Genomic DNA, 72,089 nt, shown 5'->3' with positions numbered 1-72,089 from the left:
TGGTAAGATGATTTTTAAATGATTTAAAAAATATGAAAAGGTCAAAAGGAATTGATAAGGGTAAGAATGACTTTCTAACACCATACACAAAAATAAACTCAAAATGGATTAAAGATCTAAATGTAAGACCAGAAACTATAAAACTCCTAGAGGAAAATATAGGCAAAACACTCTCCAACATAAATCACAGCAGGGTCCTCTCTGACCCACCTCCCAGAGTAGTGGAAATAAAAGCAAAAATAAACAAATGGGACTCCGTTAAACTTAAAAGCTTTTGCACAACAAAGGAAACTATAAGCAAGGAGAAAAGACAGCCTTCAGAATGGGAAAAAATAGTAGCAAATGAAGCAACTGACAAAGAATTAATCTCAAAAACTACAAGCAGCTCCTGCAGCTCAATTCCAGAAAAATACATGACCCAATCAAAAGTGGGCCAAAGAACTAAACAGACATTTCTCCAAAGAAGACATACAGATGGCTAACAAACACATGAAAAGATGCTCAACATCACTCATTATCAGAGAAATGCAAATAAAAACCACAATGAGGAACCATTTCACACCAGTCAGAATGGCTGCTATCCAAAAGTCTACAAGCAATAAATGCTGGAGAGGGTGTGGAGAAAAGGGAACCCTCTTACACTGTTGGTGGGAATGCAAACTAGTACAGCCACTATGGAAAACAGTGTGGAGATTTCTTAAAAAACTGGAAATAGAACTGCCATATGACCCAGCAATCCCACGTCTGGGCATACACACTGAGGAAACCAGATCTGAAAGAGACACGTGCACCCCAATGTTCATCGCAGCACTGTTTATAGTAGCCAGGACATGGAAGCAACCTAGATGCCCATCCGCAGATGAATGGATAAGGAAGCTGTGGTACATATACACCATGGAATTTTACTCAGCCGTCAAAAAGAATTCATTTGAACCAGTCCTAATGAGATGGATGAAACTGGAGCCCATTATACAGAGTGAAGTAAGCCAGAAAGATAAAGACCAATACAGCATACTAACACATATATATGGAATTTAGAAAGATGGTAACGATAACCCTATATGCAAAACAGAAAAAGAGACACAGATGTACAGAGCAGACTTTTGGACTCTGTGGGAGAATGTGAGGGTGGGATATTTCAAAAGAACAGCATGTATACTATCTATGGTGAAACAGATCACCAGCCCAGGTGGGATGCATGAGACAAGTGCTCCGGCCTGGTGCACTGGGAAGACCCAGAGGAATCGGGTGGAGAGGGAGGTGGGAGGGGGGATCGGGATGGGGAATACGTGTAACTCTATGGCTGATTCATATTAATGTATGACAAAACCCACTGAAATGTTGTGAAGTAATTAGCCTCCAATTAAATAAATAGATTTTAAAAAAGAACGATTTAAAAATATTAGTGTGATTCAAAATTATAAAAATGACAAAAAAGATGGTAAGACTGTGAAGTGGAATGATAAAAATATCAACACAAAAAAGATGAAACAATTAGCTACTGCTAAACATGATTTAAAAATTAGAATCATTCAAAAATTAGTAAAATGACAAAAGACGCTAAAATGATGTTAAAATCACAATGATTTAAAATGAAAAAATAAAAAAAAAGTTTAAAAATAATATATAAGACATAAAAATGATTTAAAAATAGGAATGGGGTCTTCCCTGGTGTTCAAGTCGTTAGGACTCTGAGCTTTCACTCTAGTTGCCGTGGTAGGGAAAGTAAGATCCCGCAAGCCACGTGGTTGGCAAAAAAAAATTAGAAAGAAATGAATAGGCACTAAAAAAATAAAGATTCAATACAATAAAAATGACAAATGTGCTAAAACAATTGTTAAAAAATGATTTGAAATGATAATACAAACATTAAAAGGAATCTTTAAGTGATAAAATGACTGAAAAATGACTATAATGAGAAAAAGGCTGAAAACGATTTTTAAATAGAAATAAATAGGCATTAAAAATAAAGATTTAATAGGATAAATATGACAAACATGATAAAAATGATTTTTAAAAAATGATTCGAAGTGATAATACAAAGATTAAAAGGAATTTTTAAGTGATAAGTGACTTTGAAAAGTGGTTATAATGAGAAAAAGACTGTAAAATGCTTTTTTAAATAATTAGAAAGAATAAAAACGCCAAAATGGGGGGATATATGTACACATGTGGCCAATTCACGTTGCCGTAGAGCAGGAACTGACACCATGTGGTAAAGCAACTATGCTCCAGTAAAAACTAATTTAAAACAGATTAGGAGAAGCGAGGAGCATGGGAGGAACATGCAACATCATTTCATTCATGTGAGGTTGGAAACTTGGAGACCTGGGTGATCTGTTTAGGGCCCAATATGTAAAGTCATCACAGTAGCTAAGGCAAGGTTTTTAACATGTAACAGCATGAAGTAAAATCTTTATACATTATTACGTGAAAGAAACCAAATGAGAAATTCATGCTTACAAAGAAAAACTAGGGTCATATCTCTTATTTGTAACATGTATATGCTGTCTTCATTGTAATAGCATGTAAACAAAACCAAATACTAATTTTTTTACTTAAAAAAATATTTTGAAAGGGTTGAGAAACAGCCAATCTGCTCAATCTATTTAGGCTTCAATGAACATCTGATCACAGCAGCTAAGGCAACATTTTTTAAATATAACAGCACAGACAGAAAAACCTAATGGTTTATTAAGTTAAAGGAACAGAATCAGAATTGCACGCTTACAAAGAAAGACTACGGTCATATTTTGTATTTGTAAAATGTATATGCTTTCTTCACTGTAGTAGAATAGAAATAAAACCAGATACAAGTTTTTTTTAATTAAAAGATAAATCAATACAAATGAGTCAATGATGCTAAAATTTATAAACAATCATCCCCCAATAAATAAAGCAAACAGAAATAGATACTAAAATGATTTTTAAGGGACTGATTTAGACGTTTTGCATCCTGCATTCCTGTGGACAGTGATATTCAAATAATAATAATTATTAATTATATTAAACTAATTTGATCAGATTAAATATTAATTAATATCACATATTAATAAACAATAAGCAGTTACAGAGTAAACCCCCAAAAGAAGAGAAAGTCACCCCCATCTCAAGACTTAACTGCATTTCCTTTGCACAAGAAAAATAAATAAATAAATAAAACGAGGAGGGGCCATTGCCGGGGAAATTCACTCAAAGGGGAATCTTAGAGCTGGTTTTGTTGACACATGGAAATGTATCTGTTTCAATGCTACGCTCTCATACCATCACAGCCTCCCCTTCCCCGAGTCCACCAGAATTGAAAAACACACGTCTGTGCTTGAGCTCCGCCGCGTCCGAGTGTGTGAGACCCCCCTGGACTGTAGCCTCCACTGGACGCCTCTGTCCATGGAGATTCCCCAGGGCAAGAAATGCTGGAGTGGGTTGCCATGCCCTCCGCCAGGGGATCTTCCCCACCCAGGGATCGAACCCAGGCCTTCTATCATAGCAGGGAGATTCTTTACCAGCAGAGGCACCAGGGAAGCTGCAAAAGCACACGGGCCAGAACGTTCAAGGCACCTCTGTCAGAACAGCTGCGACGTGGAAGCAACTTTTTCTTTCTGTGCACTTTTCTTAAGCCAGCTGACTTTGCTCTGAGGTGCTGAGCGGATGGAGTTGGACGCCCCACTGTGCTTGCCTTTTTTTCTTCTTCCCTCTTGGGTATCTATCCAGGGCGCGTGTGATTTTTCCAGGATCTCCGTGGATGGTCTTGGGCTGGGAGGTTTCCCAGGAGGCAGAACGTGGGCTGGGATTCCGGGGGTATTTGGGGAGGGCGGCTGCAGACAGCCCAGGCAGCTCCAGGGGCGGGTCAGACTTGGCCGCTCAGGAAACCCGGCGTCCTGTAAAGCCAGAGGGAGCAGCTGACCGCGGGGGCCGGGGGCACTCCTCTTCCACCTCCCCCGGGGGGCTGGTGCACCTGGATTCCAGTCTGCACTCACCTCCTGCTTCCAGGGTGGCCGGCAGTCTTAAGGAACCAGAAGAAGCTTCGGTCACCAAGTTCAATGTCACTCAGCCGTGTCTGCCTCTTTTCTGACCCCACGGACTGCAGCCCGCCAAGCCCCTCTGTCCATGGGGATGCTCCAGGCAAGACTATTGGTGTGGGTTACCATTTCTTCCTCCAAGGCATCTTCCCGGACCAGGGACTGAACCCGCGTCTCCCACACTGCAGGCAGATTCTTTACCGTCTGAGCCACCGGGGAAGCCCAGTCACCAAAACCAGAGTCAAGTACCAACTGCCCCTTGCCACCCACGCTGGACGTCTAACACCACAAGGATTAGATCAAGTGCTGCTACAGCTGCTGACCTTCTGCATCCCCTGAAGGGACCTCAGGGTGGACAGCAGAAGGCCAGGTTCTCAGACAGATATTTTCAGAAGCCCATTCTTTGGCTACCCAGTTCTTATATCTCCTCCTACCTAGAGAAGCCCTAAAAGCATTCATGGTGATGACTCTTCCTCGGGACTAGAAGAACTTTGATGAGATCAGCAGAAACCTTTTGCAAAATATTACCCATTTGATTGCACAAACTCCCCCATTTGGCTCAGATGGTAAAGAATCTGCCTGCAATGCAGGAGACCCCAGTTCAGTTCCTGGGTTGCGAAGATCCCCTGGAGGAGGGCATGGCAACCCATTCCAGTGTTCTTGCCTGGAGAAATCCCACAGACAGAGGAGCCTGGCGGGCTATAGTCCAGGGGATCGCTAAGAGTCGGACACGACTGAGTGACTAAACCATCACCACCCCGTTTATCAAAATCACATCTGTATTGACTTTCCCCCGCCCCGCCTCTTTGGAGCAGTTTCTCAGAGCTGACTGAGGTGCTGTTTCCAGGGCTGCAGCCCTCATTTAACACCCAGATAGAAATTTAACTCTCAGCTCTCACATCGTGCTTGTCTTTTCAAAGTCGACGCCAGGTACTGGCAGCCGGGATCTGGGCAGTGAGGCTGGGGAGCAGGGCTGCGGGCCGCAGCGGGGCCCTGGACCGGAGAGGCGTGAAGGTGCAGACACGGGGAGGGGGTGGGCTGGCTCCTGCAGACAGCGGGTTCCCAGCCGGGGTGGGCGAGCTTCCCACTGCGACGCGGCATGAGGTCGCAGCTGAGCCGCGCGTGCTGGCCTCTGACAGCCCTGCAGGGTTCTCTCAAGCCTGCTGCTGCAGACAGCTTCAGTTCAGTTCAGTCGCTCAGCCGTGTCCCATGGACCACACAGCTTGCCAGGCCTCCCTGTCCATCACCAACTCCCGGAGCTTGCTCACACTCACGTCCATCGGTCCACCTCCCTTCAAAGCTCACATATTGAAGCCCGAACCCCCAGAGCAGCTGTATCTGGGGCAGACAATACATTCAGGTGAAAAGAGGGAATGCCTCCTACACTCTTGGAGGGGTTGTAAATTGGTTGCAGCCACTACGGAGAACACGATGCAAGGTTCCTCAAAAAAACTAAAGACCGAACGACCGTGCGAGCCAGCCATCCCACTCCTGGGCAGGTATCCAGAGAAAAGTCATAATTTGAAAGACACACACACCCCAGTGTTCATAGCAGCACTATTCACAACAGCCAGGATGTGGAGGCGACCTAAGTGTCCATCAACAGAGGGAGAAAGATGGAGAAAGAAGATGTGGTACATTTACACAATGGAATATTACTCAGCCATGAAAAGGGATGAATGCCACTTGCAGCAATGTGGATGGACCTAGGGATGATCATACAAACTGAGGTCTAACGAGTCAGAGAGAGAAGCGGAAGCATTGTGTGACATCACTTACATGGGGAATCTAAGAAGAAATGGAGAAGGAAATGGCAACCCACTCCAGTACACTTGCCTGGAGAACCCCATGGGCAGAGGAGCCTGGCGGGCTACAATTCATGGGGTCCCAAAGAATTGGTGATGACTTAGCGACTAAGCCACCACCAAGAAGAAATGATTCAGAAGAACTTATGAAAAAGCAACAGACTCAAAAACATAGAGAATGAACTTGGGAGGGGGAAGGATGGGGGGGAATGGATAGTTGGGGAGTCTGGGATGGACATGGACACACTGCTGTGTTTAACATGGAGAACCAACACGGACCTGTTGTCCAGCCCAGGGAACTCTGCTCAATGTCATGTGGCACCCGGATGGGAGGGGAGTTTGGGGGAGAATGGATACATGTGTATGTATGGCTGAGTGCCTTTGCTGTCAAATGTCACAACATTGTTAATTGGCTATACCCTAATATATGCTTAAATAAAAAATAAATACAAGGATTGTGCTCCATCTTCTGAAATTTTTCAAGTAGCATTTTCTGCAATGCTAGTCCCTTAATCCCATTTTCCTTGGGCAGGATTAAATCCTTGTTGTTGCAAGACTAATTTGAATTTTTGGCATACAGACCCAGATGTCTCTTTCTGGTTAATACTGAGCCAGCTTTGCACACAGCCCATGTTAGGAGTCAGCCCACACACAACTCTCCAGGCATTTCTGATGAGCCCTTCTGGCCACTGGAAGGTCAATGACAGAACTGTTTCCATGTACGTCCCAGCTAGCATTTTGCATAAACATCCTACAACTGAGGGATTTGTTTCTCCAACAGCATCAGCTCTGTGCTTTTTCAGAATTTCAGGGCCGTGTTCTGGGTAGCAAATAGACTGCAGCTCACCTTGATGATATCAAGATGGTCCCTGCCAGGGTGTGGAGAGAAGGGAGTCCTCCTGCAGTGTTGGTGGGAATCTAAACTGGTGCAGCCATGATGGAGAAAACCATGAAGGTTCCTCCAAAAACTAAAAACGGAGCTATAATGTGACCCAGCAATCCCACTTCTGGGCATAGTTCTGGAGAAAACTATGGTTCAAAAAGACATGTGCACCCCTATTTCCATAACAGCACTAATTGCAATAGCCAGGACGTGGAAGTAACCTAAGTGTACAACATCAGTAGAGGAATGGATAAAGAAAATGCAGTACATCTATACACAATGGAATATTATGCAGTCATCAAAAAGGATGAAATGATGCCATCTGCAGCATCTATAGTATATAGAGATGAGCCTAGAGAGACTCACAGTAAGCGAAGTAAGTCAGACAGAGAAAGACAAATGTATGTTATCACTCATGTAGAATCTAAAAATAAGACAAATCTATATACAAAACAGAAGCCAGCTTGTAGATGTGGAAAACAAATATGATTACCAAAGGGGAAAGGGCTGAGGAAGACAGAAATTAGGATCCGGGGATGAACAGATACTGTATATAGTGGGATGAACACTAGTGTATATAAAATATGCAATCAACAAGGACCTACAGGGGGTTCCTAGGGGTCCAGTGGTTAAGACTCTGCACGTGTATTTCAGGGTGCAGGGGTTCCATCCATGGTCAGGGAACTAAGATCCCACCCACTGCCCATGACCAAAGATGTTTCCTAACATTGCTTCAGTCCTGTCTGACTCTGTGTGACCCCATGGACTGTAGCCCGCCAGGCTCCTCTGTCCATGGGATGCTCCAGGCAAGAGTACTAGAGTGGGTTGCCATTTCCTCCTCCAGGGGATCTTCCCAACCCAGGGATCGAACCTGGGTCTCCTGTATTGCAGGGAGATTCTTTGCTGCATAGTTCAAAAAAAAAAAAAAAAGCCTGTCTCTGGGACAGAAACCACTGTCCATCCTGAGTCTATCTCTGACAATTGGCATCTTGTTGTGTCAGAAAAATGCCCCAAGATGCTAGACTGACTCCTAAGATCATTGTTCCCCCTAGATCTGCATCTGCTAAGCCACATGCAAGGACTGTGAAGTCCTGGAAGGGCAAGGCTGATGCCTCTGTAACACTGAGCTGTCCATGCCGACGTCCAGCTGGACCCTGACGATGGCTCAACACTCACTTTCCCAGAAGGCTTGAAGGGATGAGGGTCTGGAAGCTTTGATCCCATTTATTGGTGATGATCAATTCGGGATGAGGGATAGAAGCCCAACGACCTCCCTTCTTTGCTGGCTGGACTCGAGCCAGAGACGGAAAGATGTGTACTTGAGAATATATTGGATTTTTGCAAAATCCTGCATTAAGAGCTGTCCCAGACATCTCTCACGATGAGCCAACACTTTCCCAAACAAATATGTATCCCCAGTGATTTCAGCCAGTGCATCTTGATGGTTCCGGTCCAGGTCTGCCCTTGAAACCCACTGCTTTTATCCTTCCCGACATCGATCAAAAGCAAATCAGATTATGGAAATGGCTGAGCTGCCTGCAGAGTAATTAGGATGGAGGGTTTGGCGCGTGTGCATGAATGGGGAGGGGGACGGGGTGGTGGATTACAGGGTCTGTGGAGCTTGAAGGCTGCAGCAGGTCAGGCTGGCAGGAGGAGAAGGCTGAAAACAACAGTGTTGGAAAATGAGAGGAATGTGATGCTGTCTCATGTAAAGGTCACCTCAAGGAACTTGGTCCACAGCTGATGTCAGTCCTCGCATTTCCCTGCTCCTACACCCTGAGTTATGGTCCCTAACCTTGGGGTCCAAAGGGATGGCTCCCCATTCCAGGGGGCAAGTAGGGAGGAGATGAGGAGAGGAAAGGGCATGCTGAGTCTGTCTTTGAAGGAAGGCTTCTGGCACGTGGTACGGGGACGGGCAGAGAGAGCCTTACGTTGGGAAGGTATGTGTGTGAGTGATGATGTCATTGTTAGCTCCGTGACATTGAGCGAGGCTCAACCGCCGTAACATGACAATGGTGTCAGTTCTGGTGGTGATGGTGATGAGGCTGGAGGAGGTGATGGTGGTCCTGATGACGGTGAAGGGGATGATGGTGGTGAAGATGCCACCGGTGATGATGCCACCGGTGATGATGGCGGTGATGACGGTGAATGTGAGGGGGAGGACGATGACGACAGTGGTGAGGGTGGTCAGGGTGATGGGGATGAGATGGTGATGATGATGGTGAACGTGATGATGGCGGTGAATGTAGTGGTGATCATGGTGACGGCGATGACACTGATGGTGGTGAAGATGATGGTGGTGATGATGGTGAACATGGAGGTGATAATACTGATGATGGTGAAGGCGCTGATGGTGAGGGAGATGATATTGATGGTGGTGCTGGTGGTGAGGAGGATGGTGGTGATCACCATGATGATGGTGAACGTGGAGGTGATAATACTGATGATGGAGAAGGTGCTGAGGGTGACGGAGATGATATTGATACGATGGTGCTGGTGGTGAGGAGGATGGTGGTGATCACGGTGATGGTGGTGAACATGGAGGTGATGATACTGATGATGGAGGGGGCGCTGAGGGTGACGGAGATGATATTGATATGATGGTGCTGGTGGTGAGGAGGATGGTGGTGATCACCATGATGATGGTGAACGTGGAGGTGATAATACTGATGATGGAGGAGGCGCTGAGGGTGACAGAGATGATATTGATGATGGTGGTGCTGGTGGTGAGGAGGATGGTGGTGATCACCATGATGGTGGTGAACATGGAGGTGATAATACTGATGATGGAGGAGGCGCTGATGGTGATGGAGATGATATTGATATGATGGTGCTGGTGGTGAGCAGGATGGTGGTGATCACGATGATGATGGTGAACATGGAGGTGATGATACTGATGATGGAGGAGGCGCTGAGGGTGATGGAGATGATATTGATATGATGGTGCTGGTGGTGAGCAGGATGGTGGTGATCACCATGATGATGGTGAACATGGAGGTGATAATACTGATGATGGAGAAGGCGCTGATGGTGATGGATATGATATTGATATGATGGTGCTGGTGGTGAGCAGGATGGTGGTGATCACCATGATGATGGTGAACATGGAGGTGATAATACTGATGATGGAGGAGGCGCTGATGGTGACGGAGATGATATTGATGATGGTGGTGCTGGTGGTGAGGAGGATGGTGGTGATCACGATGATGATGGTGAACATGGAGGTGATAATACTGATGATGGAGAAGGCGCTGAGGGTGATGGAGATGATATTGATATGATGGTGCTGGTGGTGAGGAGGATGGTGGTGATCACAATGATGATGGTGAACATGGAGGTGATAATACTGATGATGGAGAAGGCGCTGATGGTGACGGAGATGATATTGATGATGATGGTGCTGGTGGTGAGGAGGATGGTGGTGATCACGATGATGATGGTGAACATGGAGGTGATAATACTGATGATGGAGAAGGCGCTGATGGTGACGGAGATGATATTGATATGATGGTGCTGGTGGTGAGGAGGATGGTGGTGATCACGATGATGATGGTGAACATGGAGGTGATAATACTGATGATGGAGAAGGCGCTGATGGTGATGGATATGATATTGATATGATGGTGCTGGTGGTGAGCAGGATGGTGGTGATCACCATGATGATGGTGAACATGGAGGTGATAATACTGATGATGGAGAAGGCGCTGATGGTGATGGATATGATATTGATATGATGGTGCTGGTGGTGAGCAGGATGGTGGTGATCACCATGATGATGGTGAACATGGAGGTGATAATACTGATGATGGAGGAGGCGCTGATGGTGACGGAGATGATATTGATGATGGTGGTGCTGGTGGTGAGGAGGATGGTGGTGATCACGATGATGATGGTGAACATGGAGGTGATAATACTGATGATGGAGAAGGCGCTGAGGGTGATGGAGATGATATTGATATGATGGTGCTGGTGGTGAGGAGGATGGTGGTGATCACAATGATGATGGTGAACATGGAGGTGATAATACTGATGATGGAGAAGGCGCTGATGGTGACGGAGATGATATTGATGATGATGGTGCTGGTGGTGAGGAGGATGGTGGTGATCACGATGATGATGGTGAACATGGAGGTGATAATACTGATGATGGAGAAGGCGCTGATGGTGACGGAGATGATATTGATATGATGGTACTGGTGGTGAGCAGGATGGTGGTGATCACCATGATGGTGGTCAACATGGAGGTGATGATACTGATGATGGAGGAGGCGCTGAGGGTGATGGAGATGATATTGATATGATGGTGCTGGTGGTGAGCAGGATGGTGGTGATCACCATGATGATGGTGAACATGGAGGTGATAATACTGATGATGGAGAAGGCGCTGATGGTGATGGAGATGATATTGATGATGGTGCTGGTGGTGAGGAGGATGGTGGTGATCACCATGATGATGGTGAACATGGAGGTGATAATACTGATGATGGAGAAGGCGCTGATGGTGATGGAGATGATATTGATGATGGTGCTGGTGGTGAGGAGGATGGTGGTGATCACCATGATGATGGTGAACATGGAGGTGATAATACTGATGATGGAGAAGGCGCTGATGGTGATGGATATGATATTGATATGATGGTGCTGGTGGTGAGCAGGATGGTGGTGATCACCATGATGATGGTGAACATGGAGGTGATGATACTGATGATGGAGGAGGCGCTGAGGGTGATGGAGATGATATTGATATGATGGTGCTGGTGGTGAGCAGGATGGTGGTGATCACCATGATGATGGTGAACATGGAGGTGATAATACTGATGATGGAGAAGGCGCTGATGGTGATGGAGATGATATTGATGATGGTGCTGGTGGTGAGGAGGATGGTGGTGATCACCATGATGATGGTGAACATGGAGGTGATGATACTGATGATGGAGGAGGCGCTGAGGGTGATGGAGATGATATTGATATGATGGTGCTGGTGGTGAGCAGGATGGTGGTGATCACCATGATGATGGTGAACATGGAGGTGATAATACTGATGATGGAGAAGGCGCTGATGGTGATGGATATGATATTGATGATGGTGCTGGTGGTGATGAGGATGGTGGTGATCACGATGATGATGGTGAACATGGAGGTGATGATACTGATGATGGAGGAGGCGCTGAGGGTGATGGCGATGATATTGATATGATGGTGCTGGTGGTGAGCAGGATGGTGGTGATCACCATGATGATGGTGAACATGGAGGTGATAATACTGATGATGGAGGAGGCGCTGAGGGTGACGGAGATGATATTGATGATGGTGGTGCTGGTGGTGAGGAGGATGGTGGTGATCATGATGATGATGGTGAACATGGAGGTGATAATACTGATGATGGAGGAGGCGCTGATGGTGATGGAGATGATATTGATATGATGGTGCTGGTGAGGAGGATGGTGGTGATCACGATGATGATGGTGAACATGGAGGTGATGATACTGATGATGGAGGAGGCGCTGAGGGTGATTGAGATGATATTGATGATGGTGCTGGTGGTGAGTAGGATGGTGGTGATCACGATGATGGTGGTGAACATGGAGGTGATGATACTGATGATGGAGGAGGCGCTGAGGGTGATGGAGATGATATTGATGATGATGGTGCTGGTGGTGAGGAGGATGGTGGTGATCACGGTGATGATGGTGAACATGGAGGTGATGATCCTGATGATGGAGAAGGCACTGAGGGTGATGGAGATGATATTGATATGATGATGGTGCTGGTGGTGAGGAGGATGATGGTGATCACCATGATGATGGTGAACATGGAGGTGATAATACTGATGATGGAGAAGGCGCTGAGGGTGATGGAGATGATATTGATATGATGGTGCTGGTGGTGAGGAGGATGGTGGTGATCACGATGATGATGGTGAACATGGAGGTGATAATACTGATGATGGAGGAGGCGCTGATGGTGACGGAGATGATATTGATGATGGTGGTGCTGGTGGTGAGGAGGATGGTGGTGATCACGATGATGATGGTGAACATGGAGGTGATAATACTGATGATGGAGAAGGCAGTGAGGGTGACGGAGATGATATTGATATGGTGCTGGTGGTGAGGAGGATGGTGGTGATCACGATGATGATGGTGAACATGGAGGTGATAATACTGATGATGGAGGAGGCGCTGATGGTGACGGAGATGATATTGATATGATGGTGCTGGTGGTGAGCAGGATGGTGGTGATCACCATGATGATGGTGAACATGGAGGTGATAATACTGATGATGGAGAAGGCGCTGAGGGTGACGGAGATGATATTGATATGATGGTGCTGGTGGTGAGGAGGATGGTGGTGATCACGGTGATGATGGTGAACATGGAGGTGATAATACTGATGATGGAGGAGGCGCTGATGGTGACGGAGATGATATTGATGATGGTGGTGCTGGTGGTGAGCAGGATGGTGGTGATCACGATGATGATGGTGAACATGGAGGTGATAATACTGATGATGGAGAAGGCGCTGAGGGTGATGGAGATGATATTGATATGATGGTGCTGGTGGTGAGGAGGATGGTGGTGATCACGATGATGATGGTGAACATGGAGGTGATAATACTGATGATGGAGAAGGCACTGATGGTGACGGAGATGATATTGATATGATGGTGCTGGTGGTGAGGAGGATGGTGGTGATCACGATGATGATGGTGAACATGGAGGTGATGATACTGATGATGGAGAAGGCGCTGATGGTGATGGAGATGATATTGATATGATGGTGCTGGTGGTGAGCAGGATGGTGGTGATCACGATGATGATGGTGAACATGGAGGTGATGATACTGATGATGGAGAAGGCGCTGATGGTGATGGAGATGATATTGATATGATGGTGCTGGTGGTGAGCAGGATGGTGGTGATCACCATGATGATGGTGAACATGGAGGTGATAATACTGATGATGGAGAAGGCGCTGATGGTGATGGAGATGATATTGATGATGGTGCTGGTGGTGAGGAGGATGGTGGTGATCACCATGATGATGGTGAACATGGAGGTGATGATACTGATGATGGAGGAGGCGCTGAGGGTGATGGAGATGATATTGATATGATGGTGCTGGTGGTGAGCAGGATGGTGGTGATCACGATGATGATGGTGAACATGGAGGTGATGATACTGATGATGGAGGAGGCGCTGAGGGTGACGTAGATGATATTGATGATGGTGGTGCTGGTGGTGAGGAGGATGGTGGTGATCACGATGATGATGGTGAACGTGGAGGTGATGATACTGATGATGGAGAAGGCGCTGATGGTGACGTAGATGATATTGATGATGGTGCTGGTGGTGAGGATGGTGACAGTGATGGCAATGATGCTGATGTTCCTCATCATGAGGTGAGGATGCTGACGGAGATGGTGGTGGTCATTCTGATGGTGAACCTCGTGATGAGGGTCCTAACGGTGAGGACGGTCATGGAGATGGGGTAGAAGATGGTGGTGGTGATGATGGTGAACGTGAGGGTGGAGGTGATCATGACGATGGTGGTGAACTCAGCGGTGATAATGGTAATGGTGATGATACTGATGATGGTGAAGGTGATGGTGATGAAGAAGATGCTGATGATGGTAAACGTGATGATGATGGTGAACAGGGAACAACCACTATGGAGAAGAGTACAGAGGTTCTTCCAAACACTAAAAATAGATCAAGCAAGTCCGCTCCGGGTCATATGTGCAGAGGAAACTCTAATTCAAAAAGATACATGCACCCCACTGTTCACTGCGGCACTATTCACAACAGCCAGGATGTGGAGACCACCCAAGTGTCCATCGGCAGATGATGGATAAAGAAGATGTGGTACGTATATACAGTGGAATATTACGCAGCCATGAAAAAGAATGAAGCCATGCCATTTGCAGCAATGTGGCTGGACCTAGGGATGATCCTACTGACTGAAGTAAGTCAGAGGAAGGCAAATATATCACTGACACATAGAATCTAAAAAGTAGTACAAGTGAACTGATTTACAAAATACAAAGAGACTCACAGACATAGAAAGCAAACTTATGGTCCCCAAAGGGGCAGAGGGTAGGGGATGAATTAGGAGTTTGGATTTAGCAGATATACACTGTATATAAAATAAACAATAAGGACCTCCTAGTACAGTGCAGGGAACTATATTAATAATCTACAAAGGAAGAGAACCAAAAAATATATGTATATATTCATGGATAGATGGAAGGCGGGAGGAGAAGGGGACGACAGAGGATGAGGTGGTTGGATGGCATCACCGACTCGATGGACATGAGTTTGAGCAAGCTCCGGGAGATGGTGATGGACAGGGAGGCCTGGGGTGCTGCAGTCCAGGGGGTCGCAAAGAGTCAGACAAGACTGAGTGACTGGACTGAACTGATTCATGCATAACTAAATCATTTTGCTGCATGCCTGAAACTAACACAATATTGTAAGTCAGCCATCCTTCAATTAGGCCAGTGGGAATTTGATATATGAAGCAGGGCACCCAAAGCTGGTGATCCCAGACAACCTGGAAGGATGGGGTGTGGAGGGAGATGGGGAAAGTTGGGGGGGAGGGGACACATGTACACCTATGTCCGATTCATGTTGACGTACGGCAAAAACCATCACAATATCATAAAGCCCTTATTGTAAAATTAAAAAGAAACTACTTAAAAAGTCAGACAGAGAGGGAGAAATATCACATAACATCCCTTATATGTGGACCCTAAAAATAAATGATACAAATGAATGTACAAAACATAAAGAGACTCACAGACTTATTAGAGAACGAACTTATGGTTCCCAGGGGGAGGATGGGGGAAGGGATAGTCAGGGAGTCTGGGATGGACATGGACACACTGCTGTTATTTAACATGGAGAACCAGCAAGGACCCGCTGGACAGCTCAGGGAACTCTGCTCAATACTCTGTAATAACCTGATGGTTCCTGGGGGGAAGGATGGGGGAAGGGATAGTCAGGGAGTCTGGGATGGACATGGACACACTGCTGTGTTTACCATGGAGAACCAGCAAGGACCTGCTGGCCAGCCCAGGGAACTCTGCTCAATACTCTGTAATAACCTTATGCTTCCCAGGGGGAAGGACGGGGGAAGGGATAGTCAGGGAGTCTGGGATGGACGTGGACACACTGCTGTGTTTACCATGGAGAACCAGCTAGGACCTGCTGGACAGCACAGGGAAGTCTGCTCAATACTCTGTAATAACCTGATGGTCACCAGGGGGAAGGATGGGGGAAGGGACAGTCAGGGAGTCTGGGATGGACATGGACACACTGCTGTGTTTACCATGGAGAACCAGCAAGGACCTGCTGGCCAGCCCAGGGAACTCTGCTCAATACTCTGTAATAACCTTATGGTCACCAGGGGGAAGGATGGGGGAAGGGATAGTCAGGGAGTCTGGGATGGACATGGACACACTGCTGTGTTTACCATGGAGAACCAGCTAGGACCTGCTGGACAGCACAGGGAAGTCTGCTCAATACTCTGTAATAACCTGATGGTCACCAGGGGGAAGGATGGGGGAAGGGACAGTCAGGGAGTCTGGGATGGACATGGACACACTGCTGTGTTTAACATGGAGAACCAGCAAGGACCTGCTGGGCAGCACAGGGAACTCTGCTCAATGCTCTGTAATAACCTGATGGTTCCCGGGGGGAAGGATGGGGAAGGGATAGTCAGGGAGTCTGGGATGGACATGGACACACTGCTGTGTTTAACATGGAGAACCAGCAAGGACCTGCTGGGCAGCACAGGGAACTCTGCTCAATGTCACGAGGCAGCCTGGATGGGAGGGGAGTTTGGGGCAGAATGGAACTGTGACGTTCAAAGTGTGTGTCTGACTCTTTGTGACCCCATGAACTGTAGCCCTTCAGGCTCCTCTGTCCACGGGATTCCCCAGGCAAGAATACTGCAGGGGCTAGCCATTTCCTTCTCTCCCAGTACAAAATAAAAAGTTTTTTAAAAAAAACCCCACTCCTCAGCAAAGACGGACACGTTCTGTTTCCCCAAAGTCACGCTTGCAGGAGACAGACCTGGAGCCGTTATACAGCACCCCCTGATGACCTCTGGCATCTGCTCATCACACCTTGGGCTCTGGCGAGGGCTCATTTCTGCCTGCGTGGTGCCTGGCTGAGTGTCTGACGCCTACCCCGTGCTCCACGGAAGCCCTCGATGGTGCAATGCTGTCAGGGAGCCAGACCGCGGTGATGGGTGTCAGAGATGGCAAAGTGAGAAGGCAGGAGTCATCAGGAACGGGAGAGGCTCTGCGAGGGAAGGAGAAGGCCACACAAGCAGACATACCCTCTCCGTGTATGCGTGTGGCTCATCAAAGCCCCGGAGAGGGTGCTTCTCACCACCCACCTCTGTCTCCGGGATGCTCCGAGCGCCACCTGCTCTCATCGGATGTCCTCCGTACCCAACACGGGCCAGCCCCGTCCCTGGCGTCATCACAGACTGGCAGGTGACATGGCAGGTGGGCGCATCCCGTCTCCACCGTCCTGCTTCCAGAAACTCAGCCTGGGCTGTGGGCTGCATGCAGGCTGGGACGGGGGCTCTGGCAGAGGAGGCAGGGAGGGCGTATGCAGTTCGGTCGCCTAGCCATGTCCGACTCTTCGCGACCCCCGAGGACCGAAGCACGCCACGCTTCCCTGTCCCTTCACTGTCTCCCAGAGTCGCCCCAAATACCACACCTGACTCACTGGGAAAGACCCTGATGCTGGGGAAGATTGCAGACGGGAGGAGAAGGGGGCGACAGAGGATGAGACGGCTGGATGGCATCGCCGACTCAATGGACGTGAAATTGGGCAAACTTGGGCAAACTCTGGGGCGGTCACACAAGGACAGAAACTAGCCTAGGAGGGGGAGGAATTTCCAAGCCAGCCCTGTCAAGGTGACGGGAGAGGGTTAATATCGTGGTGATGCTGTGAGAAACGGCATGAACAATTTCCCAGGGTGATTCTGGGGGAACAGGTGTGGGAGCTGGGGTATTTATACGCTGTGTGCATTTGCAGGGCTTCCCTGGTGGCTCAGTGGTAAAGAATCTGCCTGCCAATGCGGGAGACCCAGGTTCCATCCCTGGGTCAGGAAGATCCCCTGGAGACGGGCATGGAAACCCACTCCAGGATTCTCGCCTGGAGAATCCCACGGACAGAGGAGCCTGGCGGGCTACAGTCCATGAGATCGCAAAGAGTTGGACACCACTGAGCTACTAAAAAAGAACGAACAGGTGCATTAGTGACTGGGGCTGTGAGACTTTTGCAGACTCCCAGCTTGTCACTCCAGTGGGCAGTGTGGGTTTCAGCGATCGACAGAGCCCTCCCAGAAAGACACAGGGCTTGCATTGGAAGGCAGGTCACGGAAATGGCAAGTGAGTCCCAGAGGCTGAGAGTGGACCCCCAACCCGCCCGCCACTTTTAGCTCCGTCAGAGAAAGTCATGTGTGTCCACTGACCGTTTTCCCGAAGCAGAGCCTGCGTTGAGGATCCGATGCAGGGAGGGGAAGGGGCTCTCGTGGAGGGGCGAGGGGTGGGCAGGTCGGACAAAGGAGGAAACTAACCAAGCCAAGGAGGGCGTAACGATCAAGCCAGCCACACCGAGGTGACTGGGGTGTCACATCCTTTCGACGTGGCATATGCTGATTTCACTATCAAGCATCAAACCCGGGCTTTGATGGGATTGGCACTTCCCAGGTGGTGCTAGTGGTAAAGAACCCACCTGACAATGCAGGAGACTTAAGAGATGCGGGTTCCATCCCCAGGTCGGGAAGATCCCCTGGAGGAGGGCATGGCAACCCACTCCAGGATCCCATGGATGGAGGAGCCTGGTGGGGCTACAGTCCACGGGGTCGTAGAGAGTCGGACACGCCTGAAGTGACTTAGCAAGCACGCACACAACACATCTGGACTTGACACAAGAATTCAGTTCAAGATGCTCCTGCAGGTTCCGACTGATGAGGCGTATCGCAAGCTGCTCTCAACAGAACTCGGGTCCTACCACACCGTCTGGTGAGGGAAGCACCTCCATTGTCACGGAGAGCCCCTGAGACCCCCGCCAACTGCGGTCCCAGATGTCTGCTGCTATCACGGCTTCACAGTGAGGAACACTTTAGGTTCAAAAGGACAAGTGATAAATCCATTGGAAAAGACGATATGTAAACAGTGGTACTGGAGAAGACTCTTGAGAGTCCCGTGGACAGCAAGGAGATCCAAGCAGCCCATCCTAAAGCACATCAAGCCTACATATTCATTAGAAGGACTGATGCTGAAGCTCCAATACTCTGGCCACCTGATGCAAAGAGCTGACTCACTGGAAAAGACCCTGATGCTGGGAAAGATTGAAGGCGGGAGGAGAAGGGGACGACAGAGGATGTGATGGTTGGATGGCATCGCTGACTCGGTGGACGTGAGTTTGAGCAAACTCTGGGAGATGGTGATGGACAGGGAAGCCTGGCGCGCTGCAGTCCACGGGGTCGCAAAGAGTCGGACACGACTGAGCGACTGAACAACAAAAATGTTAAGTCACAACTCTCAGGCTGTGCTTTTTTCGCTCGTTTCAGTTGACACTTCCTAAGAGGAATTTTAGTGAACGAGCATAGAATGCAAAAGAAAAAGAGGTTTGTGCCCGCTGCAAGGTACGCGGGCTTCTCCCCCTGCTTTCTGTGCTAAGCACCCTCCAGCCGTCTTTCGGACGTGGGTCCAGTGGAATCCAGGTAAGGGCTCCCCGCTTCCTTAGGCTTAGCAGTTAACACGTGAGGGCTTGCACAGCTCTGGGGCCATCTGGAACCACAGCACAATTTCCCTGCCAGCTTCCAAGTCCGGTGAGGCTTTCACTGCAGACGCTGGGAAACCACGCCAGAAACGCTTCCAAAGCAAGCCTGCCTGGACACGCCCATCCCTCATGCCGCCTGCTGCAAGCAGCCCCCAGGAAACACAGATAAATCTGTATCCCTCCTTTCCTTGTGTTTCTCCTCACAAGCACTGAAATCACCAAGGTACTTTCTATCAGGCAGCCACGCCTGCGTTGTTGCTAAGTTGCGTCCAACTCTCTGCGACCCCATGGACTGCAGCCCGCCAGGCTCCTCTGTCCATGGGATTCTCCAGGCAAGAATACTGGAGCGAGTTGCCATGTTCTCCTCCAGGGGATCTTCCCGAGCCAGAGATCGAATACGTGTCTCCTGCATTGACAGGCAGGTTCTTCACCGCTGAGCCACTGGGAAACTCCTAGCTTTATGCATGTGTTTCTGTGAGATTTCTCTCTGCTAAGATGTCTAGGTGGGGAATTTGTTTCTGGGGGCATCTGTCATAAAACACCCCAAAGCTGGTAGTTTAAAATAGCAGGAATTGGCACTTCCCAGAGGTCCAGGGGTTAACAGTTCACCTTTCAATGCAGGGGGTGCGACTTTGGGGAACTAAGATCTGACATGTCACGGAAGATAAAACAGTAGGAATTTAATCTATCTCAACTTTGAAGCAAGGCGTGGAGTCGTATATATTTATTCCCTCTTAGTTTTTGAGATCATATATATATATACTTATATGTTTTTATATAAATATAACTAAATGTATTAAATATACGAATTTCTAAGTGTCACTTGCTCAGTCCTGTCTGATGCTTTGCGATCCCATGAAGTGTAGCCCTCCAGGCTCTTCTGTCCATGGGATTCTCCAGGCAAGAATACTGGAGTGGGTTGCCATTTCCTTCTCAAGGGGATCTTCCTGACCCAGGGATCAAACGCGTGTCTCTTGCATTGGCAGGATTCTTTAACACTGGGCCACTGGGGAAACCCTATTATATTATATAGCTAATACAATCTGTGCCAGGTACATGGGATCAGAATTCAGGTCTGGCCCTGACCGGATTCATATAAACGTAGATAGATTTCCACACAGCACACCAAATGCTGATCTGTTTTTCCTCCTTTGAATTCGGTTATGACTCTGGGCCATCAGCAGTCGACTGAAAAAAAGAATGCACAACTTAAAAGTAGAAAAATCTGTTTTATTTAATGACTTTGCTTCTGTGGTTCAGTTGCCAAATCATATCTGACTCTGTGCGACCCCATGGACCGCAGCACGCCAAGCTTCCCTGTCCATCATGACTCCTAGAACTTGCTCAAACCCATGTCCATCGAGTCGGTGATGCCACCCAACCATCTCATCCTCTGTCGTCCCCTTCTCCTCCCGCCCTCAATCTTTCCCAGCATCAGGGTCTTTTCCAGTGAGTCGGCCCTTTGCATCAGGTGGCCAAAGGACTGGAGTTTCAGCTTCAGCATCAATCCTTCCAGTGAATATTCAGGACTGATTTCCTTTAGGATGGACTGGTTGGATCTCCTTTGATGACTTTACTGAGGAGTATAGCCTAGGAAACAGCCTCTCAGTGAGTTTGGAGGGTCTCTCCCAAAGAGGTAAGGGAGGGGCCAGGATGTATATGAATTTTTGTAAAAACAAACAAACATAAGGCCTATGCAATTGAAATCAAAAGATTACTATGCAGGCCACAAAATACAAACATCTCAAGTGAATGAGTTTACTGCTTTTGTGTGTCTGGGAAGCTGCAAGACTCTGGGCCCACTGAAATCATTTCTTTGAGGGGCACCTCAGCGATCTGGGGCCAGTCTCCTGTTTCTCTCCATCCTGAGTCCCCTGAGGGGGCACCCTTGGGGGCGGCTGCAGCGGCTGAGGGCCTGACCTCTGCAGCTTCCCTTCTTTACTGAAAAGGCAGGCGGCCTTTCCCGGGCCACACAGCCGAGCCTCCCGCTTCTCTCTTCCGCGCGCCCCCTTCAAAACCAATGCAACTGAAATCGTTCTGTGGACTGGGGGCGGAGTGAATAAGAACCTGCCTGTCAATGCAGGGAGGGGACCCGGGTTCAATCCTTGATCCGGGAAGATCTCACAGACGTCAGAGCAACCAAGCCTGTGTGCCACAACTACCAAGCCTGTGCTATAGAGCCCATAAAAGCTGCCAACAGGAGAAGGCGCCGCAAGGAAAAGCCCATGCTCAACGCTGACGAGAGAAAGCCCGCACACAGCGATGAAGACCAGTGCAGCCCCGCAAAGAAAGAAATGCAATACAGAAATCATTCTGCAAAAACAGGAGCGGAGGACTCGCTAGAGCCCTCTGGTTGGTTGTCAACCACCCACAGTCAATGGGCTGGAGTGGCAGCTGGGTGCTATGAGGGGTTCCGTGTGCCTGGACCTTGAGAGTCGCTGGGAGTCTGTCTACCTAAGCTGAGTGTCCATCCTGGCTACCTTGCTCCTTGCTTTTCACGCTGCATTATGAGTGCATTTGAATAGCGTGAAAACGTGAGTCACTCAGTCACGTCTGACTCTTTGCAACCCCATGGACCGTAGCCCCGCCAGGCTCCTCTGTCCGTGGGATTCTCCAGGCAAGGATACTGGAGTGGGCTGCCATGTCTTCCTCCAGGGGATCTTCCCTACCCAGGGATCAAACCCGCATTGCAGGCAGATTCTTTACCGTCTAAGCCACCAGCATTTGAATAGGAGTGAATAATTTTGTTGAAGCCTTGGGAGTCCGTACCCACAGTTCACAATATTCTCTCATGAGGTGAGTGAGCTTCTTGGCTCATGACACAAAGTTAACATCCCAGAAAGACAGCCTGGCTGGCCACAACCTTCCCGAGTACCAGGCCTCTGGGTGTTGGGCCAACACCTTGCTTCGCTGATACCCAAGGACTTACAAAAGCTCGGGTGATGAGGTCTCATGGAGACAAGAAATCAACAGACTTGTTTGTGCCCAGTCTGTGTCCTGGTTTTCTAAATGTGTCTGGACTTCCCTGGTAGCTCAGCTGGTAAAGAATCCGCCTGCAATGTGGGAGACCTGGGTTCAATCCTTGGGTTGGGAAGATCCCCTGGAGAAGGGAACGGCTACTCACTCCAGGATTCTGGCCAGGAGAATTCCACGGACTGGGGTCCAAAATAGTCAGGCATGACTGAGCAACTTTCACGTCACTTTTTAAATGTAAAGATGTGTTTGTTGTTGCTTAGTTACTAAGTCGTGTCTGACTGTGACCCCAGGGATTGCAGCCCACCAGGCTCCTCTGTCCATAGGATTTCCCAGGCAAGAATACTGGGGTGGGCGGCTATTTCCTTCTCAGGGGCATCTTCCCGACCCAGAGATCTAACCCATGTCTCCTGCTTCCTGATGCAGAGTTTGAACGCACATCTCCTGCTTGGCAGGCAGATTCTTTACGGCTGAGCCATGGGGGAAGCCCAAAGGTCTATACATTGATGGTACAAATGTGGTCCATGGACCAACATTGCTGGTTTCACCCGAGAGCTCATTTGCAATGCGTAAACCTCAGTTCCACCCAGACCTGCTGGATTACAATCTGTATTTTCACAAAGTTCCCAGGGAATCAAGTACCCGGTCAAGTTTGAGAAGCCTTGAAGTCTCTGATATCTTTTGCCCTGTTTGTCCAAAAATAATCCCCTGATGAAAAGTATTTGTGCCCCCCAAATGCACCAGGATGTCATCATACTCTTCAGACTTTGTGAGGAAGGCGGAACCCTGGGTCCATGAGGATAAACAACAGGCAGTGAGGTGTATACCTTGAAGCAGCTCGAAAATGCCAGGTAGATGAGGCAGAAAGGTGGGGAAATTCTACCTAACATTTAGCCTGGCAAGGAAACTTTAGTCAGCGAGGCAGACCCCTGTCAAGTGAGGAAGGCACAGTGCTGAAGTTTCTGTTTGAGAGGGGCTCGCTCCCATCCCCAGGTAGGACTTCAGTCATTTTATCACCGGTCTCTCTCTGTTTCTCTCCCTGAATTGGGCGCAGATCTGTGATGGCTGGTTTTATTGGTAAATGAGGCCGAGCCGCAGTCCCCAGAGGCAATCAGACATAATTCTGGACACTTCTGTGAGTTTCTGTTCTTTTTTTTTTTTTTTTGGTACAAGATGAATATCTCACCTGGTGAACTCTGAGTGAAGCAGACTGCCCTCCCCGATGTGGGTGGGCCTCGTCTAATCAGTGGAAGGCATCATTAGCCTAAGGGTTGATCTGCCCTGAGCAAAAAAAAAGGAATTCTGCCAGAAGATGGTCTCTGGGCTTCTTCAGCTGCAACATTAGCTTTTTCCTGGGGTCTTCAGCCTACTGGTCTACACTGAAGATGGTGGACTTGTCAGGTCCCATGACTGTGTGAGCTAATTCCTTAAAATAAGGAATTGACTTCTCTTTGGAAGTCAAGCCTGAATATTTGTTGGAAGGATTGATGCTAAAGCTGAAGCTCCACTACTTGGGCAGCCTGATTCAAAGAGCTGACTGCTTGGAAAAGACCGTGGTGCTTTTGAAGATTGAAGGCAGCCAGAGAAGGGGACCACAGAGGATGAGATGGTTAGATGGCATCACCAACTCAATGGACATGTATTTAAAGCAAACTCTGGGAGATACTGAAGGACAGGGAAGTCTGGCGTGCTGCAATCTATGGGGTCGCAAAGAGCTGGACATCACTTGGAAACTGGAAAACAACAATAGGTAAAGATATAGACAGATGACTGATGGTAGGTAGATAATAGATCCAGACAGGTAAACAGATGGAGGTATTGATATAGATGGACAGATGATTGACAGACATGCAGATCGATGATAGACATAGACAGATAGGTTGACAGAGATAGATGGATGAAGAGATGGATGACAGATATAGGTATAGGTACAGATAGAGATGATTAATAAGTAGATAATATATACAGATAAAAGTATACATATTGATATAGATGGATAGACAATTGATAGATAATAGAGATAGATGTAGACAGTTAACAGGTAGATGGATGATACAAAGATGATGGACAGGTAGATAATAGACATGGATGGATAGATGGGCAGACAGATAGAGACAGAAATAGATATGATTGATGGATGGATGGATGGATGGATAGACAGATATGATAGATTGATGGATGGATGGATGGATGGATGGATAGACAGGTATGAGTGATTGATGGATGGATGGATGGATAGATAGATAAGATGAATGGATGGATAGACAAATAGATATGATTGATGGATGGATAGATGGGCAGACAGAGACAGAAATAGACAGATGATTGATGAATGGATGGATGGATGGACAAATATGATTGATTGATGGATGGATGGATAGACAGATGATTGATGGATGGATGGATAGATAGATAAGATGAATGGATGGATAGACAGATATGATAGATTGATGGATGGATGGATGGATGGATAGACAGATATGATTGATTGATGGATGGATGGATGGATAGATAGATAAGATGAATGGATGGATAGACAAATAGATATGATTGATGGATGGATAGATATACAGACAGATATCACTGATGGATAGATGGATAGACAGATAGATATGAAGGATGGATAGACAGACAGATAGATACGATGGGTGGATGATGGATATAGAGATACGATGGATGGTTGGATAGAGAGACAGTGTGGTAGAAAAACTTTTGCATATTACATGTAAGTATGAAAAACTATATATGCTTTAGAAAACTTAAAAATTTTTGCCTAACTAAAAAATCATGACATTTTGATTCCACTTGTTTGACTTAGTATGAATAGGATGCTAGATTTCTAATTGAAAAATAGCTCTGCAACAAGCAACACAGGTTTACTGCATAGCACAGGGGAACTATAGGCAACATCTTATAGTAACTTATGATGGAAAGTAATTTCAAAAATAATACAGATAGTACAGATAGTACAGCTAAATCACCTTGCTGGGCACCTGAAACATTCTGAGTCAACCACACCTCAATAAAATGTATGTATTTCAGAAAACAAACAGGAAGAAAAGCACGGCTTGGCTTGCCTGGAAATGGCGCTCCCCAAAGTCCCGTGAAGGTCACAGCACCGGCCATCCTGGTGGAACACAGAGACGGGATCTAAGTCGTAAATGCCCTGCGTTGAGAAGATGCAAGCTCTGTCAGGGAGGCGGCCCCACAAGAGACAGAGCGTCGGACACAAAGCAATGGGGCTGCGGTGTGCCAGCCTGCATGGGTGGGATTAGGAATTCCATGCCCGGGCTGGTTGTATACGCCAGGCACCAAATGGGGATGTGAGTGGGTTTCCCGTCAAGCTTCAAAGACGAGCTATGATCCCAGAGATGCTGGGACTACTGGAGTCCCCAGCCTCTGGGATCCAATGCCTGATGCTCTGAGCTGACGTCCTAACAACGGAAATATAGTGCATGGCAAAAATGTCACGCGCTTGAATCATCCCGAAACCATCCCCCAACTCCCCGATCTGTAGAAACATCCGTCTGCCACGAAGCCAGTCCCTGATGCCAAAAAAAGATTGGGGACCTCGGCTTTAAAGCATTGTCAGGCCTAAAAGCTCCCCGGGGCTCCCCAGTTGCGGTCACTGTGGTCAGGACAGCTATGCATGGGTGAAGGAAGAAATTGCCAAGCTGTGCCAAGTCCCATCTGGACAAGAGTCCAGCCCTAATGAGAAAGGGAGTTTGGTGGCAAGGTGCCCCATGTTTAAACCATCTTCTCAATGGTTTGTCACGATCCTTCCATCTGAGTATCTCCTTCGTGGCAAAGAAAAACTCAACACTTTTCTACTGGACAAACTAAATGTAGACCCACGTGCATCATCTTGAAGGTGCCATGTCTTTGGAGGTGACCTCTTGGCTTGTTGTTCCTGGAGATGATGAACCTCAGGGTTGGAGGGAGATTTTTTTTTAAATTTCTTTTTAATTGGAGGATAACTACTTTACAATGTTGTGCTTCTAGGAGAACTCTTTGAGGACAGGAAGAATACCTCCTCCTTTGTGTGGCTTTGGGTTTGCAGGTTTATTTTTTGGAAAGTCTGTTTTTGCTCCTTATCTCAGCTAAGTCTGCAAAGCACAGAAGATGCAGGGGTGAATCTCTGCTGGGTGAGAGCTGAGCGTGCGTGGGTAGGTCACAAAGCCGCTCAGAGGAGGTGATGGTCACCCACAGTCACCGTGAGGATCCGCTGAGTTTGTGTGGGGAAATGGCCTACGGCCAGACCCGACCCTCACCACGGTTTGCTTGGAGGACTGTTGTCAAGGATACTGGCATGGAAGCTACTGGACAAAAACAGTGACTACTGAAACTAGTTCCAAGGCAGTGACTACTACAGCCACTAGGTTTATGACCACAGCCGTGACATTCACCATGACGACTACTATGGTACAACAGTGACCACTGCTACAATGACCATGACAACTAGTCCAGTGCAGTGACTACCACAGCTACTAGGTTTATGACCACAGCCGTGACATTCACCATGACGACTACTATGGTACAACAGTGACCACAGCTACAATGACCATGACAACTAGTCCAGTGCAATGACTACTAGCCACTAGGTTTATGACCACAGCCGTGACATTCACCATGAACTACTATGGTACAACAGTGACCACCGCTACAACGACCATGACAACTAGTCCAGTGCAATGACTACTACAGCTACTAGGTTTATGACCACAGCCGTGACATTTACCATGACGACGACTACTATGGTACAACAGTGACCACTGCTACAACGACCATGACAACTAGTCCAGTGCAATGACTACCACAGCTACTAGGTTTATGACCACAGTCGTGACATTTACCATGACGACGAGTACTATTCTAAAACAGTGACCACAGCTACAACGACCATGACAACTAGTCCAGTGTAATGACTACCACAGCTACTAGGTTTATGACCACAGCCGTGACATTCACCATGACGACTACTATGGTACAACAGTGACCACAGCTACACTGACCATGACAACTAGTCCAGTGCAATGACTACTACAGCTACTAGGTTTATGACCACAACCGTGACATTCACTATAACGACGACTACTATGGTACAACAGTGACCACAGCTACAATGACCATGACAACTAGTCCAGTGCAGTGACTACCACAGCTACTAGGTTTATGACTACAGTCGTGACATTTACCATGACGACGAGTACTATGGTACAACAGTGACCACCGCTACAATGACCATAACAACTAGTCCAGTGCAGTGACCACTACAGCTACTAGGTTTATGACCACAACCATGACATTTACCATGACGGCTACTACTATGGTACAACAGTGACCACTGCTACAATGACCATGACAACTAGTCCAGTGCAGTGACTACCACTGCTACTAGGTTTATGACCATAGCCGTGACATTTACCATGACGACGACTACTATGGTACAACAGTGACCACAGCTACAACGACCATGACAACTAGTCCAGTGCAGTGACTACGACAGCTACTAGGTTTATGACCGCAACCGTGACATTTACCATGACGACGACTACTATGGTACAACAGTGACCACAGCTACAACGACCATGACAACTAGTCCAGTGCAATGACTACCACAGCTACTAGGTTTATGATCACAGCCGTGATATTCACCATGACGACTACTATGGTACAACAGTGACCACCGCTACAATGACCATGACAACTAGTCCAGTGCAATGACTACCACAGCTCCTAGGTTTATGACCACAACCGTGACATTCACCATGACGGCGACTACTATGGTACAACAGTGACCACCGCTACAACGACCATGACAACTAGTCCAGTGCAATGACTACCACAGCTACTAGGTTTATGACCACAGTCGTGACATTTACCATGACGACGAGTACTATGGTACAACAGTGACCACAGCTACAACGACCATGACAACTAGTCCAGTGCAATGACTACTACAGCTACTAGGTTTATGACCACAACCATGACATTTACCATGACGACGACTACTATGGTACAACAGTGACCACAGCTACAACGACCATGACAACTAGTCCAGTGCAATGACTACTACAGCTACTAGGTTTATGACCACAACCATGACATTTACCATGACGACGACTACTATGGTACAACAGTGACCACCGCTACAACGACCATGACAACTAGTCCAGTGCAATGACTACCACAGCTCCTAGGTTTATGATCACAGCCGTGATATTCACCATGACGACTACTATGGTACAACAGTGACCACTGCTACAAGGACTATGACAACTAGTCCAGTGCAATGACTACCACAGCTACTAGGTTTATGATCACAGCCGTGACATTCACCATGACGACTACTATGGTACAACAGTGACCACTGCTACAACGACCATGACAACTAGTCCAGTGCAATGACTACCACAGCTACTAGGTTTATGACCACAGCCGTGACATTTACCATGACGACTACTATGGTACAACAGAGACCACAGCTACAACGACCATGACAACTAGTCCAGTGCAGTGACTACGACAGCTACTAGGTTTATGACCACAGTCGTGACATTCACCATGACGACGACTACTATGGTACAACAGTGACCACTGCTACAGTGACCATGACAACTAGTCCAGTGCAATGACTACCACAGCTACTAGGTTTATGACCACAGCCGTGACATTCACCATGACGACTACTATGGTACAACAGTGACCACAGCTACAACGACCATGACAACTAGTCCAGTGCAATGACTACTACAGCTCCTAGGTTTATGACCACAACCGTGACATTCACCATGACGACGAGTACTATGGTACAACAGTGAGCACAGCTACAATGACCATGACAACTAGTCCAGTGCAATGACTACCACAGCTACTAGGTTTATGACCACAGCCGTGACATTTACCATGATGACGACTACTATGGTACAACAGTGACCACTGCTACAACGACCATGACAACTAGTCAGTGCAATGACTACCACAGCTACTAGGTTTATGATCACAGCCGTGATATTCACCATGACGACTACTATGGTACAACAGTGACCACTGCTACAAGGACTATGACAACTAGTCCAGTGCAATGACTACCACAGCTACTAGGTTTATGATCACAGCCGTGACATTCACCATGACGACTACTATGGTACAACAGTGACCACTGCTACAACGACCATGACAACTAGTCCAGTGCAATGACTACCACAGCTACTAGGTTTATGACCACAGCCGTGACATTTACCATGACGACTACTATGGTACAACAGAGACCACAGCTACAACGACCATGACAACTAGTCCAGTGCAGTGACTACGACAGCTACTAGGTTTATGACCACAGTCGTGACATTCACCATGACGACGACTACTATGGTACAACAGTGACCACAGCTACAGTGACCATGACAACTAGTCCAGTGCAATGACTACCACAGCTACTAGGTTTATGACCACAGCCGTGACATTCACCATGACGACTACTATGGTACAACAGTGACCACAGCTACAACGACCATGACAACTAGTCCAGTGCAATGACTACTACAGCTCCTAGGTTTATGACCACAACCGTGACATTCACCATGACGACGAGTACTATGGTACAACAGTGAGCACAGCTACAATGACCATGACAACTAGTCCAGTGCAATGACTACCACAGCTACTAGGTTTATGACCACAGCCGTGACATTTACCATGATGACGACTACTATGGTACAACAGTGACCACTGCTACAACGACCATTACAACTAGTCCAGTGCAATGACTACTACAGCTACTAGGTTTATGACCACAGCCGTGACATTTACCATGACGACGACTACTATGGTACAACAGTGACCACAGCTACAATGACCATGACAACTAGTCCAGTGCAATGACTGCCACAGGTACTAGGTTTATGACCACAGCCGTGACATTCACCATGACGACTACTATGGTACAACAGTGACCACTGCTACAACGACCATGACAACTAGTCCAGTGCAATGACTACGACAGCTACTAGGTTTATGATCACAGCCGTGACATTCACCATGACGACTACTATGGTACAACAGTGACCACCGCTACAATGACCATGACAACTAGTCCAGTGCAATGACTACTACAGCTACTAGGTTTATGACCACAGCCGTGACATTCACCATGACGACTACTATGGTACAACAGTGACCACTGCTACAACGACCATGACAACTAGTCCAGTGCAATGACTGCCACAGCTACTAGGTTTATGACCACAACCATGACATTTACCATGACGGCGACTACTATGACTGGTACAACAGTGACCACTGCTACAACGACCATGACAACTAGCCCAGTGCAATGACTACTACAGCTACTAGGTTTATGACCACAACCGTGACATTTACCATGACGACGAGTACTATGGTACAACAGTGACCACAGCTACAACGACCATGACAACTAGTCCAGTGCAATGACTACTACAGCTACTAGGTTTATGACCACAGCCGTGACATTTACCATGACGACGACTACTATGGTACAACAGTGACCACCGCTACAACGACCATGACAACTAGTCCAGTGCAATGACTACCACAGCTCCTAGGTTTATGACCACAGCCGTGACATTCACCATGACGACTACTATGGTACAACAGTGACCACTGCTAGAAGGACTATGACAACTAGTCCAGTGCAATGACTACCACAGCTACTAGGTTTATGACCACAGCCGTGACATTCACCATGATGACGACTACTATGGTACAACAGTGACCACAGCTACAACGACCATGACAACTAGTCCAGTGCAATGACTACCACAGCTACTAGGTTTATGACCACAGCCGTGACATTTACCATGACGACGACTACTATGGTACAAAAGTGACCACAGCTACAATGACCATGACAACTAGTCCAGTGCAATGACTACTACAGCTACTCTGTTTATGACCACAGCCGTGACATTTACCATGACGACTACTATGGTACAACAGTGACCACTGCTACAACGACCATGACAACTAGTCCAGTGCAATGACTGCCACAGCTACTAGGTTTATGACCACAACCATGACATTTACCATGACGACTACTATGACTGGTAGAACAGTGACCACTGCTACAAGGACTATGACAACTAGTCCAGTGCAATGACTACCACAGCTACTAGGTTTATGATCACAGCCGTGACATTCACCATGACGACTACTATGGTACAAGAGTGACCACTGCTACAACGACCATGACAACTAGTCCAGTGCAATGACTACCACCGCTCCTAGGTTTATGACCACAGCCGTGATATTTACCATGATGACGACTACTATGGTACAACAGTGACCACAGCTACAATGACCATGACAACTAGTCCAGTGTAATGACTGCCACAGCTACTAGGTTTATGACCACCACCATGACATTTACCATGACGACGACTACTATGGTACAACAGTGACCACTGCTACAACGACCATGACAACTAGTCCAGTGCAGTGACTACGACAGCTCCTACTAGTCCAGTGCAGTGACTACGACAGCTCCTAGGTTTATGACCACAACCGTGACATTCACCATGATGACGAGTACTATGGTACAACAGTGAGCACAGCTACAACGACCATGACAACTAGTCCAGTGCAGTGACTACCACAGCTACTAGGTTTATGACCACAACCGTGACATTCACCATGACGACTACTATGGTACAACAGTGAGCACTGCTACAACGACCACGACAACTAGTCCAGTGCAGTGACTACCACAGCTACTAGGTTTATGACCACAGCCGTGACATTCACCATGACGACTACTATGGTACAACAGTGAGCACTGCTACAATGACCATGACAACTAGGCCAGTGCAGTGACTACTACAGCTACTCTGTTTATGACCACAACCGTGACATTTACCATGACGACTACTATGGTACAACAGTGAGCACTGCTACAATGACCATGACAACTAGGCCAGTGCAGTGACTACTACAGCTACTCTGTTTATGACCACAGCTGTGACATTTACCATGACGACTACTATGACTGGTACAACAGTGACCACTGCTACAACGACTAAGACAACTAGTCCAGTGCAATGACTACCACCGCTCCTAGGTTTATGATCACAGCCGTGACATTTACAATGACGACTACTATGACAGGTACAACATCGACCACTGCTACAACGACCATGACAACTAGTCCAGTGCAATGACTACTACAGTTACTAGGTTTATGACCACCACCGTGACATTTACCATGACGATGACTATAACTGGTACAACAGTGACCACTGCTACAACGACCGTGACAACTAGTCCAGTGCAATGACTACTACAGCTACTAGGTTTATGACCACAGCCGTGACATTTACAATGACGACTACTATGGTACAACAGTGACCACTGCTACAACGACCGTGACAACTAGTCCAGTGCAATGACTACTACAGCTACTAGGTTTATGACCACAACCATGACATTTACCATGAGGACGACTACTATGGTACAACAGTGACCACTGCTACAACGACCATGACAACTAGTCCAGTGCAATGACTACGACAGCTACTAGGTTTATGACCACAGTCGTGACATTTACCATGACGACGAGTACTATGGTACAACAGTGAGCACTGCTACAACGACCATGACAACTAGTCCAGTGCAATGACTACGACAGCTACTAGGTTTATGACCGCAACCGTGACATTTACCATGACGACGACTACTATGGTACAACAGTGACCACAGCTACAATGACCATGACAACTAGTCCAGTGCAATGACTATGACAGTTACTACGTTTATGACCAGAACCGTGACATTTACCATGACGACTACTATGACTGGTACAACAGTAATTATGCGAACTAGTCCTAGTGCAGTTACTACTACAGCTATTAGGTTTACAACTACGACAGTAACATTTACCATGAAAACTACTACTCTGACTGGCAGAACAGTAACTACTGTTACAACAACTTTGCCAACTAGTACTAGCGAAATTACTACAACCACTATTAGGTTTATGACTACAACTGTAACATTTACCATAATGACCACTACTATTAGTTGTATAATAGTGACTACTGTTACAACGACTATGCCAACTAGTACTAGTGCAGTTACTACAACAACTATTAGGTTTACAACTACAATGGTAACATTTACCATGACAACCAGTGCTATGACTGGTATGATAGTGACCACCACTACAGTGATTATACTAACTAGTACTACTGCAAATTACTACTATGACTTTTAGGTTTATGACTACAACCATAACATTTACCATGATGACCAATACTATTACTGGTATAATAGTAAGTACTGTTACAACGACTATGCCAACTAGTACTAGTGAAATCACTATTACAACTCTTAGCTGGATGACTACAATGTAACATTTACCATGACAACTACTACTATCACAGGTATAATAGTAACTACTGGTATGACTATGCCAACTAGTAGTAGTGCAATGACTACTACGACTTTTAGGTCTATGACTACAACCACAACATTTACCATGACAATTGCTGTTATGACTGGTATAATAGTAAGTACTGTTACAATGACTATGCCAACTAGTAGTAGTGAAATCACTACTACAACTGTTAGCTTGATGACTACAATGTAACATTTACCATGACAACTACTACGATCACAGGTATAATAGTAACTACTGGTATGACTATGCCAACTAGTAGTAGTGCAATGACTACTACGACTTTTAGGTCTATGACCACAACCACAACATTTACCATGATGACTAATACTGTTACTGGTATAATAGTAGCTACTGTTAGAATGGCTATGCCAACTAGTAGTAGTGAAATCACTACTACAACTGTTAGCTGGATGACTACAACGGTAACATTTACCATGACAACTACTACGATCACAGGTATAATAGTAACTACTGGTATGACTATGCCAACTAGTAGTAGTGCAATGACTACTATGACTTTTAGGTCTATGACTACAACCACAACATTTACCATGACAATTGCTGTTATGACTGGTATAATAGTAACTACTGTTACAACGACTATGCCAACTAGTACTAGTGAAATCACTACTACAACTGTTAGCTTGATGACTACAATGTAAGATTTACTGTGACAACTACTACTACTACCGGTACAATAGTGACCACTGCTACAATGACTCTGCCAACTCGTCCTAGTATAATCACTACTACAATCACTAGGTTTCCTACTGCACCTCCAACATTTACAACAAGTACTACTGCTACTGGGACAACCAGCCCTACTGCTGCAAGGAGCTCAGCAGTGAGCTCCGCTATAATTACTATGACAAACATTACTACCACAACAGGACCCTTTACTGCTACATTGATTACTGCTCCTACTATAACGACCACATAACTCATACCACTACAACTGCTACTGTTATTATTACAAGCGCAGGCCTCCCAATGACAACAAGGACAGCTACTGTAATTATTGCTCCTGGAACAACTTATGCCTCAGCCAACGGTACTCCTGTGACCGTTAACACCACAGACGCTGCTGTGGCAGACACTACTCTCACAACCACTATGATTTTTGCCACTGTTACACCTACGTCTGTAACAATTAGTACTGCTACAACTGTTGCTATCCCAACTTCCTATTACAACCACAACTACATCAGTTCTGCGGCTACAAAAACTAATACTACAACCACTGCTACAAGATTGCATTTACTACTACAGTTATGACCATTCCTGTAACTACTGTGATTATAAACGCTGCTAAAATCTTACTCGTGCTACAACTGTGACAGCATTAGGACTAGTACGATGACTATTACAGGGAGTAGGCTCTCCACTGCAACTGTAACATCTACCCCTACATTAGGACTAGTATAATGACTGCTACAGGGAGTAGGTTCTCCACTGCAACTGTAACATCTACCCCTACATTAGGACTAGTATAATGACTGCTACAGGGAGTAGGTTCTCCACTGCAACTGTAACATCTACTCCTACATTAGGACTAGTATAATGACTATTACCGGTAGTAGGTCTTCCAATGCAACTCTAACATCTACCCCTACATTACGAGTAGTATAATGACTGCTACAGGGAGTAGGTTTTCCACTGCAACTGTAACATCTACCCCTACATTGGGACTAGTATAATGACAATTACAGGTAGTAGGTCTTCCAATGCAACTCTAACATCTACCCCTACATTAGGACTAGTATAATGACTACTACAGGTAGTAGGTTTTCCACTGCAACTGTAACATCTACCACTACACTAGGACTAGTATAATGACTGCTACAGGGAGTAGGTTTTCCACTGCAGCTGTAACATCTACCCCTACATTAGGACTAGTATAATGACTGCTACAGGGAGTAGGTTTTCCACTGCAACTGTAACATCTACTCCTACATTAGGACTAGTATAATGACAATTACAGGTAGTAGGTCTTCCAATGCAACTCTAACATCTACCCCTACATTAGGACTAGTATAATGACTACTACAGGGAGTAGGTTTTCCACTGCAGCTGTAACATCTACCACTACATTAGGACTAGTATAATGACTGCTACAGGGAGTAGGTTTTCCACTGCAGCTGTAACATCTGCCCCTACATTAGGACTAGTATAATGACTGCTACAGGGAGTAGGTTTTCCACTGCAACTGTAACACCTACCACTACATTAGGACTAGTACCATGACGACTACAGGTAGCAGGTTTTCCACTGCAGCTGTAACATCTACCACTACATTAGGACTAGTATAATGACTGGTACGGGGAGTAGGTTTTCCACTGCAACTGTAACATCTACCCCTACATTAGGACTAGTACAATGACTGCTACAGGGAGTAGGTTTTCCACTGCAACTGTAACATCTACCACTACATTAGGACTAGTATAATGACTACGACAGGAAGTAGGTTCTCCACTGCAACTGTAACATCTACCCCTACATTAGGACTAGTATAATGACTACTACACGTAGTAGGTTCTCCACTGCAACTGTAACATCTACCACTACATTAGGACTAGTATAATGACTACTACACGTAGTAGGTTTTCCACTGCAACTGTAACATCTACCACTACATTAGGACTAGTGTAATGAGTGCTACAGGTAGTGGGTTTTCCACTGCAACTGTAACATCTACCCCTACATTAGGACTAGTATAATGACTTCTACAGGTAGTGGATTTTCCACTGCAACTGTAACATGTACCCCTACATTCGGACTAGTATAATGACTGGTACAGGTATTAGGTTTTCCACTGCAACTGTAACATCTACCCCTACACTAGGACTAGTATAATGACTGCTACAGGTAGTAGGTTTTCCACTGCAACTGCAACATCTACCACTACACTAGGACTAGTATAATGACTGCTACAGGTAGTAGGTTTTCCACTGCAACTGTAACATCTACCACTACATTAGGACTAGTATAATGACTGCTACAGGTAGTAGGTTTTACACTGCAACTGTAACATCTACCCCTACATTAGGACTAGTATAATGACTGCAACAGGGAGTAGGTTTTCCACTGCAACTGCAACATCTACCACTACACTAGGACTAGTATAATGACTACTGCAGGTAGTATGTTTTCCACTGCAACTGTCACATCTACCCCTACATTAGGACTAGTATAATGACTGCTACAGGTAGTAGATTTTCCACTGCAACTGTAACATCTACCACTACATTAGGACTAGTATAATGACTGCTACAGGTAGTAGGTTTTCCACTGCAACTGTAACATCTACCCCTACACTAGGACTAGTATAATGACTGCTACAGGCAGTCGGTTTTCCACTGCAACTGTAACATCTACCACTACACTAGGACTGGTATAATGACTGCTACAGGTAGTAGGTTTTCCACTGCAACTGTCACATCTACCCCTACATTAGGACTAGTATAATGACTACTACAGGTAGTAGGTTTTCCACTGCAACTGTAACATCTACCACTACACTAGGACTAGTATAATGACTGCTACAGGGAGTAGGTTTTCCACTGCAACTCTAACATCTACCACTACACTAGGACTAGTATAATGACTGCAACAGGGAGTAGGTTTTCCACTGCAACTGTCACATCTACCCCTACATTAGGACTAGTATAATGACTACTACAGGTAGCAGGTTTTCCACTGCAACTGTAACATCTACCACTACACTAGGACTAGTATAATGACTACTACAGGTAGCAGGTTTTCCACTGCAACTGTAACATCTACCCCTACATTAGGACTAGTATAATGACTACTACAGGGAGTAGGTTTTCCACTGCAACTGTAACATCTACCACTACACTTGGACTAGTATAATGACTACTACAGGGAGTAGGTTTTCCACTGCAACTGTAACATCTACCACTACACTAGGACTAGTATAATGACTACTACAGGGAGCAGGTTTTCCACTGCAACTGTAACATCTACCACTACACTAGGAGTAGTATAACGACTACGACAGGTATCAGGTTTTCCACTGCAACTGTAACATCTACCCCTACACTAGGACTAGTATAACGACTACGACAGGTAGTAGGTTTTCCACTGCAACTGTAACATCTACCACTACACTAGGAGTAGTATAATGACTGCTACAGGTATCAGGTTTTCCACTGCAACTGTAACATCTACCACTACATTAGGACTAGTATAATGACTACGACAGGAAGTAGGTTCTCCACTGCAACTGTAACATCTACCCCTACATTAGGACTAGTATAATGACTACTACACGTAGTAGGTTCTCCACTGCAACTGTAACATCTACCCCTACATTAGGACTAGTATAATGACTACTACACGTAGTAGGTTTTCCACTGCAACTGTAACATCTACCACTACATTAGGACTAGTATAATGACTGCTACAGGTAGTGGATTTTCCACTGCAACTGTAACATCTACCACTACATTAGGACTAGTATAATGACTGCTACAGGTAGTAGGTTTTCCACTGCTACTGTAACATCTACCCCTACACTAGGACTAGTATAATGACTGCTACAGGCAGTCGGTTTTCCACTGCAACTGTAACATCTACCACTACACTAGGACTGGTATAATGACTGCTACAGGTAGTAGGTTTTCCACTGCAACTGTCACATCTACCCCTACATTAGGACTAGTATAATGACTGCTACAGGTAGTAGGTTTTCCACTGCAACTGTAACATCTACCACTACATTAGGACTAGTATAATGACTACTACACGTAGTAGGTTTTCCACTGCATATGTAACATCTACCACTACATTAGGACTAGTATAATGACTGCTACAGGTAGTAGGTTTTACACTGCAACTGTAACATCTACCCCTACATTAGGACTAGTATAATGACTGCAACAGGGAGTAGGTTTTCCACTGCAACTGCAACATCTACCACTACACTAGGACTAGTATAATGACTACTGCAGGTAGTATGTTTTCCACTGCAACTGTCACATCTACCCCTACATTAGGACTAGTATAATGACTGCTACAGGCAGTGGGTTTTCCACTGCAACTGTAACATCTACCACTACATTAGGACTAGTATAATGACTGCTACAGGTAGTAGGTTTTCCACTGCTACTGTAACATCTACCCCTACACTAGGACTAGTATAATGACTGCTACAGGCAGTCGGTTTTCCACTGCAACTGTAACATCTACCACTACACTAGGACTGGTATAATGACTGCTACAGGTAGTAGGTTTTCCACTGCAACTGTCACATCTACCCCTACATTAGGACTAGTATAATGACTGCTACAGGTAGTAGGTTTTCCACTGCAACTGTAACATCTACCACTACACTAGGACTAGTATAATGACTGCTACAGGGAGTAGGTTTTCCACTGCAACTCTAACATCTACCACTACACTAGGACTAGTATAATGACTGCAACAGGGAGTAGGTTCTCCACTGCAACTGTAACATCTACCCCTACACTAGGACTAGTATAATGACTGCTACAGGTAGTAGGTTTTCCACTGCAACTGTAACATCTACCCCTACATTAGGACTAGTATAATGACTACTACACGTAGTAGGTTCTCCACTGCAACTGTAACATCTACCCCTACATTAGGACTAGTATAATGACTACTACACGTAGTAGGTTTTCCACTGCAACTGTAACATGTACCACTACATTAGGACTAGTATAATGACTACTACACGTAGTAGGTTTTCCACTGCATATGTAACATCTACCACTACATTAGGACTAGAATAATGACTACGACAGGTAGTAGGTTTTCCACTGCATCTGTAACATCTACCACTATGACAACTACTACCGACATTACTGCTGCTACAATTGTGAGTACTGCTACAATGACTAAAGCCATTAGGACTACTGCAATTACTACCCCAACCATTATGTTTACTACTAGTACTGTGATATGGACTGCTATAACTACTACTGGTGTTTCCACAAATGTTGCTGCTGCTACAAAAGCTATAGCAATTAGTACCACGACACCTGTTACTGTCCTTATTACAACTACACCAACTCTGATGACTAACAGCAACGACGGCCACTAAAATTACTGCTACTGTTATAGCTACGGCTACTACAGAATGCCAAGAGCTGACTCGCTGGCAAAGACCCTGATGCTGGGAGGGATTGAGGGCAGGAGGAGAAGGGGACGACCGAGGATGAGAAGCCTGGATGGCATCACCGACTCGATGGGCATGATTTTGAGTGGACTCTGGGAGTTGGTGATGGACAGGGAGGCCTGGTGTGCTGCAGTTCATGGGGTCGCAAAGAGTCGGACACAACTGAATCGACTTAGCATGCATTGCAATAGCACAGAAGAGACCTTTTATGGATCCAGACTCACTTCCAAAGTTGGCATGGGCAACTGGGGGTTTATAGCCAACGAGCAGGTAGGGGTCAGTTGATGGAAAAAAGTCACTGGTTGGGGGACTTGTGCCTAAACTGACCTCACAGGATTCCTGCCGAGGGCTTGGGCAAGGTGACGAGACACCATTTGGGGTTGGTGGGGCACGAGGAACCCGACCAGATGTCGAGACAAACGGACACAGAGTCAGCCAGACAGGGTCTGGAGGAGCACGCAGGCGCTTCCACATTTATGAACAGGGTGACCTGCAGGACACTGACTCAGGCATCCGGCTTCAATATTCTCATTTACAATTAATGGCCAGGGATTCCCCGTGTGCTCCAGTGGTGAAGACCCTGCTTGCCAACGCAGGGGACACAGGTCCCATCCCTGGTCCGGGAAGATCCCACATGCCGCTGGGCAGCTAGGCCTGTGTGCACCAACCACAGAAGCCCATGTTCCCTGCTGGCTCTGCGACAATAGAAGCCACTGCAAGTACAGGCATTCCACTGCACGCAGAGGCCGAACACGGCAACTGCAGACCAGCCGCCACTCTCCTCTGCAACCAGAGAAAAGCCCGCAGAGCAATAAAGACTCGGCACGGCCAGAAATAAATAAAAATGATTTCTCCAAACGTTCTTGACAGAGGAAATCCTGAGTTCTCATCACATGGACAAAAATATATATATAAAAAGGAATCATGTCGTCCACAAAGTAGCTCATGGAACGCACACACTCTTTGGTCACACGGACAATCACGCTCACCAGGAACCGATTCACCGATTCTAGAGGTGGCGTGCGAGTTTAGTCTCTGCCGAATTGGATCACCCTGCTTCCACTTTTGGTGGATTCGTAAAGTCAAGAGACTCTCCTGAGTTTCTGAAATTATGAAAAGGATAAAACCATTTCAGCAGATTCATGGAGGGTTGCATCTCTTTCCCAAACAACTGTAAATTTTTTTTTTTTTTTAATTTTTGTAGCACATGCCAGTTAAGGGGATTTTAGCAAATACTATAATTATTAATATTTTACTTACTTATTTGGCTGTGCTACATCTTAGTTTCAGTATGTGGAATCTAATCCCCTGACCAGGGATAAAACCTGGGCCCTCTGTATTGGGAGTGTGCAGTTTTAGCCACTGGATGACCAAGCAAGTAAGTCCCCGAATACTTTAATTCTTAAGATAGATTTCAATTCCAAATTTTCATGTGAGAAGACCTGTCCCCCTTTCTGTTGTTTGAACTTATCAAGTCATGTGTGACTCTCTGCAATCCCATGGACTGTGGCCCACCAGGCTCCTCTGTCCATGGGATTCTCTAGGTAAGAATACTGGAGTGGGTAGCCATTTCTTTCTCCAGGGCACATTCCTGACCCAGGGATCGAACCCCCAACTTCTGCTTAGCAGGAACACTCTTTACCACTGAGCAACCTGGGAAGTCCTACCCTACTTTTATTTCTTAATTTATTTATTTAATTAAAAAAATTTTTTTTCCCACCCTACTTTTAAATGCCACTAATTTACAGAGGAAAGTAGCAAACACATAATGATCAACTTTTTTTGATTTTGTCCCTCAGAGAAGAATATGCAGATTATTTTGTCATCATTAGAAAATCCTATTAAAAATATTTTATCCCTGTTCCAGAGCTTGAAGGATCTGAAGACAAGGATGACTTGGCTGTGACCTGATTATTGCAAAACTTTAGCAAATCATAATCTGTTTCTGCTTCCTGTTTTTTGATATTTTTGAAGTGTGGATTAAGAACCAAACCCTCTTTACTCTTTCTAACTGCTCTGTAGGCAAAAAATATGCATAATGCAAAGAATGTTTGATTTAGGGCATAAATCTATCTGGCTGGATATTCATTAGTTTATTTAGAAGCTGGTTTCCTCTCCACACCCCAAGTCTGCAGCACACCCCAGACTGTAAGATGTTGTTGTTCAGTCACTAAGTCATGTCCGACTGTTTGTGACCCCATGGACTGCAGCATGCCAGGCTTCCCTGTCTATCAACTCCTCCCAGAGTTTGTTCAAGCTCATGTCCATCGAGTCAGTGATGCCATCCAACCATCTCATCCTCTGTCGTCCCCTTCTCCTCCCACCTTCAATCTCTCCCAGCGTCAGGGTCTTTTCCAGTGAGTCAGCTGTTTGCATCAGGTGGCCAAAGGATTGGAGTTTCAGCTTCAGCATCAGTCCTTCCAAAGAATATTCGGGACTGATTTCCTTTAGGATGGACATGTTGGATCTCCTTGCAGTCCAGGGGACTCTCAAGAGTCATCTCCAGCACCACAGTTTCAAAGCATCAATTCTTTGGTGCTCAGTCTTCTTGATGGTCCAACTCTCACATCCATATATGACCACAGGGAAAACCATAGCTTTGATTATACAGACCTTTGTCAGCAAAGTGAGGTCTCTGCTTTTTAACACACTGTCTAGGTTTGTCTTAGCTTTCCTTCCAAGGAGCAAGCATCTTAATTTCACAGCTGCAGTCAACGTCCACAGTGATACTGAATACAATATTGTCAATTGTATTAACTATTCTGAAAATTATTTTAACACTACTTTGGGAGTAAAAGATAATTCTACAGTCGCTTCACTGTGGAATTTTTAATAATGATTTTTTTCCCCCTCATCAATGCTTGGCAGTCCAATATCACTGTGTCATTTCTTGCAGCTGAGATGAAATGAAGTCAAACCCATATTGGTTCTTCTGTTACTCTTATCTTTCCATGAGCACTTGTAGAGTTTTTTTTTTTTTTTTTTTAATCTTTTGGACAATGCTACCAGAACACGTGCAGAATTGGTTTTCTTTCAAATTTGCACAGAGAAGTCGGTATGTAGTCATTTTTCTATTTCTTGGCTTCCAACGTTCATCTTTCATTGTTTCTACAGTTAGTGTTTCTGGGCTATATAGCCCATATTCCTTTGTAGGAAATCCTGTTTCCAGTTTGGCTTTGGTGAATATTCTCCATGTCTCTAAATTGACGTTTTATCCCCTGAAGCATCTGAAACTTTGCTCTGCATGCTGGAAACATTTCTTTCCTCCTCGCTTTTCTCCTTCACCAAAAATTGATTTCTCACCGTGCAAAGTGCCTGCATTCCTACTTTATAAACTCCGAGGCTATGTTTATCTATTTCGTGCACACTACTGTGTCTCTGTTTATTTCTCAGGATCAAATACCCCAATTTTCTCTGAATCTCAAAGATTTTTAAATCACATTTTTGTTATGAAAATCTTTTCTTTCCATAGTTGGAATATACTCAGCTTACAGTGTTGTGTTCGTTTTGGATGTACAGCAAAGAGATTCCATTACACATATATTTTTCAGATTCTTTTCCCTTATACATTATTACCGGGCACTCAACACAGGTTCTTGTTCTATACAGAAGGACCTTGTTAGTTGTTCAGTCGTGTCTGATCTTTGTGAACCCGTGGACAGTAGCCATCCAGGCTCCTCTGTCCATGGGATTCTCCAGGCAAGAATACTGCAGTGGGTTGCCATTCCCTTCTCCAGGGGATCTTCCCCACCCAGGGACTGAACCTGGGTCTCCCGCACTGCAGGCAGATTCTTTACCATCTGAAACACCAGGGAAGCCCGTATATATATCGGTGTGTGTTATCTATTTTACATATAGCAGTGTGTATATGTCAATCCCAAACTCCTAATTTACCCCTGCCTCCTTTTTTCCTTCTTTTTCAATTACTCTGGTTTGTATTTTATTTGGTTTTGGGTCAGGAAGATCCCCGGGAGAACAGAATGGGAACCCACTCCAGTATTCCTGCCTGGAGAATCCCACGGACAGAGGAGCCTGGCGGGCTACAGTCCATGGGGTCACAGAGAGTCAGACACGACTGAGTGACTAACACTTTTTATTTTGCCCCATACTTAGCAATATGTATAGTGAAATACCTTCTGTAATTTTGGTATCGGAGTGACACCCAGACCATTTATTTAAGGGCATGCATGACGTTGACTTCTCCCTCTTTGAAACCCTTATTAGAGATTTTAATTGGAGATTGAATGTGAAGCAGGGAGTCACAGTCTTGATTAAAATGTGCTCTATGAAATCAGCCTTGGGGGATGGACTGCTTCTCAGGGAGAGGAGAAGACGGAAGGCCTCCTGGTTGGGGGTGGGGGAGGGCGAGATTCTGCTTGAGGAGACGGGAGGCAGGTGAGACCGGTCACCCCCTCCCTCATCTGTCTAACAAGCTGCTCCTTTTAGATGCAGGCCCTGGGAGGTGTGGAGAGACTCCCGGTGGGGACAATTCCTGCTCCCAGGGAACCTCTATTGCAACAGGAGGAAGAAGCAGTGAGTGACAATAACAAGGGCCTCCCCTGGTAGCTCCACACTAAAGAATTCCCCTGCCGGTGTAGGAGACCCGGGTTCGATCCCTGGGTGGGGAAGATCCCCTGGAGGAGGGCATGGCAACCCACTCCAGTATCCTTGCCTGAAGAACCCCATGGACAGAGGAGCCTGGCGGGCTGCAGTCCACGAGGTCGCAAAGACTCAGACACAACTCGGAACTAAACAACAACAACAAAAAGAAGTTAAGGGCTAAAGCATGCGATATGTGTCTTAAGGAATTAAACAGATGGTGGGAGAGTTCCCTGTGAATGGAAAAGTCTGGGTAGATCTAAGGGGGTGATGCTCATCTTTAAAAATAATTTTTTTTATTGGAGGGTAATTGCTTTACAATCTGTCCGTTTCTGCTGTACAATGAAGTGAATCAGCCATATGTACACATGTGTCCCTTCCCACTTCAGCCCCCCTCCCTCCCCGATCCGCTCCTCTAGGTCATCACAGAGCCCCGAGCTGAGGCCCCTGTGCTAAAGAGCAGCTTCCTATTAGCTGTCTGTTTTACCCACGGTGGTGTATAGATGGGGAGACAGTGGAAACAGTGTCAGACTTTATTTTGGGGGGGGCTCCAAAATCACTGCAGATGCTGACTGCAGCCATGAAATTAAAAGATGCTTACTCCTTGGAAGGAATGTTATGACCAACCTAGACAGCATATTAAGAAGCATAGACATTGCCAAGTCTCCCGAATTGCAGGCAGATTCTTTACCATCTGAGCTACCAGCGGAAGCCCAAGGATACTGGAGCGGATAGGATGTCCCTTTTCCAGGGGAATCTTCCTGACTCAAGAATCGAACCGGGGCCTCCTGCATTGCAGGCAGCTTCTTTACCATTGACCTACCAGGGAAACCACCCCCTCCCCTAAAGGTGCTTTTTCTAAATCTGTTAAAATAATGACACAGATGTGCTGGTGACCACTGGTGCCCGATGCTTCTCTTACATTGAGAAAACAAGTGAGGATGAGATGAGTGGACAAGGTCAACGGACATGATGGTTAGTCACCTGCAGACCCCACCTGGTGTGAAGGTGGACTTGCTGAAGTTGCCTAATCGCCACGTGGGTTCATCCTGGGAATGCCCCTGCATATGCACTGCCGTGTCTGAATGCTGAAGAGGTCACCACCAGGACTCACGGGGAAGGTTGTCAGCCCTTCACCTGAACGACCTGTGGTTTCTTCACAAATAGTCTGTGCGGTAGGATCTGCCCAACGCTCCTCTCCTGTGAAATAGCCCGGCTCTGAGACACAGCAGAGACCTCCGCGGCGCTTAACCCCGAACCGCTTTCTGCAGCCTCATGAGACCTGAACACAGGGTGGGGGACGTCATCACGCTTCTGCACTGACCTGCTATCCTGTTATTTCACCTCCGCCACAGACACGTGCTGCCTGACTCAGATAGGTTTACAGGATTGGAGGATTAGATGTTTCACCTACGGACCATTGGGTTGAAATCCACTGGCAGAGGTAGCAGAGGCGATCATCTTCGGTATCTTAACCAGTTGTGAAGACCCGTGTTTTCACCTGAAGGTCGAGCTTCTCTTCCACCTGGAAGAGAATTCTGCCTTCTAGCTGGCAGAATTCACCTTCTTTTAAACGTGGTGTGTGTGTGTGTATATATATATTTATAGGAGATGCAAGAGACACGGGTTTGATCCCTGGGTGGGGAACATCCCCCGGAGAAGGAAACGGCAAGTTCCTTCTAGTTGGCAGAATTCACCTTCTTTTAAATGTGCTGTGTGTGTGTATGTATATATTTCTGCAGTCACCTGCTATTCTGTTATCCTGCGATCCCTGGTCTGTGAAGATCCCACATGCCACGGAGCAACGAAGCCCATGCGTCACAGCTCCTGAGCCCGGGGGCCCTAGAGTCCATGCTCTGCAACAAGAGGAGCCCTCGCCACGAGAAGCCAGCTCACCGCAACTCGAGAAAACACCCTTGGAACCATGAAGACCCAGTGCCGCCATAAATAAATAAATACAATGTCTTTTTTTTTTTTTAAAGAAAGAATTCTTCCTCTCGAGTCCCGACCAGCTTCCCTGTTCCCCACAGAACATATTCTTCCAACGATGAGGCCATTTGTTCTCCTTTCTCCCGAGAGGAAACATGTGACCGTCCATGCGTTTGGCCGACCGACACGTGGCAATCCCCATTTACCCGTCACAGCTCGGCCGGCTCTACGTGACTGAGCGGAAGCTGGCTCTGCGGGCTTCTGCCCACCTGCGGGGCAGCCTCACGGAGGCTCTGAGGAACACGGGCTCTGTTGAAGGCTGACTTTTCTAGGAGACACGGAGTCTCCACTTTCCAGGAACTAGCCAGTGAGTGCCAAAGAACTTGGACAGCTTTGCTGAGCCATTTTGATTCCCGCTCCCCCCCCGCCTTTTTAAAAAAATAGTCACTGTGGTGAGCTATTCATAATATAAAATATATCATTTTAACCATTTAAAAGCATACAGTTCAGCAGCATTAAGTACATTCACAGGGTTATGGAACTCACACCACCATCCATCTCCAGGACTCAACTGTTCTCCGAAAACTGAAGGGGTTGCCATTAAATTGTAGCTTCCGAGTGTCTGCCAAGCAGCATCGTCCTGTCCTTTAAATCTGACTTCTCCAGGGAGCACACATGAGTGGACCCATAGAGTATCTGCTCTCCTGGGTCTGGTCTATTTCACTGAGCATAATTCCGAGATGGCTCAGCGGTAAAGAATACGCCTGCCAACGCAGGAGATGAGGGTTCGATCCCTGGGTCGGGAAGACCCCCTGGAGGAGGGCATGGCAACCCACTCCAGTATTCTTGCTTGGAGAATCCCACGGACAGAGGAGCCTGGCAGGCTGCAGTCCATGGAGTCTCAGAGTTGGACAGGACCGAGCAATTAGACAACAACCAAGTTCTCAAGGTTCATCCACATCGTTAGCGTCTGCTGGAATTTCCTCCCTCTTTAAAAGTAAAACTCGCTCAGTCCCGTCTGACTCTTTCCGATCCCGCAGACTGTAGCCCGCCAGGCTCCTCTATCCATGGGACTCTCCAGGCAAGAACACTGGAGTGGGTGGCTGGGTCTCCCACATTGCAAGCAAATTCTTTACCATCTGAGCCTCCAGGAAAGCCTTTTTAAAGGCTGAGTAATATCCCCTTTATGGGTGGACCACCTTTTACTTATAAATTCATCCCTCCTTGGTTTGTCTGCACACTTTAGCAGTTGTGAACAGTGCCTCTATGAACATAGGTGTGTGAATCTTTCTTTAAGACCCTGTTTTCTGTTTTATTGGAAGCTCAATGTTCTCTCTGCTTTCGGGCAGAGTTGATATGGCTCAAAAGGAGAACGTGAAGTTCGTATCTCCTCACAGGTCCTCATCTCAGGGCACCATCGTCCCGATACCAAAACCAAAGATATCTGCAAAGAAAATTACAGATCCATATCACTGATGAACATAAATGCAGAAACCCTCAACAAAATACTAGAAAACAGAATCCAATGACATGTTAAAAGGATCACACACCATGATCAAGTGGGATTTATCGCAGGGATGCAAAGATTCTTCTGTATGTGCAACATAAGTGTGATACACCATATGGACAAGTTAAAGAATAAAAACTGTGCGATCATCTCAATAGAAGGAGAAAAGGCTTTTGACAAAAGTCAGCACCCATTTATGATAAAATTCTCCAGAGAATGGACACAGAGGGGACCCACCTCAATGTAATAAAGGCCACATATGACAAACCCATACCCAAGCTCATCTTCAATGGGGAAAATCTGAAAGCATTTCGTCTAAGGTCAGGAACCAGACAAGGATATCCAGTCTCACCACCTTTATTTAACAGAGTTTTGGGAGGTCCTAGCCACAGCAATCAGGGAAGAAAAAATAAATAAATAAAAGGAATACAGATTGGAAAAGAATAAGGACAGTTGCCACTCTTTGCAGATGACATATTACTGTACATAGAAAACCCTAAAGATGACACCAGAAAAGGACTGAAGCTAATCAATGAATTTGGCAAAGTTGGAAGGTTTGGAAAAGACACAGAATTCAACCACAGAATCGCTTCCATTCCAATACACCAACAACAAAAAATCACAAAGAGGAATTAAGAAAACATTCACCTTTACCATGAGAGCAAAAAGTAAAACATCTAGGAATAAACCCAACAGAGGATGTAAAAGTCCTGTACTCAGAAAACTGTAAGATAACAGACGAAAGAAATCAAAGATGATGCAGATGGACAGACATACCGCATTGTTGGGTTGGAAGAATCAATACTGTGAAAATGACTACACCACGCAAAGCAAGCTGATCAAGTTACCGATGGCATCTTTCACAGAATTAGAACAGATGACTTCACAATTTGTAAGGAAAGGCAAAAGACTCCACATAGCCAAAGACATCCTGAGAGAGAACAACAGAGTTGGAGCAATCAGGGTCCCAGACCTCAGACTATACTACAAAGCTACAGCTTATCAAGACAGTAGGGTACTGACACAAAAATCGAAAGGTAGAATAATTGCACTGGACCGAAAGCCCAGAGATGAACTCACCCACCTAAGGTCACCTGATGTACAGCGAAGGAGGCAAGAATATACAATGGAGAACAGACAGCCTCTTCAGTAAGTGGTGCTGGGAAAGCTGGACAGCGCCACGTAAAAGAATGAAATTAATGATCAAACACTCCCTAACACCATACACGAAAATAAATTCAAAATAGATTAAAGACCTAAATGGAAGGCCAGAAGGTACAAAATTTGTAGAGAAAAACAGAGGCAGAACACTCTTTGATATATCGCGGCAAGATCTTTTCTGACCCACCTCCCAGAGTCGTGAAAATAAAAACAAACATAAACAAATGGGACGGAATTAAGCTTAAAAGGTTTCACCCAGCAAAGGAAACTGTAAAGAAGACGAAAAGACAAACCTCACAGTGGTAGAAACTATTTGTAAATAAAGCAACAGACAAGGGATCAATCTCTGAAATATAAAAACAGCTCGTGTGCATATATATAAAAAAAATAAGTAGCAAAAAAACAAAACAAACAAACAAAAAAACAGTCAAAAAATGAGTGGAAGACCTAAACAGACATTTATGCAAAGAAGACATACAGATGGCTAACAAACACATGAAAAGATGCTCAACATCACCCATTATCAGAGAAATGCAAATCAAAACCACAATGAGGTACCATGACACGCCAGTCAGGATGGCTGCTATCCAAAAGTCTACAAGCAATAAATGCTGGAGAAGGTGTGGAGAAAAGGGAACCCTCTTACACTGTTGGTGGGAATGCAAGCTAGTACAGCCACTATGGAAAACAGTGTGGAGATTCCTTAAAAAACTGGAAATAGAACTGCCATATGACCCAGCAATGCCACTTCTGGGCATACACACTGAGGAAACCAGATCTGAAAGAGACACGTGCACCCCAATGTTCATCGCAGCACTGTTTATAATAGCCAGGACATGGAAGCAACCTAGATGCCCATCCGCAGATGAATGGATAAGGAAGCCGTGGTACATATATACCATGGAATATTACTCAGCTGTTAAAAAGAATTCATTTGAATCATTTCTAATGAGATGGATGAAACAGAGCCCATTATACAGAGTGAAAAGCCAGAAAGATAAAGACCAATACAGTATACTAACACATATACATGGAATTTAGAAAGATGGTAACAATAATCCTATAGGCAAAACAGAAAAAGAGACACAGATGTACAGAACAGATTTTTGGACTCTGTGGGAGAAGGTGAGGGTGGGATGTTTCAAAAGAACAGCATGTATACTATCTATGGTGAAACAGATCACCAGCCCAGGTTGGATGCATGAGACAAGTGCTTGGGCCTGGTGCACTGGGAAGACCCAGAGGGATCGGGTGGGGAGGGAGGTGGGAGGGGGGATTGGGATGGGGAATACAGGTAAATCCATGGCTGATTCATGTCAATATATGGCAAAAACCACTACAATATTGTAATAGGCCTCCAATTAAAAAAATAAATTAATAAAAAAAAAAAAGAAGTGGTACCTATATCCGATGGACTATTACTCAACCACAAAAGGAACAAAATTTGGTCACTTGCAGAGGCGTGTGTGGACCTGGTGAAGACCCAGTGTGTGGACTTGCAGAGTGAAGTCCCGTCAGAAAGAGAAAAACAAATATTGTATACTAACACATATATGTGGACTCTAGAAAAATAGTACAGATGAACTTATCGCAAAGCGGAAATGAAGACACAGATGTCGAGAAAAAACATGGACATCAATCAAGTGGGGGAGGGGGGAAGGGGCGGGATAAATTGGGAGGCTGGAATTGACACTTTTACACTATTGATAATCTGTGTAGAATATATAACTAATGAGAACCTACGGTATAGCTCAGGGGACTCTACTCCACGCTGTCATGATCTAAATGGGAAGGTACTCTTAGGTAGAGACTCCCAAGGACAGAGGAGCGTGGCAGGCTACAACCCATGGTGTCTCAAGAGTCGGACATAACTTAGCGACTAGCCGCCATCATGTATGTGTGTGTGTATATATATTCAATATATATATATACACATTGAATTGATTCAACCTGCTATAGAGCAGAAACTAACGCAACAATGAAACCAACCCTACTCTAAAAAATTAATTGGGAAAGAAAAAGTATGAAACACTGATGAAAGAAACCAAAGATGACACAAACATATGCAGAGATAAGCCACATTCTCTGATTGAAAAGAAAAGAATATTGTGAAGATGACTACTACCCAAAGCATGCCCATCCAATTACTCACGGCATGTTTTTTCACAGAGTTAGAACCGAAAAATTTACAGTTTCTATGAAAACACAGGAAGGCTCTGATTGGCAAAGGCGATCTTAAGAAATGTGGAGCTGGAGGGAACTGGGTTGATTTCAGACTATACTACGAAGCTACATCCATCAAGAAGGTATGGTACCGGCACAAAAGCAGAAGTATCGATTGATGGTACAAGAGGAAAAGTCCAGAGACTAACCCCCAGCTGTGGTCACCCAGTCTCTGACAAAGGAGGCAAGAATATACAATGGAGAAAAGACAGCGTCTTCCATAAGCGGGGCTGGGAGGACTGGACAGCTACACATCAAAGAAGGCAATTCCTGATGCAACACTCGCTAACGCCATACCAAAAAATGAACTCAAAATGAATTGAAGACCTAAATGTAAAGACCAGACATGAAAAACTCTTGTAGGAAAACGCAGTCAGAACATTATGTCTTTGTTTACTCATCTCCTAGAGTCATGAAAATAAAACTAAACACAAACAAATGGGACCTAATTAAACTTACAAGCTTCTGCAGAGAAACGGAAATCATGAACAAGGAAAAAAGGACAACACTCAGGATGGGAGAAAATACTTGTAGCTAAAGCAACTGACATGAGATTAATTTCCAAAATATAAAACAGCTTGGGAAAAGTGAAGGGGAAAGTCGCTCAGTCGTGTCTGACTCTTTGTGACCCCGTGGACTGTACAGTCCATGGAATTCTCCAGGCCAGAATCCTGGAATGGGTAGCCTTCCCCTCCTCCAGGGCATCTTCCCAACCCGGGGATCAAACCCAGGTCTCCCACATTGCAGGCGGATTCTTTAGCAGCTGAGCTATGAGAGAAGCCCAAACAGTTCATGGGTACTTATCAAAGAAATCAAATACCAAAAGCAAAAAACAAAAAACCCACTCCACAAACAATCCAATCAAAAAAGACATTTCTCCTAAATAGACATTTCTGCAAAGAAGACATATAGATGGCCAAACACATGAAGAAATGCTGAACATTACTCATTATTAGAGAAATGCAAATCAAAACTACAATGAGATGCCACCGCACTCTTTAAGAGGGAGGGGATATATGTGTACATGTAGATGAATTATGCAGTTGTACCACAAAAAGCAAGACAGCATTGTAAAGCAGTTATCCTGCAGTCAAAAAATGGACTAAAAATGTTAAAGCCAACTGTTCTGTAACAACTGTACTATAAAGAAAGCTGAGTGTGGAAGAATTGATGCTTTGGAACTGTGGTGTTGGAGAAGACCCTTGAGAATCCCTTGGACTGCAAGGAGATCCAACCAGTCCATCCTAAAGGAAATCAGTCCTGAATATTCATTGGAAGGAATGATGCTGAAGCTGAAACTCCAATCCTTTGGCCACCTGATGGTGACGAACTGACTCACTGGAAAAGACCCTGATGCTGGGAAAGATTGAAGGCGGGAGGAGAAGGGGACGACAGAGGATGAGATGGTTGGATGGCATCACCGACTCAATGGACATGAGTTTGAGCAAGCTGTGAGACTTGCTGATGGACAGGGAGGCCTGGCGCGCTGTGTTCCATGGGGCCGCAAAGAGTCGGACACGACTGAGCGACTGAACTGAAGTCATGGAAGGAACCTCAGTGTACACATCAGATAAATGGAAAAGAAAGATGTGCCACATACACACAGTGGAATATCACTCAGCCACGAAAAGGAACAAGATCTGGTCATTTGCAGAACATGGATGGACGTAGACACTGTGATACAGAGTGACGTAAGCCGGAAAGAGAAAAAGAAATATCGCGTATTAAGACACATATATGGGATCTAGGAAAATGGTCGTGATGAACCTATTTGTAGGGCAGGAATAGAGACACAGATGTGGAGAAGAAGCACAGATTCCAAAGGTGGAGTGGATGATGGGATGAACTGAGAGAGCTCTGATACATATACAGCACCATGTGTAAAACAGACAGCGAGCGGGAAGCTGATCTATAGAACAGGAAGCTCAGCTCAGGGCTCTGTGATGACCTCGAGGGGCAGATGGGGGTGGAAGGGAGGCTCTAGAGGGAGGGGGTATATGTATACATTTGGCTGATTTACACAGTTATACGGCAGAAACTAACACAATGTTTTAAATCAACTATACTACCATAAAAAAAAAAGAAAAAAGTTTGCTACTGGAACCAAAACAGAAATACAGACCAAAGCAACAGGATGCAGGGTCCAGAGATAAATCCACACGCTTATGGCCACCTAATCTCATTTGAAAAGACCCCAATGCTGGGAAAGACTGAGGGCAGGAAGAGAAGGGGACGACAGAGGATGAGAGGGTTGGATGGCATCACCGACTCGACGGACATGAGTTTGGGTGGACTCTGGGAGTTGGTGATGGACGGGGAGGCCTGGCGTGCTGCGGTTCATGGGGTCGCAGAGAGTCGGACACGACAGAGCAACTGAACTGAACTGAATCTGTTGACAGAGGAGACACAGATAGACAATGGATAAAAGCCAGCCTCTTTGATAAGTGGTGCTGGGAAGACTGGTCAACGACGTGGAGAAGAATGAAACTAGAAACACCGAATATACAAAAGTACTCATCCTAACACCACACACAAAAAATAAACTCAAAACAGATTAAATACCTAAACGTAAGGCCAGACACTATAAAACTCTTAGAGGAAAATGTAGGCAGAACACTCTGACTTAAATGATAACAGTTTTTTTTTACCTATCTCTTAGAGTAATGAAAACAGAAACAAACATATACAAAGGGGACCTAATTAAACTTGAAGTGAAGTGAAGTGAAGTTGCTTCAGTTGGCTCTGACTCTTTGCGACCCCATGGACTGTAGCCCGCCAGGCTCCTCTGTCCATGGGATTCTCCAGGCAAGAAATACAGGAGTTGGTTGCCATGTCCTTCTCCAGGGGATCTTCCCGACCCAGAGATTGAACCTGGTTCTCCCACACTGCAGGCAGACCTTACCTTTGCGCCACCAGGGAATTCCAATTAAACTTACAACACAGCAGAGAAACAGAAGACAAAAAGACAACCTTCGAAATGGGAGAAAATATTTGTTAATAAAGCAATGGACAAGGGATTCACCTCCAAAATGTAAAACAACTCATGGGCATATACAAAAAAAAAAATCAAATATCAAAATGAATCCAAAAAAACCCAACCAAGAAATGGGCAGGACGGCTATAGAGACACGTCTGCAAAGAAGACGCAAAGATGGGCAAACACATGAAAAGATGCTCAGCATCACTCATTATTACGGAAATGCAGGTGAGGACTATATTAACACACCACCTCACTCCTCCGGAGGGAGGGGATATCTGTATACATACAGAGGATTCATGTATTTGTGACGCAGACACCAACAGAGCACTGTAAAACAATTATCCTCCCATTTTAAAAAATGTACTGAAAAGACTAAAGCCGATCACTTTGCCAAATAAATAACGTGAGATCAAGGTACGGGGTGAGGACTGGGAGTCTACGCTTAGCAGATGCAAACTAGTACATAGAGAATTGATAAACAGTCCGAATATATAGAACAGAACTATACTCAACACTCTCTAATAAACCATCACGGAAAAGAATATGCAATAAAATGTACATACACACACACATATATATAAACGCATTCTGTTTCCTGGCATTATATTATATATATATAATGAATCACTTTGCTATATACAGCAGAAATGAACACAGAATGGTAAATCAACTATACTTCAATAAAATACTGTAAAAAGTGAAGGAAGAAAAACCAATCAAAAAATGAGCAGAACTCTGAAACAGGCATTTCTCAGTAGAAGACACGTGTCTGTTAGTCGCTGAGTTGTGTCCGACTCTTTGAGACCGCATGGGCTGCAGCCCGCCAGGCTCTTCCGTCCGTGGGATTTTCCAGGTAAGAATACCGGAGTGGGCTGCCATTTCCTTCTCCAGTAGAAGACAGACAGACCGCCAACAATCGCAGAAGATGTTCAACAGAAAGGCAAACCAAAACTGCAACAACGTTTCACGCCCCCCGTTGGTCAGATAGCTGTCTAAAAAAGAGCTACAGGCAATAAATGCTGTAGAGAGTGTGGAGCAAAGGGGACCCTTCCGCACAGCTGATGGCTGCGTATTCTCAATAGGTTCAGCCACTATGGAGGAAAGGATGAAGGTTGCTTCAACAAGTAAAAACAGAACTACCATAAGATCCAGCGATCTCACTCCTGGAACGTATCGACACATGAAACTCTTAATTTTAAAAGACCCATGCAACTCCCCGTGTTCATAGCAACGCTAGCACGGTAGGCAGGACGTGAAGACCACATCAATGCCCATCGACGGACAGATGGGTAAAGAAGCTGGGGCACATATATATACAATTGAATATCAGCCACAAAAACAGGAATGAAAGTGGGTCATTGGTGGTGATGCGGATGAAGCTCGAGTCTGTTATAGAGAGTAACACAAGAGCATAAAAAATAGTGAATAGTAATGCATGCACGTGGAATCTCATCAGCTTCCCTAGTAGCTCAGACGGTAAAGCGTATGCCTGCGATGCAGGAGACGCAGGTTTCAGCCCTGGGTCGGGAAGATCCCCTGGAGGAGGGAAAATGGCAACCCACTGCAGTATTCTTGCCCGGAGAATCCCATGGACAGAGGAGCCCGGAGGGCTACGGTCCACGGGGTCGCAAAGAGTCAGACACGCCTGAGCGATTCACACACACGTGGAATCTAGAAAAACGGAAGCGATGAACATATTTGCGGGGTAGGGAGAGAGGCGCAAACCCGGAGGGCAGACGTGTGGACTCAGCGGGGGGAAGCAGAGGGTGGGAGGGGCTGAGACAGCAGGGCTGACGTCTGCACTCTGATGCACACACACCACCGCGCGTGAAGCAGATCAAGAGGGGGAGGCCGCCGCAGGGCACACGGAACTCAGCCTGGGGCTCTGGGATGACCCGGAGGGCTGGGCTGGGAGGCAGGCGCCAGATGCAGGGGACGGAGGAAGGCATGTGGGTGTCAGCTGCTCACTCGTGTCTGACTCTTTTGCAACCCCATCAACTGTAGCCCGCCAGGCTCCTCTGTCCGTGGGGTTTTCCCAGGCAAGAACGCTGGAGTGGGTTGCCATGCCCTCCTCCAGAATATCTGAATCCAGAGAGCTTATTCACACTGTTGGATCGCGGAAACAGACACACTTCTGCAAAGGCAACCAGAACCCAGTGGAAAAACAGATGAAAACCTACGAAAGCCGATTGTCTTGCAGAGAAAAATGTAAGATGAGGTAAGGGAGGGAAGGATAGGCACTCTGCGGTCAGCAGATCTACAACGGTGTACAGAGAATGGATACACCCTGGGACCCCCCACTGTACGGCCCAGGGATCTAGATTCCATCAGCTCAGCTCAGTTCAGTAGCTCAGTCGCGTCCGACCCCACGGACCGCAGCACGCCACGCCTCCCTGTCCATCACCAGCTCCCGCAGCTTACTGAAAGTCATGTCCATGGAGTCGGTGATACCGTCCTGTGATAAAAGATAATGAAAAAGAATATGGAAAAGCACGCGTGTGTGAACAAAAGTATCACTATGCTACACAGCAGAAACTAACCTGAAATGGCAAACCAACTACACTTTGTTAAAAGAAACTTAAAAGTTAAAAAAAAAAAAAAATACTCAAACCAACGAATCAAAACAAAAAAAAATAAATGGGCAGATGACCTAAATAGAGATGTCTCCAAAGAAGACAGATGGAAGATCAAGAGGCACATGAGAAGATGCTCAACATCACTCATTATTAGATGAATGCAAATCAAAGCTACAATGAGGTATCACCTCACAGAGGTCAGAAAGGACATCTTCAAAAAAAATCTACAAGGAGTAAATGCCGGAGAGGGTGTGGAGAAAAGGGAACCCTCCTACACGGTTGGTGGGAATATAAATTAGTGCAGCCGCTGTGGAGAACAGTAAGGAGGCTTCTTAGAAAACTGAAAATACAACCACTAGATATGCGACCCGGCAATCTCACTCCTGGACACACACCCAGAGAAAACGCTTCATTCAAAAAGATCCTTCGTCCCCAGTGATCACAGCAGGGCTAGTCACAACAGCCAAGAGACGGAAGCAAGCCTAAGTGGCCACCACAGATAAACGGCAAAGAAAGGAGTGGGCCATACTTACCATGGAACATGACCCAGTCACGAGAAGGAGGAGAATCTGGTCATTTGGAGAGACGTGGATGGCCCCAGAGATTCTCAGAGCGAAGTAGAAAGAGAAAAATAGATATCGCGTGTTAATGCGTGCATGTGGAATCTAGAAAAACGGTACAGATGAACCTGTTTATAAGGCAGGAAGGCAGACAGAGATGCATGAACGGGCGGGGAGGGCTGGATGAATTCAGAGGGTTTCACGGACATGTACACACGACCATGCGTAGAAGGGATAGCCGGCGGGCAGCTGCTGTCTAGCACACGGAATCCAGCTCGGGGCTCGGTGATGACCTGGAGGCGTTGGATGGGGTTGGGAGTGGGGCTTAAGAGGGAGGGGGTACATGTATGCCTATGGCTCATTGCGGAACTCACAGCGCACTGTAAATCAACTATACTCGGTAAAAAACTAAAAAAGGAAACGCAACGACAACAACAAGAAAAGACAGCGTGCTCCTGGCATAAACAATAGAAATACAGACCAAAGGAGCAGGATACAAAGTCCAGAGATAAACCCACATACCTACCGTCAACTCATCTCTGACAGAGGAGGCAAGACTATACGATGGAGAGAAGACAGTGTCTTCCCTAAGTGGGGCTGGGGAACCTGGACGTGTAAAAGAAGGAAAATTGGGACACTCTCTAAAATACCATTAAGCAAAAAATAAACTCAAAATGGATCAGAGACCTAAATGTAAGGCCAGAGAGTACAAAGCTCCTAGAGGAAAACGCAGGCAGAGTACTCTGTGAGATAAATCATAAACCCAGCTACGAGAGTAACGAAGGTGAAAACAAAGAGACGAAAACAGTTGGGATCTAATTACACTGAAAAGCTTTAGCAGAGCCAAAGGAGACCGCAAACAAGATGAAAATATCTACAAAGGAGCCACGAACAGAGGCTTCGTCTCTAAAATATACACAAATAGCTCACACAGTTACACAACGAAAAAACCAAACGACCCGGTCAAAAAACGGGCAGAAGGCCTAAACAGACGTGTGTCTCCAAAGAAGACACACAGGTGGCCGGGAGACAGATGAGAAGATGCCCAACACGGCTCATTATCAGAGAGAAACGCAGATCAAAACTACACTGAGGTAGCAGCTCACACCAGTCAGAGCGGGACCATGGTTTGAAAACTGACCGACGGTAAAGGCCGTGGGAGAAAGGGACCCCTCCCGCGCTGTTGGTAGGAATCTAAATTGTAGCCTCGCTGCAGAGAACACTGTGGGGGGTTCCTTAAAACATTAAACGCTGCCATAGGAAGCAGCAATCCAACTCCTGAGTGTACACCCAGAGGAAAAAAACAGAATTCAAAAAGACGCACGCACCACCCCGCCAACGTTCACTTCAGCGCTATTCACACTTGGCAAGACAGGGACCCAACTGAAGTGCCCAGAGACACTGGGATGGGTTAAGAATATGGGGCACAAATACAAATAAGAAAGCAGGGAGGCTCCAGACGGAGGGGATAAATGTACATGCACATGGCGGAATCACTTTGTTCTACAGCAGAAATTACAACATTGTAAAGCAACTCTGCTTCAGTAAAAAATAAATCAAAGGGGGAGAAACAAAAAAAGACAGGATGGTTTTGGCACAAAAAAAAAGAAATACAGACCCAAGGAACAGGATACAAAGTCCAGAGATAAACCCCACACATTCAAGGTCATCTCATCGCTGACAAAGAAGGCAAGACTATACAATGGAGAAAAGACAAAGTCTCTTCCATAAGTGGGGCTGGGACAATTGGACAGCTCCATGTCAAAGGACGGCATTACAACACACGCTAACACCATAGACGGAAATAAAATCCAAATGGATTTAAAGACCATAGTGGAGGGCCAGACACATTAAAACTCTGAGAGGGAGACTGAGGCAGAACATTCTTTGTTCATACACTGCGGGTAGATCTTTTCTAAATCCACCTCCTACAGTAATGAAAATAAAAGCAAGCCAAATAACCAAATAGGACCTTTTTTTTTTAATTTTTGAAAGTTGCTCACTCGTGTCCAACTCTTTGCGACCCCATGGGCTATACAGTCCATGGAATTCTCTAGGCCAGAATCCTGGAGTGGGTAGCCCATCCCTTCTCCAAGGGATCTTCCCGACCCAGGGATCGAACCCAGGTCTCCCACATTGTGGGTGTATTCTTTACCAGCTAAGCCACCAAGGAAGCCCAAGAATACTGCAGTGGGTAGCCTTTCCCTTCTGCAGGGGATCTTCCTGACCCAGGAATCAAACCTAGGTCTCCCGCATTGCAGGCAGATTCTTTACCAGCTGAGGCACCAGGGAAGTCCTAATGAACCTTAAAACTTTTGCACAGCAAAGAAAACTATAAACAACAAGAAAAGACAACCATCTGAATGGGAGAAAATATTTGCAAACCAAGCAACTGACAAGGCATTAAATTCTAAAACATATGAACAGCTCACGCAGTTAAACAACAACAAAAACAACCCAATTAAAAAAAATGGACATAAGACCTCAATAGACAGTTTTTCAAAGAAGACATACAGATGGCCAATAAACACAAGAAAAGATCCTCAACATTGCTAATTATTAGAGAAATGCAAATCAAAACTATAATGACGTATCACTTCACACCAGTCAGTATGACCGTGATCAGAAAAATCTACAAATAAAATGCTGGAGAGGATGTGGAGAAAAGGGAACCCTCCTCAATGTTGATGGGAATATAAATTGGTACAGCCATCATGGGGAACAGTATGGACGTTCCTTAATAAAACCAAAAACAGAACTACCACACGACCGTGCAATCTCACTATGGGGCACATACCCTGAGCGTGCTAAGTCGCTTCAGTCGTATCTGACTCTTTGCGACCCCGTGGCCTGCAGCCCACCAGGCTCCTCTGTCCGTGGGATGCTCCAGGCGAGAATACTGCAGTGGGTTGCCATGTCTTCCTCCAGGGGAATCACCCCAACCCAGGGATCGAACCTGCAACTCTTCTGTCTCCTGCGTTGGCAGGGGAGTTCTTTACTACTAGCGCCACCTGGGAAGCCCATATACCCTGAGAAAAATCGTAATTCAAAAAGACCCGTGTACCCCAATGTTCACTGGAACACTATTTACAAGAGCCAGGGCATGGAAGCAATCTAGATGTCCATCGACAGATGAATGGATAAGAAGAGGTGGAACACATATGCAGTGGGATATTACTCATACCACTTTATTGTGAAAAAGGGACAAAACTGTGCCAATTGCAGAGACACAGATGGACCTAGAGACATTCTTACAGAGGGAAGATAAGTTAGTTCAGTCAGTTTAGTTGCTCAGTCATGTCTGACTCTTTGCGACCCCATGGACCGCAGCACGCCAGGCCTCCCTGTCCATCACCAACTCCTGGAGCTTGCTCAGACTCATGTCCATTGAGTCGGTGATGCCATCCAGCCATCTCATCCTCTGTTGTCCTCTTCTCCTCCTGCCCTCTATCTTTCCCAGCATCAGAGTCTTTTCCAAGGAGTTGGTTCTTCCCATCAGGTGGCCAAAGGATTGGAGTTTCAGCTTCAGCATCAGTCCTTCCAAGGAATATTCAGGACTGATTTCCTTTAGGATGGACTGGTTGGATCTCCTTGCAGTCCAAGGGACTCTCAAGAGTCTTCTCCAACACCTCAGTTCAAAAGCATCAATTCTTTGGTGCTCGGCCTTCTTTATGGTCCAACTCTCACATCCATACATGATCACTGGAAAAACCATAGCCTTGACTAGACAGACATTTGTCGGCAAAGCAATGTCTCTGCTTTTCAATATGCTGTCTAGGTTGGTCATAACTCCTTCCAAGGACTAAGCATCTTTTAATTTCATGCCTGCAGTCACCATCTGCAATGATTTTGGAGCTCCAAAAAATAAAGTCTGCCACTGTTTCCATGGTTAGAAAGTAAGTTAGAGAGAAACACAAATATTGTACATTAACCCTTACATGCGGAATCTGAAGATAACGGCATATGCAATCTTACTTATGAAACGGAAGAGGGACCCAGACGTAGAGAACAAGCATATGGATACCAAGGAACTAAGGGGCGGGGGGTGGGGGGCGGTGAACTGGGAGACCGGGACGGACACATAGACACTCTCGACTCTAAGTATAACATAGATAGCTAGGGAGGACCTACCGCAAAGCCCAGGCAACTCCACTTAGCGGTCTGCAGGGACATAAATCGGAAGGAAATCCAAAGAAAGGGCAGCTATGGGTATACGTCCAGCTGATTCACTTTGCTGTCCTGTGGAAACTAACACAACATTGGAAAGCCACTATACTCCTGTAAAAAAAAAATTAAGAATTCTCCCCAAATCGAACCCTGCAGAGGAAATCCTTTCTGACAGCCCCACAGAGGGAACCGTCTGAAGACCCTCGTCTTGATTTTGCAAAGAGGATTCCTTCTTGGTTGTGCTCTTTATAATGCAAAATAGAGTAAATCTCAAAAGCAAGGGCACTTGGGGTTCCCTGGAATTCTCCCTTCCCGTGGCAATGGGTGGAATTAAAGTCCTGCCCCACTCCTAGTCTAGCCTGATTTTTACCCCCTGTATTTCTGAATGTTTATTCCCCCTCCTGGTTGTTGTTCAGCTGCTAATTCATGTCTGAATCTTGATGACCCCCATGGACTGCAGCCCACCAGGCTTCCTCTGTCCATGGGATTCTCCAGGCAAGAATACTGGAGTGGGTGACCATTTCCTCCTCCAGGGGAATCTTCCCCACCCAGGGATCGAACCCACATCTCCTGCATCGCAGGCAGATTCACTGCAAACTTGAAAAGACGACCATTGCTTCTTTCTGGTCCTTCATTGACAGGCCACACCGATGAGATATCCTGACGCAGAGCCCATTTGGGATTATCACAAGAAAATAACAGTTTAGGACATGACACGCTGCGGTTTTTATACTGAGTCATAAAATGTGGCTGGGGAAGAACCATAAAAGACCGCACATAACTGATCCTACTTAAATCCAATCTCTCATAAAAACCCGCCCACTTACCATGCTGGAAATGAGTGATTTCACTGACCTTTGCTGATTCTTTGAAAATTTATCAATTTTCCTACTCTTACTAATATGTTCCTACATGTCTTAGTCTACACGGTTTTTTGTTGTTTTTAGTTTATATTTTTATTGGAGTATAATTGCTTTACTCATAGCTCAGTTGGCAAAGAATCTCCCTGCAATGCGGGAGACCCTGGTTCGATTTCTGGGTTGGGAAGATCTGCTGGAGAAGGGATAGGCTACCCACTCCAGTATTCTTGGGCTTCCTTGGTGGCTCAGCTGGTAAAGAATCTGCCTGCAATGCAGGAGACCCGGGTTCGATCCCTGGGTTGGGAAGACCCCCCTGGAGAAAGGGAAAGGCTACCTACTCCAGTATTCTGGCCTGGAGAATCCCATGGACTGTATAGACCACGGGGTCACAAAGAGTCGGACACGACTGAGCGACTTTCGCTTTCACTTTTTTACAGACTTCACTCTGTACGACGTCTCCAGATGCACAGACATCCCTACGAATGATGTCTTGGGCTTTATTTTTCAAGTCCAAAGCCAGAGTTAAAGAACAAGGACAGCTGAAGGAAATTTCTGCACCCTGACATCCATGTCTCTCCCTCAAAGGCGGAAGCCGCCTTGCCAGCCAGATTCTCCTTTTGCAAATCAGCAAATGCAACGTTTCTGGAGAGAAAACTGGAACGCACTGGCTTGGCCCCACAGGTCAAAAGCACAAAACGTCTGAGCATTTATTAAAGCCGGGGGGCATGAGTTTGCAAGCACGCCTCCTGTGATCTAAAATAGAAGAATTCCAGGGGACTTCCCTGATGGTCCAGCGGTTAAGACTCCACTCTGCCAACGCAGAGGACACGGGTTTGATACCTGGTCGGGGAACTACACCTGACACGCATCAATGAAGAGTTTCAATGTCACAACTAAAATGATTCCACATGAGTCAAGGAGCTGAACCCGGAGCTCTGTAATAAACCTAGAGGGCCAGGAGGGGGTGGGGGCAGGGTGGGAGGTGGGAGGGAGGTTCAGGACGGAGGGTACTTGTGTATATCTATGGCCAGGTCATGTCGATGTTTGGCAGAGAGCAACACAACTCTGTAAGGCAATGATCCTTTCATTAAAAAATAAATAATTTTAAAAATATTCAACATGTAGCATCTAAGCAAACAAAGAAACAAAAAGTCCCACAAGCCGTCACAAAGATCATAGATCCTAAGGGCTGCAATGAAGACCCAGAGCAGCCAAATAAAGATTTAAAATGGAGAATCCTATCATTGGTTCATGTTGAGGTCCGACAGAAAACAACAAAATTCTCTAAAGCAATTATCCTTCCATTAAAAAATATAGAAATGTGAAAAAAAATGGAGAATTTCAGATCTTTAAGCTATTAAAAAAGTGTTTGGTTCACAAAGATCCACAGAGCCCCACGTTCATAGCAGTACTATTCACAGTAGCCAAGACAGTGATTTGGGGGGCTCCAAAATCACCGCAGACTACAGTGATGAAACTAGACGCTTGCTGCTTGGAAGAAAAGCTATGACCAACCTAGACAGCATATGAAAAAGCAGAGACATTACTTTGCCAACAAAGGTCCGTCTAGTCAAAGATATGGTTTTTCTAGCAGTCATGTATGGATGTGAGAGTTGGACCATAAAGAAAGCTGAATGCTGAAGAATTGGTGCTTTTGAACTGTGGTGTTGGAGAAGACTCTTGAGAGCCCCTTGGACTGCAAGGAGGTCCAACTAGTCCATCCTGAAGATCAGTCCTGGGTGTTCATTGGAAGAACTGATGCTGAAGCTGGAACTCCAATACTTTGGCCACCTCATGCGAAGAGCTGATTCATTGGCAAAGACCCTGATGCTGGGAAAGATTGAAGGCAGGAGGAGAAGGGGATGACAGAGGATGAGATGGTTGGATGACATCACTGACTCAATGGTCATGAGTTTGAGTAAACTCCGGAAGTTGGTGATGGACAGGGAGCCCTGGCATGCTGCAGTCCACAGGGTCGCAAAGAGTCGGACACGACTGACTGAACAGAAGATACGGCAGCAATTCAAGGGTCCATCAACAAAGAAGGTGTGGTACATACATACAGTGGAATATGACTCAGCCACAAAAAGGAATGAAGTCCTGCCACTTGCAACAACGTGGATGGGCTTGGAGGGCATTATCATGCATTAAGCCAGACAGAGAAAGACAAATGTGGTGTGCTTTCACTTACAGATGGAATCTGAAAAATACAACAAACCAGTAAATGTAACATAAGAAAAGAAACAGACTGGCAGATACAGAGAATAAACTGTGGGTGTGGCCAGTGGGGGAGAAGGAATCGGGGGTAGGGAGGAGATAAGGAGAAGGGGTTAAGACGTACAAACCACTGTGTACAAAATAAAATAGCCACAGGGATATATTGTACAACACAGGGAACATAGCTAATATTTTGTAGCAACTTTAAATGGAGTGCATGCTAAGTCACTCGGTTGTGTCCAACTCTTTGCGACCCCATGGACTATAGCCCACCAGGCTCCTCTGTCCGTGGGATTCTCCAGGCAAGGATACTGGAGTGGGCAGCCATTCACACCTCCAGGGGATCCTCCCGACCCAGGGATGGAACCCACAGTCTCTTACGATCTCCTGTATTTGCAGACAGGTTCTTTACCACTATCGCCACCTGGGAAACCCCAACAATATATTACGACCTGATATTAACACAACAATATTTTATTAATTAATTTTAATTATTAATTAATTGCTAATTAATTTTATTAATACAACAATGATTTATGGTGTATTCCTAAATATGCAAGTTGACAGGAAATGCCAGGCTGGTTTCATTACAACCCAAATGGACTTTTCAGCTTCAGTTAGGTATTGGAGAAGGGCATGGCAGCCCACCGCAGTCTTCTTGCCTGGAGAATCGCCTGGACAGAAGAGCCTGGTGGGCTACCGTCCACAGGGTCACAAAGAGTCAGACACGACTGAGTGGCTAACACTTGGTATAGTTTTCTGCACGGATTTAACGACCTGGAAATGGGCCTCATCACGTGTTTTTCTACTGCACTCAGACTCATGTCAGCCGTCAGCGGGGACCTTCCCCTCCGTGTGACACCAGGATGATGCAGGGGGGAGGGCGGGGGCAGGACGTCTGTTTACAACTGTCCAGTGCCGTGCTGGGGGGGTGCAAACCCAGAACCGAGCCCCACAGCTCCCGGAAAATGAACCCTGTGTCTGCCAACCTCATTTACAACCAAAACAGCGTGCCAATTGCCTACTGCAAGCTCCCTGAGTACAAATGTGGTGCAGACAGGCACAAACTTGTTTGCAGATTTTCAAAGGAAATGAGATGAAATGCAGAAAAACCCTGAAGAGCCCTAGACAGTTATCCGGAACAGTATCTGATCTGCAAAGCTCGGAGGAGGGAGCATATTAGCTTCAAGAGGGCTGAGCATTACATAGAGAACAAAGAATATTTGGATTTTTCCAGTTAGGAGCATAGATATGAAGGGCTCTTCAGAGAATGAATGAAATCCCATCCATCATTTGAAAAACAAAAAAGAAAAAATTCAGCCAATCTGTTAGGGACATGTTTATGCTCCCAGGAAATCACAAATCCCATAATAATACAGCTTGCATCTTTCACTAAGAAGTAACATTCCATTAACTTATTTGCATAATTAAGACACATTGTTGGATCAGAAGAGATAAACCAGAAATCCAGGACTCCTGAATAAAAGCAGAACGTCCCAATCCACTGTGGACAGTCAGTGAAGTTTTTGACGGGCGAGTCCCCTTGATCCAATGGTCTATACGACCGGATATACAGTTTGCAAATATTTTTAACCCATTCTGCAGAGATACAGAAAATGTCTCTTTGCTGTATTCATTGTTTCCCTTGCTATGCAGAAGTCATTTTTTTTTTTAAATTGGTGCAAACCCATTTGTGTATTTATTTGCTTCTTTTTATATATTTTTCATATCAGTTCTATGGAGTCATTGCTGCTGCCTGTGTGAATAAAACTCTTTTAATGTGTTTCTGGTGTTTGAGGATTTTCACATGGAATGCTGAAGTCTTTGCTGCATTTTGAGTTAACAGGAAACCTAGGAACTCACCAACAGGCTAGCTGTTGACATAGCTGGGGGGACGCCACTTCCTGCGGCTGTGGGTCCATGCGTGTGTTGTTCGTTTCTCAGTTCTGTGCAAGTAAGACCAAGGAAAGGCAGCCAAGGTTAGTGCAGGTGATGCTGGGAGGGAAATCTTGACAATCACCAGGCATGCTGACGAGGTTACAAACGCACCAGCCTCCTGGCTCCCAGGCTTGTGTTTCAACAATCGCTGTTTAGTCGCTCAGTCGTGTCTGACTCTTTTGAGACCCCCATGGACTGTAGCCCACCAGGGTCCTCTGTCCATGGGATGCTCTAGGCAAGAACGCTGGAGTGGTTTGCCATGCCCTCCTCCAGGGGATCTTCCCCACCCAGGGGTCGAAGCCAGGTCTCGTGCATCGGCAGGATGATTCTTTTTCCGCTCAGCCACCGCGGAAGCCCTCAGTTATATGTGTATTTCTATTTGTTTTTGTAGTCATTTCCATTATAGGTTATTACACGATTCCCCTTCACTTTTAAACCTGGTCCTTGGGGGTCCCAGTCCTGATTGGGGAGGGTCTCCTGTGAGCTCCCCAGTCCAGCTATGGGACTGGGGGGTGGTCACAAATGCCCACCGTTGTTTTCCAACGTCCTCAAAGCAAAATGCAGAGACCGCGGTCTCCTGAGCCTCTTGGGTTCTGCCGTCCCAATCCTCTTTGACTTTAGCGGAGTGCTTGATGGTGTCTGTCTGTTTTGGGTTGTGTTTCTTTCTGTTCCCCAACCCGGGATGGATTCCTTGGTCCCTGCAGTGGAAGCCTGGAGCCGCTGGACCGCCCGGGAAGTCCCCCGTTCTCCGCCTTTAAAGGCGGAATGACGCTCCACGGTGTGTACACATAGGACAGGGCGTGTTAATGAACATTCCAGAGCTAACGAGCCCTCAAGATCCCGGTGGACATCTGAGCTTTGACGGAAGTAGTATAAAGTCTCTTTCTCCAGCACGTTCTTTCTGGAAGACTCCCTCATCCTCCACTTCAGTTGTCTGCCCTCACTTGCCTCTTTCTTCTCGCTCAGAATTCAGACGACACACGTTTTAAAATAGGGAAGCCCCTTATCTATCACCCATCCAGCTAGCTATCAGATCTACCTACCTGTCATGCCTATTTATCATATCTATCAATCAATCCATCTACCCACCCACCCCTCCACCCATCCATTCATGTGTATCTATCTATCCATCCATCCATCCATCGTATCTCTCAATCATGTCTATCTATCCATCCAGCCACCATCCAACCATCCATCCCTATGTATCTATCTATCCATCCATTCCTCCATCATATCTATCTGCCTATTACATCTATACATCCATCCGTCACATCTATCTACGTACCTATCATATCTGTCCATCTATTCACCCACCTGTCTAACCGTCCATCCATCATATCTCTCCATACATCCATCTACACACCCACCCCTCCATCCACCCATCCATATCTATCAATCATGTCAATCTATTTATCCATCTACCTACCCCTCCATCCATCCATCCATCCATCCATATGTATCTATCTATCTATCCATCCATCCACCATGTCTATCTCCCTACCTATCAAATCTATCTGTCCTTCCACCCACCCACCCATCCAACCATCCATCCATCATATCTATCCATCCATCCAGTCATCCACCCACCCCTTCATCCATCCATGTCTATCTATCCATCCAGCCATCATATCTATCTTATCTATGTATCTGGGACTGCAAAGAGATCCAACCAGTCCATCCTAAAGGAAATCAACCCTGAATATTCATTGGAAGGACTGATGGTGAAGCTGAAGCTCCAATCCTTTGGCCACCTGATGCAAAGAGCTGACTCACTGGAAAAGACCCTGATGCTGGGAAAGATTGAGGACTGGAGGAGAAGGGGACGACAGAGGATGACAAGGTTGGAGGGCATCACCAACTCAGTCAATATGAGTTTCGGCAACCTCCAGGAAATGGTGAAGAACAGGGAAGCCTGGTGGGCTGCAGTCCATGAGATTGCAGAGTCAGACACGACTGAACGACTGAGCAACATATCTATGTATCTATCATATCTGTCCATCCATCCATCCAACCAGCCAGCCACCCACCCCTCCATCCATCCATCCATCATACGTATCTATCAATATATCCCTCCATGCATCCATCATATGTATGTACCTATATGTCCATCCATCCATCCATCCATCCATCCATCCATCCATCCATCCATCTATCCTATCTATCTATCTATCGGCTGTGACACATGGCATATGAAAGTCTTACTTCCCCAACCAGGGATCCAACCTGTACCTCTTGCTGGGCCAGCTTGGAGTCTTAACCACTGAACCACCAGTGAAGTCCCCAGAGGACACATTTAACATGAGCTAAACAAGTACAGATTCATAGTGTGGACATAGTTTTAAAAAACAGGTTGAAAGTCTGGATTCTGGACAAAGCTGTCACTTTCCTTGGCCTCCTGGGTAAAGAAAAAGCAGTGGTATAAGATGTACAAAGGTCCGTCTAGTCAAGGCTGTGGTTTTTCCAGTAGTCATGTATGGATGTGAGAGTTGTACTGTAAAGAAAGCTGAGTGCTGAAGAGTGGATGCTTTTGAGCTGTGGTGTTGGAGAAGACTCTTGAGAGTCCCTTGGACTGCAAGGAGATCCAACCAGTCCATCCTAAAGGAAATCAGTCCTGAGTGTTCATTGGAAGGACTGATGCTGAAGCTGAAACTCCAATCCTTTGGCCACCTGATGCAAAGAGCTGACCCATTGGAAAAGACCCTGATGCTGGGAGGGATTGGGGGCAAGGAGGAGAAGGGGATGACAGAGGATGAGATGGTTGGATGGCATCACTGACTCGATGGACATGAGTTTGAGTAAGCTCTGGGAGTTGGTGATGGACAGGGAGGCCTGGCGTGCTGCAGTCTATGGGGTCGCAAAGAGTCGGACATGACTGAGTGAACAACAGTAAGGATGTACCCCTGACTACAATCACACACGGAGCCACGCGGTGGCCCCTTCCACAGTACAGCCATGGCCCGCATCCGAGGACCTGGAGAGACTTGGACTTGGCGTTGGAGACGCTGGCACTCTGGGCTGCCGGCAAATGGCAGTAAAATCTGGGTGAGGAGGGAAGGGGGACAGAGGCTGATGCTCCAACATCAGTGGGTGTTTAAAATTCGGAAATGCATTTGCCGGGGGGGAGGGTGGGCATTTCTTCCTGAGGACAGGCAAATGTAGGCGTGGATGAACTCCGTTATGATCGCAGAGGCAGGGGTTAGGGAGTGCGGCCTGCTGGGGGCGTGGGAAGGACCGGGGGTGGTGGGGAACGCAGTGGAGGACACCATTCACTGCCCAGAGAGCCCTGGGGGTAGGACAACAGCCCTGCCATGCCAGGGCGATCCTTTTCTGGAAGTCGGCCTGCATTTTTATAATATCGATCATCCCTGCTAAGCGCTACCGGGGGGTGTCATTACAGATAATCAGCGGCCTCTGAGGAGCTGAAGGTTTTGGAGGATGTCAGCGGAAGATGAGGTCATGGAAATGTGGTATTTGACTCTGAACGATACAAAATGAAGATTGCAGAGCCAAGAGAAATACAAAGAGAGAGCTTTCATTCGCATCAGAGATCCCATTTCAAAATTTAACTTGGCCAAATGAATGAGCGAATCCGGCTAGATAAAGCAATGTTGTTTTTCTTCTCCTCTCCTAAGGATATATATTGTTGTTCAGCTGCTTAGTCATGTCTGACTCTTTGCGACCCCATGGACTGCAGCACACCAGGTTTCCCTGTCCATCACCAACTCCAGGAGCTTACTCAAACTCATGTCCATCAAGTCAGTGATGCCACTCAACCATCGCATCCTCTGTCGTCCCCTTCTCCTCCTGCCTTTAATCTTTTCCAGCATCAGGGTCTTTTCCAGTGAGTCAGGTCTTCCCATCAGGTGGCCAAAGTATTGAAGTTTCAGGTTCAACATCAGTCCTTTCAATGAATATTCAGGGTTAATTTCCTTTATCACTGACTGGTTGGATCTCCTTGCGGTCCAAGGGACTCTCAAGAGTCTTCTCCAACACCACGGTTCAAAAGCATCAATTCTTCAGTGCTCAGCTTTCTTTGTGGTCCAACTCTCATATCCATACATGACCACTGGAAAAACCATAGCTTTGACTAGACTGGCCTTTGTCAGCAAAGTAATGTCTCTGCTTTTTCATATGCTGTCTAGGTCTGTCATAGATTTTCTTCCAAGGAGCATGTGTCTTTTAATTTCATGGCTGCAGTCACTATCTGCAGTGATTTTGGAGCCCAAGAAAATAAAATCTGTCACCTTTTCCATTGTTTCCCCATCTATTTGCCATGAAATGATGTGACGGGATACCTTGATCTTAGTTTTTTGCATGTTGAGAATTAAGCCAACTTTTAGCAAACACTACTGGGTCATATTCAAGTCAACCCACTCATTAAAGGAAAAACTGTATACGGAATTAAAACCAATATACAGATTAGTCCAAGAAAGCAAAGCTAAAAATTTCACAACTAAGATTTTGGCAAACTCTCCATGACTCAGACTGTTTGAGGTGTGTCCATTATTTTTATATTCTCCTCCATTTCTCAAATCTGTCCACTCAAAAAAAGCATCTTGAAGGCTTATCCATGAACAACTAGGCGTGATATATGACGAATTTTTTTGTGTGTGTGGCTAATCTTACATTGAAAAGAATTTTCAAACTGCCTAAATCCAGTAAATTCAGATAAAGCAACGTTCAAATTAAAAAATGTTTTGCTAAGATCCAGGATTATGATTTTGGGTTCCAACATCACTGCAGATGGTGACTGCAGCCGTGAAATGAAAAGACGATGCTTGCTCCTTGGAAGAAAAGTTATGACCAACTTAGACAGCTTATTAAAAAGCACAGATATTACTTTGCCAACAAAGGTCCATCTAGTCAAAGCTATGGTTTTTCCAGTAGTCATGTATGAATATGAGAGTTGGACTGTAAGGAAAGCTGAGCGCCGAAGAATTGGTGCTTTTGAACTGTGGTGTTGGAAAAGACTCTTGAGAGTCCCTTGGATGGCAAGGAGATCCAACCAGTCCATCCTAAGAGAAATCAGTGCTGAATATTCCTTGGAAGGACTGATGCTGAAGCTGAAACTCCAATCCTTTGGCCACCTGATGCAAAGAACTGACTCATCTGAAAAGACTCTGATGCTGGGAGGTTGAAGGCAGGAGGAGAAGGGGACGACAGAGGATGAGATGGTCGGATGGCATCACCGACTCGATGGACATGAGTCTGAGTGAACTCCGGGAGTTGGTGATGGACAGGGAGGCCTGGCGTGCTGCAGTCCATGGGGTCGCAAAGAGTCGGACGT

General features: G+C 46.0%; 1 long non-coding RNA gene across 1 annotated transcript; it reads right to left on the bottom strand.

Annotated features, from left to right (window-relative positions):
* Positions 1-45,469: 45,469 nt before the first annotated feature.
* LOC122689455 lies at positions 45,470-59,620 on the bottom strand. The gene is made up of 3 exons (XR_006339817.1): positions 57,594-59,620; positions 56,906-56,939; positions 45,470-48,057 (listed from the first exon to the last, which is right to left on the bottom strand). It is a non-coding gene; the product is annotated as an uncharacterized LOC122689455 (long non-coding RNA).
* Between the last annotated feature and the right edge of the window lie 12,469 nt (positions 59,621-72,089).

This window comes from Cervus elaphus, chromosome X (genome assembly GCF_910594005.1).
Source record: "Cervus elaphus chromosome X, mCerEla1.1, whole genome shotgun sequence".
Taxonomy (NCBI): domain Eukaryota; kingdom Metazoa; phylum Chordata; class Mammalia; order Artiodactyla; family Cervidae; genus Cervus; species Cervus elaphus.
This window is presented reverse-complemented; position numbering and strand designations above follow the sequence as displayed.